Source organism: Sceloporus occidentalis, unplaced genomic scaffold (assembly GCF_023333645.1).
Source record: "Sceloporus occidentalis isolate IW3139 unplaced genomic scaffold, rSceOcc1.0.p SCAF_3, whole genome shotgun sequence".
Classification (NCBI taxonomy): Eukaryota; Metazoa; Chordata; class Lepidosauria; order Squamata; family Phrynosomatidae; genus Sceloporus; species Sceloporus occidentalis.
Genome location: NW_028316983.1, coordinates 65061422 through 65122369, shown reverse-complemented (window position 1 = coordinate 65122369; position 60948 = coordinate 65061422). Strand labels below are relative to the sequence as shown.

At 41.8% G+C, this 60948-nt stretch overlaps 2 protein-coding genes across 2 annotated transcripts; both read right to left on the bottom strand.

Moving 5' to 3' along the window:
- Positions 1–846: 846 nt before the first annotated feature.
- RAB44 (RAB44, member RAS oncogene family) lies at positions 847–34321 on the bottom strand. The gene is made up of 14 exons (XM_089518610.1): positions 34094–34321; positions 33298–33409; positions 31103–31265; positions 29822–29968; positions 28965–29055; positions 26690–26785; positions 20889–21073; positions 11657–12250; positions 11079–11569; positions 9256–9337; positions 5981–6095; positions 3496–3597; positions 1443–1519; positions 847–944 (listed from the first exon to the last, which is right to left on the bottom strand). The coding sequence occupies exons 1-14, from the start codon at positions 34319–34321 to the stop codon at positions 857–859; spliced, it is 2571 nt and encodes an 856-aa protein (XP_089374736.1). The 3' UTR covers positions 847–856.
- Positions 34322–41549: 7228 nt separating this feature from the next.
- Positions 41550–55692, bottom strand: CDKN1A (cyclin dependent kinase inhibitor 1A). The gene is made up of 4 exons (XM_089514759.1): positions 55596–55692; positions 51778–51955; positions 44964–45374; positions 41550–43811 (listed from the first exon to the last, which is right to left on the bottom strand). The coding sequence occupies exons 3-4, from the start codon at positions 45364–45366 to the stop codon at positions 43762–43764; spliced, it is 453 nt and encodes a 150-aa protein (XP_089370885.1). The 5' UTR covers positions 45367–45374; positions 51778–51955; positions 55596–55692; the 3' UTR covers positions 41550–43761.
- Between the last annotated feature and the right edge of the window lie 5256 nt (positions 55693–60948).

Below are 60948 nucleotides of genomic sequence, written 5' to 3'. Positions count from 1 at the left end.
CATGGATATTGAAGGTCAACGGTACCATCGTTTCAGAGATACGTTTCATCCATCCCACACACATGGTGCTGCCTGAATGTCCAAAGGAAAGAACATAGCAGGCCAGCTCTTCCTAGCCCTCAAGAAAGTAGCATAATGCCAGTGCCATTGTAACTTCTTGTTATGGTATTAACTTTAATTCAACAGTGTAAATAAATATTTGTTAATTAAGATTCCCATCTAGCTCCTACTGAAGTTTCATGACAAAATTCCTGTAGACTTGAGTATCATGGTATGACTGCAGATTTGTTCAGTGCATCACTTAATCATGCTATGGTCTTTCCGGTCATTTGTATAGTATCAGTACTTCAAGTTCCCCATGAAGAAGCAATACATTTTGTTCCATTATGAATCAGATCATCATGAAATGCCTTCTTTAGAAATGTAATGTAGCTCATGGGTTGATTGACAGAAGTTATTAATCACACCTATCTATACATACATATTAAATGAAAACAATGGAAAAATAGAAGAGTTTAAAAGAGAAAGAACAATCAAACATGTATTTTGTGCCAATTTTATATTAGCTATCATGATATAAGAAAATATAAATCAAGAATAGATATTCTTGCCCATTCTGCAAATTTTCTGTAGACCATAGCTTGCAAACATTTGATGTAGAAAATAAAGAACATATCTTAATGGGAAAAAAGTGAGATTGGAGGTATAATTCTTGACATCAATTTAAAACTGGCCATGTAAATTGGCACTATGCCAGTAGTACACAAATTGGCCTAGATTCCACATAATATAGTTGCATAGAATCTGCTGAAGTTCATTAGCTCTTAACACTTTGTGTTCATTTTTTCACTTTTGATTATGAGCAACACCTGTTTTTCTTTTTAGGTATTACTGGTAACTCCAAAACTTCTTGTATTAGCTGATCTTCACGAGCTTTCAGCAACCTGACATTATGAATATAGAAATAAAAGATGTTTAATATTCTGTAGAACGGCAGATTTTCAGTTTGCCTAAGACCATTTAAATAGCAGTTTTCACACATTTTCAGTCAGATATAAATTCTTAAAAATGCAGACCTGAATCCAGTTATTAGCCCCCCCAAAGAATAGACCTGTTGAATTAATGGAACTTACTTAAGTGTTGACTTACATGTTCCCATTGATTCAATAAGTATGCTGTGGTTGGGACTAATGATTTATGCCACAGTTTACTGAAACAGTGAATGCCTTTACTCATGCATTACAAAATTCTGACCCAGAAGGAAGATTTGTGATTCCGAATAATTTTTTTTTAGCAAACCTTCACTTATTCATGCTACTGGTTGAAGTTTATGGTTTGGGATTTGTTTTTTAACTAAACATTTATTTATTTATTTATTTTCATTCCACAAGATGATATCTTGAGATCCACAACCTGAAAACAGACTAAGACTGATTACTCACCTGACTAATCTGACCATGGATTCATTCACATTGTAACCAGAGGCAGCACTGCATTCATAAAATGAGAACCCATATTCCTGGCAAAAATGCATAAGAGACTGATATCATATAAATGAAGCATTTTTTACAATGCCAATAGTTGCCAAAGCTTACATTGAGTTCTTGAGACATGACCCAGTTTTCTATCCCACTAGCTGATCTAGAGGTTACACATTCCCATACTGGGCATAGCTAAATGCCTTTATTCAGCTTTAAAGAAGAAGGGGTTAAGTCTGAATTTTGTCTTTTGTGGGCTATTACCCCAAATAGGGCCAGCAAAAGGCATTAAAGAGTCTTGAGCAGCAAGAAATTTTTAACTTGAAATTAGTCATGATGTGGAGTCGAAGGCTTTCATGGCCGGCATCCATAGTTTTTTATGGGGTTTTCGGGCTATGTGGCCATGTTCTAGAAGAGTTTCTTCCTGACGTTTCACCAGCATCTGTGGCTGGCGTCTTCAAGATGCCAGCCACAGATGCTGGTGAAACGTCAGGAAGAAACTCTTCTAGAACATGGCCACATAGCCCGAAAACCCCATAAAAAACTATGAACTACCAGACTTTTCTGATGAACCCAAGTCCTAGGCAGCTGAGAAGAAATAAAGGCGATTCCCCAGTGGCAAAAAATCTCATGGCACCTTGAAGCCTAACATGCTTATTTATGGCATAAGCTTTCAAGGACACTACTTCATCACACACACAGTTGTTAGAATTATATAAATGCGCATTGGTGGATGGATTTAACAGTGAAATCAGAGGAAAGTGGAAATGCAAAAAGTACAGAGTAGACTAGGATTATCTGAACAACAGACAGGTTTTTGATTTGCCAGTTTAAGGGCAACTACCACTACTCCAGTATACTCTTAGAGGCCTTTTGTTTTTAAGATTAAAAAAATGCAGATCTTGAAAGTTACATTTGGACTTTCTTGTTGTGTGACTTCAACTCATGTCCGACTTATGGCAACCCTAAGGCATGAGATTTTCGTGGCAAGATTTGTTCAGAGAAGGGCTGTTTTTGGCTTCCTTTGAGGCTGAGAGAGTACGTATGACTTGCCCAAGGCCACCCTGTGGATTTTTATGGCTGAGCTGAGATATGAACTCTGGTCTGCAGAGTCTTAGTCCAATGCTCAGACCACTATATCATGCAGGCTGTCTACATTTGGACTACCCCAAATCCCTCAGCTAGTATGGTCAGTAAACCGTTCTGAAAGTTTCGGACCAAAAGAGGAACTTTTTCAATCTCTGTAAAGAAGGAAGAGGAAGAGGATGCTATCACTGGGTCATCACTTCTTGCCCATGGTTCCTTCCTATGTGCATTCTGTGTTTCCTATGGAGCTAGCTGCAGTGGCATCCCTAAGATTGGTGTCACTCGGTGCTGTAACTCATGGTGTCACCTCCCATTGATCTCCTCCCATACTACACCCATACAGAACCCTTAGTAATATTTTTTGTACTAATTTACACATAAATTGTAATTCCCATATATCACTAAATCTAATGGTAATAATTGTGACATAAACAACTGGCAAAATTTAAATTATTGTTAAATTACAATATTATATGCACAGAATAAATGTGCTTGCATATATCTAATTTCATGTGATTAAAGTGAAAATTTGGTAAAATGTGGTGTTTTTAATGATTTTTTAAAAATTAAAATTATTTTTAAGAAATTTGAAATTTTATTTTTAAAAACAACATGAGGCCTCTCCTTTCTTGTACCACTGATCCTCATCCCACTCACACCATCCCTTCAGCATTTTAGAGAGATACAGGCAAATGCCACAGCCTTGTTTTTGTCAAAATACAGATGTTTGAGGAGCAGTGGTGTTACTCCCCCTTAGGGTATCACCTAGTGCAGTCTGCACCCCACACACACACCCCTAGTGGCACCAGTAGCTAGCTGATATCTACAAGAAGACGTCCATCTATTATATGGGTTAGAATTTGCCCTGACTTTGGTTGGTTTAGCCTTAACTGGGGAAGGAACAGATTAAGACAAAATCTCAGGTGCATACCTTGGCCAAGTATTCACCATCCTCTATTGATACCCTCCTTTCTGCAGTGCAGTCTGTTTTGTTGCCAAGCAGAAGGACAGTAACTTCATTTCCTGCTCCTTCCTGTGAAGAAACACACATTTATGCAAATATTAAGTGTAACGAAAATGCCTCATACAAACCAGATGACAAGACAGCCATTCATATTTCTACAGGAGCTGTATCTAGAATAACATTCCCATTCCTTACCATTGAGGCAATAATTTATATTTTGTTTAAAACAAGACTAGGAAAGTTCTGGGGCTCCCAGGGTCAATTTCTCTCATGATGTGTGTGTGTGTGTGTGTATATGTGTGTGTGTGTATGTGTGTGTGTTTATGCGACTTCAGGTTTTCTGTCAACGTATGGCAACCCCATGAAGGTTTTCTTAGGCAACGAATACTCAGAGGTTGTTTTGCTACTTCCTTCCTCTGAAATACAGCCTGCAGCACCTCCTGTGGCTGAAATAAATCTGGAAATCTTCCAAAGTCTACTTCCAGTTTTGTAAAAACGTATTTAAGAGGCATGAAAAAAGTGTGCAGGTGGAGAGTTCCTTGCACCTAGAGGCACCAAGGAGAAACTATTCTCTTTTTTGGTGCCTGTCTCTACCTTAGAATATGAAATGAAACATCTCTGTAATTCTTCCCCCCCCCCCCCCATCTTTTCTTCAGAATATTGGGTTCAGAGATGTTTGCTGTCAATAGACTGCTTCATCCTATCTCATTATATTTAACAGGCATCACATGAAGCTGATCATCACTGATCCCATTCCACAGATGGAGGAACTGAGAATATCATGTCCAGGAAGTCCAAACTCTATCTACAAGGTCCCAAATAATGAACAGAAGCAGTGTAGTTGGTAAACTGAATCCTAAACTGATATAGAACCTAGTCTTTAATGCCACATATGTCTTAAATGCTGGTGCTGACTGTATTGCAGCACAGGGTGAAACAACCTAACAGCTGAGATCCTACATGTGCATATAGCTTCACATGCATCCCTATCCTCCCATCACCCACAGCTTTCAAGACCAAGAAGAAGACCCTACTGCTGTTGCTTATTGGGGGGGGGGGGGGGGGAATGGGGAAGACAATTCATGGTGGAGAAAAGAAATGAGGGTGTACTCCGAAATGGAGCAACCTGCCTTTTCCTTCTCCCAGGAACCCAGATCAGCTGTATCATTATGATCTGAATCCCCAATCTCCCTACCTTCCCCAGTGGTAAACCACAGCACCAGGATCCCCACCCAAGATCTGACAGTTGACAAGCAGTGACAAGTTTTTGGACAGAGTGCATGGCCCAAAGCAAAGCCCTCCTTCAAAAGTGGGCTTACACATATGTACTAACAAGATGCCGGCCTATATGTTATTCATGTACTATGTCATCAGTTTGTTTTTTGTTTTACTCAAGAGCAAGCAGATGGGAGTTCAGTCTGGATTTGGACAAGCACCAATGGGTAGAGGAGCTGTAAACTTCTCCGGTTGATTTTTATTAATTTCACTCTCACACAGAAACACACATACACATCCCATACAAGGGTTTGTAAAAATAAGAATTTCATTGACATCAAAGAGTTTTCTTTTTCTGTTTTTTTCCCCTGGCCAAACTCCAGTCCCAAATAAGGATGGTTTTATCCTAGAAATTGATTTGCTCCCCCCTCGACATACAGGCGGGTTACAGACCGCCCATTTGGGGCGGGCTGTACCCGCCCCTTTCCCCGGAGTATCAGGGTCTCAGTGGCCAGAACAGCAGCCGCTGAGGCCCCGATCCGCCGCTTTCTGGACTGTGGGGAAGCAGCAAAAGGCCACTTCCCCGCAGCCTGGAAAGGGGTGTCCCTGGGGCATTAAGCCCCAAGGACACCCTGCGGCAGCGGGGAGGAGGAGAAAGGGGCTGCTTGGCCCCTTTCTCCTTTGGTCCGCTGAGCACAGCCGTCTGAAGGCTGCGCCAGCAGACCAAACCAGGAAGGAGCTCCGAAATTGAGCTCCTTCCTGCTCCGCGGAAAGGGTGCATTATGCCCCCTGTCACGGAGCAAGGACGTCACGTCCATCCTGCCCCATATAGAGGCAGCACAGTCGTGACGTCCTCATGGCGGTGGCTGTGTGGAACGGCCGCCTCCATTTTGTGCATTCAGAGCGCGCACTAGGGTTAGGGGGGTGAGGAAGCACTGCCCCTTTCTAACCCTAGTGCGCGCTCTGCACGCACAAAACGGCCTGTTTGTAACGGGCCTTAGTTCCTTCGTTTTGCTGACTGCTGTCTCCTCTGAATCCACTTTTTCTATTATTTTAGGGGGCTGTTTGTAGCAATTTCTTAAAGCCTCACTGAAAGCAATAATATTTACTTCAGAGTCACCATTCACAGGCTTGTTTTTAGTATATCTTTAATAAGTCCTTTGCTAGCTAAAGTTAACTTCTTGCAATCAATAGTGGGGGAAAGAACTCACTAACAAAATAGAATTACTATCCTTACCTGGATGCAATTGAGCCAGTATCTCACATCTGCAAAACTGTTTTCTGAGGTGATGTCATACATCAATACCACTCCATCAGCCTTTCGGAAGAACTGCTTGGTGAGACTGTGGTATCTGTAGGAAGAAAAGTACTGTAAGTACAGTCAGCCCTCCACATTTCCGGCTTTAACTTTTTACGGATTTGATTACTCATGGATTTCATTAATAAGTTCTCCCTAGAAGTTTCTAGGTCCTCCAGCTCGATTCTATGGGTAATGTCTGCAGAAATCATGCTGAAGGGAGATTCCTAGACAGAACCCTTCTCTGGGCATTTGTAAATCCTCCAGTGCAATTCTATGGTTAACTTCTGGAAGATTTTGACCATAGAGTTGCATTGAAGGACCTACAAATGCCTAGAGAAGTATTCTCTCAGGTTTTAAAAAAAGTGTTTTATTTGCAGTTTTTCCACTTTCACAGGGGTCTTGTGCCCTTAACCCCAGCAAATGTGGAGAGACCACTGTACTTTCCCACAATATTTAAACTGGTATTTTTCAGGGGTGGGGATCGTGTGACTTTCCTGATGTTAGTGGACAGTAATTTCAAGCATTCCTCACCATTGACTATACTGTCTAGAGTTGCTGGAACTTGTAGTCCAACATGCAAGATTCTCATCCCAGTCTATATGATATATGTTTATATACACAAATATGTGGGTCAGCTGGTATCTTTTTTTCAAATAGGAGTTTGCCTTCATGTTATTTGCTGTTATGACAGGTGCATGTGGAAACAAAAGAAAAGACTCTTCAAAGTTATTTTATCTTTTCACAGCTTGAAGGTGTGTGTGTATAAAATGGATCACAAAAATGTCTCAAGGCTATTTATATAGTAAAATAGGGCAGCTCTTGAAACTTTCTAAAATAACAATTATAAAGACATTTGCATTGTTTTCTTAAAGTAATGAAATGGTGGGGAGACGAGTTACACCTGTATTTGACACTTTGTACTTCTCTCATGAATAAAATGCAAATATAAACATATTGGGAAAGGCAAATGTAACTAAGCAGTGTGTGCCCATGTTAGTATGCATAGGAGGCAGTAAGCACATCAACACTTATAATTTGTTCCATGGAATTACAAATATATATAATGCAAGCCCAATCCTAGTGTAGATTCACACAACCGCTTAGCAGTCCAGTCCTAACTGGCAAAAAATGGCTCAAGTTCCCCTCGGCCAATGCCAGTTCAGTAACTCATAATGTCACACACACACCCATTGACCTCCTCCTATTTCACACCCTACAAAATTCTTGGTAATCCTTTTTTGAAATAATATTATTCATAAATCATGATTCCTATATAGCAATGAGAGCAATGCTTATAGTTGTGATAAACCACTAGCAAAATTAAAATTATACCTTCAAATTACAATATCATATGCACAACCTAAATGTATTTATATATGCATAGTGGTTAAAATGTGATGTTTTTAAAGAAATTTTTAAAGATTTTTTTAATAAAAATAAAAATAATTTTAAAAAATTAACATTTCAAAAAAAATTTAAAAAATTAAAATTTTGATATTTTAATTTTTAAAAAAATTCTGAGGCATCTCTTTTCTCCTCCCACTGAGCTTCACCTCACTCCCACCATCTTTTAAAGCATTTTAAAGGGAAGCAGATGAATGCCACAGCCTGTTTCTGCCAAAAAGTAGGTGTTTGAGGAGCAGTGAGGTCACCACCCCTTAAAGTGCCACCTGGCATGGTCCGCACTCCCCGCACCCTCCAAGTGATGCCACTGGCCAACACTAGGCCAACTGAAGATGTGCTGAATCTGAACCACCCAAGACTGGGGTGCTGGGGGTTACTCAAGAGTAGAACTAGGGCTGCTAGAGTGAAAACTGGAGAGGGAGCAGGTGTTGTTTGTACCCTGGCTGCTTGACAAGCAAGTTCGACTGAAATTCCTTTTTCCACACACACATTAAAGAGGTACAGGAGCCCTTTCCAGTTTTCCAACCCTACTTGCATCACCTGGTCAGGCCCCACCTAGAATATTGTGTCCAGTTCTGGGCGCCACAATTCAGAAAGGACATTGAGAAACTGGAGTGTGTCCAAAGGAGGGCGACAAAAATGGTGAAGGGTCTGGAAACCATGCCTTATGAGGAACGACTTAGGGAGCTGGGGATGTTTAGCCTGGAGAAAAGAAGGTTAAGAGGTGATATGATAGTAGGGTTGCCATAATTGTCCACTTTTACCAGGGACAAAATGTGGAACAAATTCAAGACCAAACTGTAGGACAACTGCAGGACAAAACTCAGCCCAAAATGTAGGACATTGAAGAAAAATGGTGGACCTTAAATGTCCTACATTTTGAGCTGAGTTTTGTCCTGCAGTTGCCCTACAGTTTGGTCTTGAATTTGTCCTACATTTTGTCCCTGGTAAAAGTGGACAATTATGGCAGCCCTATGATAGCCCTGTTTAAATATTTGAAAGGATGTCATATTGAGGAGGGAGCAAGCTTGTTTTCTGCTGCTCCAGAGAACAGGACCCGGAACAATGGATGCAAGCTACAGGAAAAGAGATTCCACCTGAACATTAGGAGGAACTTCCTGACAGTAAGGGCTGTTCGACAGTGGAATGCACTTCCTCGGAAGGTGATAGAGGCCTGTTACAGACTACCAAAATAAATCTGCTTCAGGTCTCTTTGGAAGTATGCTGTTTAAATGATGCATGCATCCTAAGAATCCGGAAGCTGCACTAAAGCTGCACTCTAGTCCTTAGGACTGGAGTGTGGCTTTGGTGCGATCTCCGGACTCTTAGGACCCATGCATCATTTAAACAGCATACCTCCAAAGAGACCCGAAGCAGCTTTATTTTGGTAGTCTGTAACAGGCCAGAGTCTCCTTCCTTGGAGGTCTTTAAACAGAGGCTGGATGGCCATCTGTCAGGGATGCTTTGATTTGGATTTCCTGTATGGCAGGGGGTTGGACTGGATGGCCCTAGTGGTCTCTTCCAACTCTACGATTCTATGATTCTATGATTCTATGAAAACAACCTTTTAAAAACCATTAAAATAGCCTAATTAAAACAGTAAAAAGTTTAAAAATTCAAACATACAATGCCCCCTACCCCATCCCACCCCATAAAACCAAGCTTGCTGGAATAAAAATGTTTTTGCTTGCTGCCGAAATATCACAAACTTTTTATTACTATATATGTGTTTAGATTTTAAAAATCTAATCCAAATTCACAGTCATCAAATTCATCATCACCATTTCTCATACAGCCCTGTGCAGTACCTTTCTTGGCCTGCCGTGTCCCATAGTTGTAAAGTGAAGCACTTGTCATCCACAAAGAGGTTTTTGATCCGATAGTCAATTCCTGGGGAAGACAATGCAGCTATTTACAGTAAAGTTCAGTTCAGGCCTCCAACTCCATCAAAGAAATGAAAAGCACAGGCTGAGGCTCTACTGATAAAAATAAAACATTGCATGCCTCTAGTGTTCCATCACTGGCATTTTATAGAAGTTAACAGTGTCAAGGATAGTACAGTGCTCAAAAACTTCCTCAGTGGTATTAATATCTACACTTTCCAGGCAGAAAACCTGACATGAAAGAGAGAAACTGACTTTCTTCCAAGGTCTTGTTGAATGTTATGCTACATATGTGTGCAGAAGGAGAAAGAGGAAAAAGAAGAAAGGGAGGGTGTGAGGGGAAACAGAGAAAGAGAGAAAAGGAGGGAGAGGGAAGCATGCATACTATCTTGCATATTACTAAATTAAACCTACTTTATTCATTAGACCTAGAGTCCTCTCAGAGTTAGTACGAGTATATGCAGGGGAAATGATGCTCAAGGTTACCAACTTCTTGCAGGCCTCCTGCTGAGCTAATAAATCCCTCTAAAGTGTTGGTGGGGACCCCAGGTTCCCCACCCTTTTTGGATAACACATCCTTGGTTTACAGTTTTGTTTCTTTAACTAAATATAGAGTCTATTCCAATTAGTCTCAGTTTTTGCAGACATTGCCCAGAAAAGCCAAGTATTAGAATAAAGATTATGAAATAAGTAGAGTTTTCTTTATGAAAAAAAAGACAAAAAAGGAAAGGGGGTTAGTATCCAAAAAAAATATGAGCTATACTCTCTCTCTCTCTCTCTCTCTCTCTCTCTCTCTCTCTGTGTGTGTGTGTGTGTGTGTTGTCACAAGAAATTAAAAATGTTGGGATAAAAATATCCTATAGGGAAGAGGATTTCAAATGAAAACCGATCAGAGAAGGTTCAGAGAATGAGATTTAACTCCTTTTCTTCTGATATCACATCCACAAAGGTCTCTTTCACACCAGTCAGTTATGAAGGTGTGAGGAATTTAAGGATCTGTAATTTACTGAGACACTTGAGCTCTCTGGCAGAGAAGTCTAAATGCCTCACTAAAGTATAACCTTCAGTATGCCAAAAGATCCAACCATGGCAGTCAAAGTGGTATCAAAGTGCTACAACTGGGTGATGTGAAACAAGCCAAAATTATGGTTATGAACATTTTGCAGCTCCAAAATATATTGAAACGTGGCTTGGGGGCTATAAGATGTTGAAAAACTGTTAGTATAAGGATTGTGTTGTTGTTTATAGTCTTGGCTAAGGTTAAAAAATATTTGATTAATTGTGATGTTTACAGTTATACACATGCCTGTGATAATTTAACAAGCAAATTCATTGTTCATTCCTCATTTCAGTTCCTCACACCTTCATGCTCTTTCATTAAAAAGAATATAGTCCCAAAGAGCTTGCTTAATTATGAGGGAATTTTAATTTGGAAGTATTTACAAGATCTCTCATGGCATATATTGCATTTAAGGTTAAGCTTCCAGTAATCACTATTAACACCATCTTCAACATCTAGAAAGATATTTAACTTTTGAATATGTCTCCCTTCCTCCAACCCCGTCAGTTGATTTAGAGGAGCTTTAGGAAGCGAACTTTAGTGTCACCACCACACTTTTCTGTAGACCAGTCACAAGAAAAAGAAAGAGAAAAAAATGATTGAACCCAGGGCTTCCTAAAAGCAATATCTAGCTGCAGACAGTCTATCATGTTGCATCACAGCATAAGATTGTGGATTCATTTCATACCTATAGTTGCAGTTAAATTTGCATCAAATGAATTCTTCTGTAACCGGCACAAAAACGATGTCTTGCCAACATCAGTGTTTCCTACAAAGAGCACATTATACAAGTGGTCTGGATTAGAACAGGCAGCTCCGGTGACTTTAGAAGTTTCTTTTGTGCCTTCATTCATTTGGCAATCCCTGTGATCTGGACTGACTTTTACTTCTTCATCCATTACTGCTCTAATTTCTTGATCCTTGTTACACTCATGCTCTTTCATCTTTCCTTCTCTTCCATGTTCTGATAACAGTAGCCCTTCAGAGTTTTGTGCATGTGTTTCTGGCTCAAGCACATTCCTTAATTGGCTGTTTGGGGCAAATGAACTTTTTGATTCACTTCCAACATTCACCTTGGGCAAAGCTATCCTAAGTGGGAAATGAGATGGTGCCAAAGAGTGTAAAGTCTTGGATGCCGGTTTTTCTAGCATTTTCATCTCTGGAGATAACCTTATCACTCTTTCCTCTAAACTGGTAGACAAAGGTTCATTCTGGATGATATTGCTATACTTTAAACCTTGTTTATGGTGTTCAGGTTGGTTTAACTGCTCTAAAGCCAGAGTGTCCCCTGGTAATGGCCCCTCTTTGTAGTCACCACCAATATCTGTCATCATCCCTGAATAAACAGATGATTGAGCATCAGGAATAAGACTTCCTCTTGGCATGGGATCTGGAGTTTTGACTTCCACTGTAGGATTATTTTCCATCCTCTCCAGACTATTGACCTGTATATGAGTCAGTCCTTCTTTAAGAAAAACCTCTTCTTGTAATCTAGCCTTGCCAGTAAGAGTTTCAGAAATTTTCTGCTCCAGACCACTATTTTTTGAGACAGTTTCCTTTGGAGGTATCTTTTCTTGCATGAAGCTTTTCTGAGAATTTCTACATTGTCTAATTTGATCCATAAATTCCTGTCCTTGAACACCTAAGTCATCTATTTGTTGTTGGTGTGATTCAGTTGCTTGGCTCAGAGCTGCTATAGCTTCATTAAGCTCTTTGAACAAAGAACTTTGCCCTGAAGGCTGCTGTGGGGAATACTGTTCTCCTCCAGTAGAGTTTGCCATGGGATCCTCTTTAATGGAGATGACTCTTGTTCTGGGCTCTGAGTCAGCATTGCTCATTGATGCCACATCATCAAACGCCCTAGGTGAAAATAATAACATATGACAATGCTTATTTGGTACACACACAACAAGGAAACAAGGACTTGCAAGGGCATAAATGCCGAAACACCCTGAGAACTCAAGGATGTATAAGATTTAAAGCTATTTATCAGGTGAAATTCAAAGCTTTCATATTTGCTTCTTATGCACAATAAGGACTGAGAACGTCTATTTCTGGCATGTGTTTTCTGAAATTTTAAATGTCGTGATGAATGAAAAAAGTAATCCATGTCAAATGTCAATAGAAATCATGCTTGTTAATAAATATAGTGTACACCTCCCTCTCCCAATAAAGCAATGTTCCCTTAATGGAAAAGATAACACAACTTTTCTAGATAGCTGAAGACAAAATTCATCTTTCAGTGTCTAGCTAAAGAGTTAATTATACTAGCCACAATATGAATGTATCATTTCCTATCAGAAACTGAATGCCACTTAAAAAGCAATCCTCTTGAGTCAACTTATCCATGGGTCAGTGTAAGTACTACTGTGCTTTAACACACACACTCTCTCTTTTTTTAATGATCCATCCCATGCTGAAAGGCAAGAGTGTAATCTGTGTAACACATTGGACATTGTTTTCCTTTGATTCACCCTTTAGTTCCTTTGTTATATGCCCTAAGTTTTACTCTCACCTTATCCACAGGTTATATCAAAATCTATAATTTGTGTCCCAAAATTTGCTCTCAACTTATACACAAGGTGGACTTATTATCAAGTATATAAGATACATACACACACACACTATTAGGGATTGTGTGTGTATTTGCAATGTGTATGTTCCTTCAAGTCACCTGTCAATTTATGGTGACACCATTAATTTCATCAGGTTTTCTTAAGCAAGGAATATTCAAAGGTAGTAATGCCAGGTGCTCCCTCTGAAACAGAGCCTACAGCACTTGATATTCATTGGTGGTCCCCCATCAGGTTGTTTATCTTCCAGGATCTTCCAGGATCTGTGCTTTTAGAGTATTTAGCCAAATCTGTCAGTTTCACTTCCTACTGTGTTCTAGTTTTGATAAATAACCAAGCTGAAACTGAATTCACACTTATTCCTAGTAGGGGCAGGATAAAATGCTTATTTATTAATTATTTTATTTAGTCTTGTTGTTGGGAAAGCTACATATAGGTATTATATCTATTCTTATCTGTTTGGCCTGCACCTCATGAAGACTGGGAAGAGTGTCTTCGGCAGCAGAATAGCAAGTCTGGTCAAGAGGAATTTAAAGTAAATCCTTACAGAGCTGGAGATGACAACTCAAACATCAGCTCAAAGGCAAGCTTTAAACACAAAGATGCAAATTCTAAAGGAGAAACTGAGGGAGAAAATGAGATTCAAAGTAAAACTGACAGTAAATTAATAGGTGAGAACAAACAAAGTCAAATGTCTATACACCAGTGCAAAGAATTTAGAAAACAAACAAGATGAGCTTGATCCTAGTGTAGGAAGGTAATTATTACTTTTATAGGACCTGGTAGGATGGTTCCCACAACTTAAATATTACAATTGAAAGGTATAAGCTATTCAAAAAAAATAGATGGGGTAGCCCATTGACATTATATTGTCAAAGATAAATTCAGTTACACAGAAATCCATGGGACTGATCAGAGTGAACCAGTTGAGAGCATTTGGATAATAATAAATTGAGAAATAAATAAAAGCAACATTGTGGTAGGAATTTACTACAGGCCACCAAACCAAGACAGTATGGTAAATTACACTTTTCTGAAACAAATCTCAGAAGATGCAAGAATTAGTAGTTATGATATCTGTTGGGAGGCTAACTCTGCTAAGCATAGGCTCTTCAACAAACTCCTAATGTGCCTTGCAGATAATTTCTTTTTCAAATTTCTATTTCTGTTTCTAAAGGTAGAGGAAGGAACAAATAAATCAACAATCCTGGACTTGATCCTAACCAGTAGGGAAGAACTGCTCTCTGGAATCAAAGCAATCAATGCTTAAGGAGAAAGTGATTATGTAATGCTAGAGTTCACAACTATGGAACAGTCACAACATAGACCTTGGATTTCAAGAAAGCTAATTTTAACATGTTCAGGGAAATACTGGGTGAAATCCCATGGCTAAGCATGGTAAAGGAAAAAGATATTCAACAAGGGTATGGATTCTTGAAGAAAGAGTTGCAAAAAGTACTTCAACAAACAATTCCATGGAAGAAGAAAAATGAAAATCCCAATGTAGGATGTATGTATGCATAAAGAATGGATGGAAGGATGAAATACAGATGTGAAGCCCAAGCTTATAGGAATAGTATAATGAAAACCAAAACTTGGGATGAGCTGAAACTGGCTAGGCAAGCAAGGAACAGACACATTCAAAGCTAGAGAATGACAAGGAGACAGTAGGGCCACTATTCAGCAAGGATGACAAAATGCTATCAGATCACAACAAAAAGGCAGAACTATTCAAAACCTATTTTGCTTCTGTTTTCTCCCAAAAAGAGAACTGTGTAGTTCCATACAGCAGCAGAAACCTTGGCAAGAGATGTGGGTTGCACATTAAGACTGATAGGAAGTTAGGGGCTGTACAGCCAGCCTGGTAAGGGTGGCTTTATGCTGCCCTTGTAAGTGCTGGACTGGGGCCACAGTAACTACATGTGCAGCCCTGTGGCCCCAATCCAGCGTTTTTCTGGAACAAAGAGAAGCAGCAAAATGCCACTTCCCTTTGGCCCAGAAAAGGGGTGCCCTCACGGCTTCATGCCGCCCAGCAACCTGACCCTACAGAGGAGAAAGGGGTGACTGCGCCAACGATCCACTGCCACGAAGAAGCTGCCTAAAGCAGCTTCTTCTTTGTGGCGTCATAAGGGCTGCAATGCAGCCCTATGATGCAGCTTCCTCTGCGCGGTGTGCAGATGCTGCATGTCGCGCATGTCATCATGCAGCCCCCATGTGGGTGGAAGGCCACCATGATGACAGCAGTGGCACGTTCTAGGGTTCCGGAATGTGTGGTTGCTGCACGGTCCAGAACGCTAGAATCGGTGGTGCCACGCTGCTTCATGCCCATCTGTACCGAGCCTTAGTCAGGAATCACCTCACTAGCCTAAATGAATTAAAATGTGCAGACAAACTGCATTCCAGAGTAGTAAAGGAATTGGCTGATTTATTCTCTCTACCCGTTGCCATCATTTCTGAGAGGTTTATCACACGGAGATTTTTAGAGCTTTTGCAGCTCAGTTCTGACGTAAGTGCGGGTCCAACGATGCGAATTCACGTCATAACGTGAATGTGTTTTCAGACGTGATTCCTTTCTATGGAAGCTCCTTCCGTGGGGCTTCCACAGTAAATCCAAAGTGACTCCTCATTTTGATGAATTCCAGAAAAAAGGGAATTCACAGAATTCGCATTTAAGCTCACTTCGATTTCACTTCAAATTGGTCTGGTGTGGAAGATCACTCTGATGTCGCCCCCCCCCCCCTTGGCCCCCTGTGTCCTGCTCCTTCATCCCCCTCCTCCTCCTTCATGCCATCTCCTCCTCTCTGCCACCCTGCTGCCTATCCCATCATCTCCTGCCTCTTCCTAGACCCCGATCTGCTCCCCTCCTTCACCCTGCCACCTATCCCATCATCCCCTGCCTCCTCCTAGACCCCGATCTGCTCCCCTCCTTCACCCTGCCGCCTATCCTATCATCCCCTGCCTCCTCCTAGACCCCAATTTGTTCCTCTCCTTCACCCTGCCACCCATCCCATCATCCCCTGCCTCCTTCTTCACCTCGATGAAAGATGACAGCTAAGGAAGGGGCAGGGAAGGAGGATGGCGTCCAGAACCCCACTGAGCATGTGCAAGGGTGCCGATTCGAATCATTGAACCCTCAAATTATGTTCTGGTGTGGTAATACAATGTGCATTCACTCCGCTTTGCTTGAATCCACATCCCGTGACTTGCTTGGAATTGAACTGATTCCGCTTCCCCCTCGATTCGGAAGGGCAACCAGGTGTGGTAAAACACCATGTTTTAATCATAATTTGCATTGTTAGACAGGAGTGACTCCGGATCTGGTGTGAAAAAACATGACGTTTCACATTGCTAGAACAGGAGTGACTGCGAATCTGAGCTGCAAAACCCTCACGTGTGATAAGGGCCTGAGAAATCATGGAGGACATGTTTGGTGCCAGAGGACTGAAGAAGGGTAAACATTGTCCCTCTCTCCAACAACAACAACAACAATGCAAAAAAGAAGATTCAGGAAACTACAGGTTAGTCAGCCTGACCTCAATATCAGAGGTAAAAACTTTACAACAGATTATACCGGAGTCTGTCTGCAACTATCTTGATGTCAATGCAGTAAACCGTAGGAGCTAGCATGAACTTGTCAAAAACAAATCCTGCCTAACTAACCCTGTATCTTTTTTTAAAAATCTGGTTACTAGTTTAGTAGATGGTGGGAATGCTGTGGATGTCATTTAGCTGGGTTTCAACAAAGCATTTAATAAGTCCCCTATAATATTCTAATTAAAAATTGATTAAACATCTGCCTGCTGGGAATGTTTTAGTTGGAGAGCAGGGTGTTGGACTCAATGGCCCATGAACCCCCTTCCAACTCCCGGATTCTGTGATTCCAGAAAAACCCACAAACCAGTACACAGTTTTCCAGATGCAGTACCTATGGAAAATCAGGGTTGGGAACAACAGAAATGTAGCCAGCTAGTTGTCAAAACAAGGGCCCAGCCACAATTTAAAAACATAGCTGCTCTTTCAAACCCATCCCCAGGGGAATATGCCCATATATGCACATTGCTTCTTACAGTTGAGCAGAGCTGTCCAGTGCATCCACATTCAGATGGAGAGGCATCTCCATCTCAGAGTAGTTCATCTCAGGTGTGCTCAGAGCATCCTTAGAAAAACCACAAGGACAAAAAGCACAATTAGCATTAAACCCAATAGACACAATTATAGATGGAGGATGCAGCTTATGATATCCTGCTCTGGCTTTCTTTCCCTCCTTTCAGTTATCCTGTTGTTGTTGTTGTGTGCCTTCAAGTCATTTCTGACTTATGGCGACCCTAAGTTGAATTTATCTTAGAGTTTTCATGGCAAGATTTATTCAAAGGGAGTTTGCTATTGCCTTTCTCTGAGGCTGAGAGAGTGCAACTTGCCCAAAGTCACCCAGTAGGTTTTCATGACTGAGAAGGGATACAAACTCTGGCCTCCTAGTGTCCTAGTCCAGTATTCAGACCACTGCACCATACTGGGTCTCGCACTTTTAGAGCAAACCTCTTGCTCAATCTCATTACAGTTGGCCCTCCTTAGCCACTGATTTTTTATACACGGATTCCAGCATCCACAGCTTGAAAATATTTTTTAAAAAGAAAAATTTCAAGTATCAAACTTTGATTTTCCCATTTTATATAAGGGACACCATTTTGCTATGCCATTGCATTTAATGGGACTTGAGCATACATGGATTTTGTTATTCACGGGGGTTCCTGGAACCAAACCCCATCAGATAACAAGGGTCTACTGTACAAGTCGTAACTCAAGAGTGTTCCCAGTGACTCACACAGAGGTGAGGGAAATAGTGTCTTGTGACATTATTCTTCTATATTCCTAAGGCTGCAGTCCTTCTTGGATGAATTCAAAAGGACTTCCAACTCAAATGTGTACGGAGTTTCTACTACACAAGTAATTATTCTCAAATGTTACAATGAAAGTATGGCTCCAGCTTTAATTTAGAAGGAAAGGTTTGAATCAGCTACCAGCAGTATGGGAAACTGGACTTGTAATTAGACAGAGAGACAGAGGCTGGACATGTATTAGAAAGAGGGAGACAACAGGTTCAAGGTAGTTGGTTTGGGGTATAATGAAAAGACAACAAATTGGTAGTTATTTAGTTCTCTTTTACTCTGTGTTTACTTTCAGAGAAAGATATTTGTGAGAGTCTCTTTCCCAAGTGTCATAATAACTTGGCCAGCTTTGGCTATTAAGGAAGGGCATTATTTGGTGTTGTACTTCGGGCAGCAATATCTTGGGCTGACAGCTGGGGATTTCATGTCAGTAGAGTAATTTTAGTCTAAATTTTAAAGAAGAAATCCAAGGTACTAGGCATAATTAAGGGATAGATATCTTTGATAGCTCCTTTGATGTTCAGGATAAAGCCTGTAAAGTGGGTTCACTTCTCCACTGACATGGAAGCAATCCACTCCCCGTGTTAACATGACCAGTCTTTTCAGTTGCTGAAGCCATTCAGGGTTTATGAGAATTAAATTCCTAGACACATTCATGTCTGGAATATCAATATGCAAAGGGATCTTATAGCAGAACACTCCATGCATATGAGGAAGTAGACCAAGTCTACAAAAGGTCATGCTTCAACTTCTTTTGCACAGTTAGGGGTTGTACAGACAGCCCCAAAGGGGCGGCATGCAGCCTCCCCTTTTACACCAAGACAACCACACGCCACAGCCCCAATCTGGTCTTTCCAAGGTGCAAAAGGGAGCCACAAAAAAAGCGGCTCCTTTTAACACCCTGGGAAGTGTGCAACAGCCACAGCAGTGCAGCTTTATGGGGGTCCTTCAGTGCTGCGTTGTGCAGATGCAGCACCAGAGGAGCACCATGACACCGCGACTTTGCATTACGGGAACTGAGATCCTCTCAACAGCATTGTGACAAACAGCCAAATGCAAGGATATGCAGCACTTTTTAAAAAGTGTCTTTCCTGCAGTGACACCTAGGCTGGCCTGGGTGATGGTGGCACTTATTGTGAATCAACTCTGAGGGGGAAATGGCTAAGTCAGCCAAGAAGAGATACCTGTAGACTCTGAAGAGTCTTGTTGGAGTCTTCCTTCTGGATTTTGGCCCTGCAGAGAGGAATAAATGTTTGCCACTTTCTACAAATACATCCATGTGTTGGTCTACAAAACTAGTAACAACAATAACAGAGTGAAAATTAGGGTGGGCTCCTGTAGCTTTAATAGCTGTGAAGAAGAGGGAATTTCAGCAGATATTGCTTGCTCCCTGGTTGCACGACAAAGAACTCCTGCTGAAATTCCCTCTTTTCCACAACTATTAAAGGTACCAGAGTCTTCTCCAGTTTTCAACCCTCTGGTTTGTATGGAAAGAGGTAGTGTAAGCAATGGTGTTAACAGAAGCCACAAGCTCCTCAAGGGACCAGGGAGAAGAGAAGCTGAGCACTAGCTTGAGTTCATGGTGTAGAGAAGGAGTGTGAATCATACGGCTTTCCAGATGTTGCTGAGCTACAATCAAAGCTGGAAGAGTTCTCAGGGGTCATGAAGTACAGCCCACTGCCATGCATAAATGCACAACTTATGTATTTCCAAAGTATGTCCATCCAGCCTCCAAAGATGGTGTTTCCATCATCCAAGGTAGTCAGTTCCACTATCAAACAGCTCTTACTTTCAAGAACTTCTTCCTAATGTGTAGATGTAATCTCTTTCCTTGTAATTTGAATCCATTAATTTATGTTTCTAGTCTCTCAACCAGCAGAAAACAAGCTTGTTCTATCTTCTCCTTTAATCCCTTCAGATATTTAAAGATAGCTATCTCAGCCTTCTCTTCTCCAAGGTAAACATGCCCTGCTCCTTAAGCTGTTCGTTATAGAGCTTGATTTTAAGTAGCCAAGTCGAAGCAATCCTAGTATGCATAGCTTATGTTGAAGAGTGCTAGGAACTGCAGTCCAACAACATCTGAAAGGCCAATTGATTCCCACAGTGCTTAGGGCTATTCTTGCTTTTTAAGGAGTGCCATCTTTTAAAAGCTATACTACAAGAGGAGGAGTGGCAGTTATAACAGCATGTCCTGCCCTACCCTGCCCTGCCCCAATCCAACCCACCCTGTACTTGTTCTCGTAAACAAATTTTTGGCACAGTCTTTGCTAAAGAATAGAAAACAACATGATGTAACCAAACTAAACTGCTTTTACCAGTTCCTCAGGTCTGACTTCTACGAAGTTAATTAAAAGATGCTAGACAACAGTAGCAGGTCTAATGATACAAGTATTTCTTCTCAGATGCTGGCAGCTAAAATGAAACAACGCCTCTTTCCCCTGATCAGTTTGAAAGTAGTTAATTCAGCTTCGGAGAGCATTGTGTTTATGTGTTTATTTCATTGCATCACTAGACAGATGGAAAGATTAACACTAGAAATGCTAAAACCAACACCTTGAACTGGGCCTAGAAAGTGAAGTGGTAATCATTAATAGTGTAGGCTACCCCCTCCCTGTCTAGATTAGGTGATTTTTATAGATCATTGCCAGAGGTAAACCATATATTACATTGTAATAATCCAAATGGGAAGTTACCAGAAAGAGAATAACTGTCACAAGGAATGCTACCTTTGTCCCAATGGAGTTATAATTATTATAACAGCCGAAGCTGGTAAAATATGTGCTCAGCCACCAAAGCTGACACTCAAGTGACACTGCTAAATCCAAAAGAAACCCCCAAGCTACATACCTGGCCCTTTGAGGAACTCCCTTCAAATTTTCTCTATGCCCTCCCCTGAAAGCACTGAACAGACTCAAACCTGCTTAGCATCAGCAAGATGAAGCTACTGGAGAAGTATCTCAAACTAGAGCCCAACAAGTTATTTCCTACAGTTGATTTTCCCAAGAAAAGATGATTTGTGAATTTATGATCAGGACTCACCTGCCCTCTTTGTGCATCTGGGATATTTTAGTTTTCATTGTATCTAGTTGCCTTTGAGTCTTTTGAAGCTGACAGAGAGTTTCATGTAGCTGGTTCTCAAGCACACTGTTGGTTTGTTTGAGTTCTTGGGTTTGGGTACTGACCATATGTTGCTTTTCCCTAAGGGTGAGAAGCTGCATCTCAAGCTGAGAAAAGAATTTAAGACAATGTTCAGCCACCAGAAGAATAATTCAATCTGTTATACAGACTAAATTCCTCTGCAACTAAGTTTTATAGATCAGCTTTTGTCAGGTTGGTACCTTCCATCTGTACTGGACAACAATTCCCACTGCTCCCATACAATGCCAATGCTGGTTTGGAAAGATTACAGTTGTAGTCAACTACAAATGGAGAGTACAGAGGTAGTCATTCCAGGTCCTGAGGTTTTTTGGACCAAAACCTAAGACATAGGGACTTGTGGTGCTCCTGGTAGGATGTCCCATATGAGACAGGCTTTTGATGAGGAGCCAAACAGCTATTGGGCAGCTGGGGGGCGGGTTAACACTGGTGAAGGATCTCTCAGAAACAATGGCAGTGGCACAATAGCTAACACTTGTTTGTACAGTGCAGGAGGAGGCACAGCAAAACCCTTTTTAAAATGTATTTTACCATGAAAACACTATGGAATTTATTGCATGATTTAAAAACCCAACTTACCTCTCCTGTTTTAAAGTCTATTATGGGATAAAGTCGGGTATTATCACAGGGAAAATGCTGCCAATTCCTCCACCCATATGCATCCCACCTAAAACCCAGCTACGAGCCACGCTCAGCTGGTTGATTTGCAAAATCAGGAAGCTTTTGATTTTGCAAATCGGCCAGCTGAGTGCAGCTTCTAGCTGGGTTTTAGGTGGCATGCAGTCAGGCGGCAGCAATAATACCCATCCTGTAATAGACTTGAAAACGGAAGGGGTAAGTCCAGTTTTTTAAGCCTGTGATAAGCTCCTATGATGAAACAACCCAAAATGAAACAAGAGATCTGGCCTTTCCAGGGTGCAATAGCTGCAGCACCGCGGTTTTAAGATACTTCTTTGGTGCTGCATCATGTAAATGCAGTGCCAAAGGAGCACCATGATGCCACTTTCCATGTGGAACGGCGCGCAGCATCATGCTGCCATGGGGGCGGAGTCAGGGTGTGTGTCATATGGATGCCTTAATGGCAGGTCTGCACAGCCCCTACATCATTGGAAGTAGGCGATGGAGGAAATCTAGTCTCGCGGAAAACATAAAACCAGGAGCAGTGGTGGCACAAACCCCAAACTGCTTATATCAAAAATTAAAGGCAAGGAAAAAACACTAAACCAATCATCATGCCAAAATACAACTAGAAGAATATCCCCAAAGAATTTAAAGATAATATTTAAAAAGAAAAGAAAAGAAAAGAAAAAAGATATGCACTATAACACTAATTGACTGGGAGCCAGATGAACTCTGGACTGAAGCCAGGGACATTGTCGGGGAGGAATGCAAAACACAAACAAAAACACTATCTGTAGCCAAAAAGAAAGAGAAGCCTCTATGGATGGTAGTTGAAAATCTTCAAGCAGTTAAGGAGAGACCAAACGCAAAAGTGAAACGTGACAGAAGTAGGGCAAGAATAATGAATGTTCAACATCTTGTGCACAGGGCAAAGATAATTACTGTAATAATACAGCCAAATAGATGTTGACAACAAAAAAAGAAAGAGCAAGAGACTCAATCCATAAGATCTGAGAATCAGCAGGGGAACACATTACATGATCGAGTAGAAATAAAAATACAATGTAAACAATACACTGAAGAACTCTATTAAAAAGATGAAAGGATGACAGATTCATTCAAGATGAAACATTGGAAGATGAACCTACAATTTTAGAAAGTGAAGTGGAAGAAGCACTCAGAGCGCTTGAGAGAAATAAATCACTAGGAACACATGGCTTACCAACAGAGCTGCTTCAAGCTACAGAGACAGAATCTACTCTACTTCAAATTAAAATCTATCAACAAATGTGGACAAACGAATGGCCTACAAATGAAAACACTCAATATACATTCCAGTGCCCAAGAAACAGGACAGCAGGAACTGCAGTAACCAAAGACCATTGTATTAATCTCCCATGCAAGCAACATGATCCACTTACAACAAAGACTTTTACCATATAAAGAGAAACAAATGCCAGATGTCCAAGCTGGGTTCAGGAAAGAAAGAGGCACTAGAGATTATAATGCAAACATTCAGTGGATAATGGAGCTAACCAAAAAATTTCAGAAAAAATCAGCCCAAGCTTTATAGATTATATCAAAGCCCTTGAACTGTATAGTTCATGAAAAATTATGGCTATCTTTTAAATATGTGTGCCACAACATTTGTTTATATGGTGCATAATCTGTACACAGGACAAGTAACTACTGTCAGCTCAGAATATGGAGAAACAGAATGGTTTCCAATTGGCTATGGGGTCAGGCAAGGCAGCCTTTTATCACCTTATCTGTTTAACTTGTATGCTGAATATATAATACTTAAAGCAGGTTTAAACTTGGAGGAAGGAAGTGTGAAAAACTGGAGAAAGGAACATTAACAATTTAAGATATGCAGATGACACCATACTATTGGCAGAAAACAGCACAGACTTGGAACGACTACTGAAGGAAGTCAAGGGAAAAAGTGCATAAGCAGGTTTACAGTTGAACATTAAGAAACAAAATAATGACCACAGATGATTTACATAACTTTAAAGCAGATGATAAAAACATTAACATAGTTCAAGATTTTCCATACCTTGGTTCAGTCATTTATCAGAATGGAGACTACAGTCAAGAAATCAGAAGAAGACTAAGACTTGGAAGGACAGCTATGAGGGAACTAGACAATATCCTGAAGTGGAATGTATTGTTGAATGCTACAGTTAGGACAAAATAATATTAATGTTAGACCTAAAATATTTCAAGCCTTAGCTAGAAGAGATGTCTCCAGAAGGTGGTGCTGTTTCCTTTGCCTTAAGATAGATGCTAGCTTGTGTGTTATCTATGGAGGTCTGGTTGTAGCAACACCTGCTGAAATTCCCTCTTTTATACAGCTACTAAAGGGACAGGAATCAACTCCAGTTTTCACTGTGGCAACCCAGTGAACCCATCATCTTCAGCATGAATTCATGACTGAATGAATACATGACCTGCTTTGGCAGCACATGCAGATGATACTGTTTCATGCAGATTACTTTTCACAGTATGCTCAGTCTGCCACCTTGAGATGTGCACAATGTTAAATCTTCTATTATTTATATATTATTAAATGAATTTATTATTTGTAGTTGCTATGGTTGATTTCGACCTATGATGGCCTTATGAATGAGAAAATGGCAAGGAGACACTCTCCTTCTTTTGGGGATAGAAACAAACACAAATACACATACAGTGTAAGTATTAAAAACACAGAACAATACTAAATTAACTATATCCCATCACATAGGATTACATTATAAACATAACCTTCAGCAGAATTCACTGAAGTTGAGAACATTGTCCAAAACACACAACCATTGAGTATAAAAAGAACAGATTCTACAGTTTTAGAGAGACAAAATGAGAGGGGGGAGGGGAGGGAAGGAGAGAGAGAGAGAGAGAAGAAAAGAAATAGCTTATGACATGTGTTGGGATCAGTCCAGGGACATCTGATACAATAGGTCTACCTGAGGGAGGATGTCTACCTGTATGAATTTTGGGGAAAACATAGAAGAGCAGGGTCCTGGGGTATGTTTTTATTAGAAAGTCGCTTTCCTAATCTAAATATACTAGAGAATTATTGTAGTATAATGTATGTATGTACATGATGTTTTTTTTAAAATACTATGTCATGAATGGGCTGAGTAACCACCTGGATAGATTGCATCATTATATTTGTTTCTAGCCCCTGAATAAAGCCTTTTCTCATTTAGGCTTTTAACACAAATAAATAGTTGACCATCTCTAAGCATGTGGAGATTGTCTCTTACCATTTTCTGCTTTTAACATGCTTTTCTCTTCACAACCTATGAATGAGCAACCTCCATGAGTCCCAGTCATCAGTGGCCCTGGTCAGGACTTACAAACTTAGTAAGGTGGCTTTCTTAATTGAATCTGTTTACTGCAGGGGTAGGCAACCTATGGCCCACGGGCCAGATCCGGCCTGGCGAGGCCTTGGGACCGGCCCCAGCCCAGTCCTGCCGCCGATTGCCGCTGGGGCCTTTGGCCTATCAGGAGGCAGGCAAGGGGGGGCAATTGTCTATAGAAGCCTCAGAAACATGCATTTATATTAACATTTTTTTAAAGATCAGCAAATTTTTCCACGTGTCCTCCATTTTTTTTAAAAAAAGTATCCTCCATTTGAAAATTTTGTCCTACCTTTGTCCCGGTTTATTTATTTATTTTTCTTTTTAAATTATTTAATTATTTATTTTTTGGCTTCGGCCCCCCAGTTGTCTGAGGGACAGCAACCCAGCCCCTGGCTCAAAAAGGTTGCCTACCCCTGGTTTACTGCCTTCCACTTTTGTGGGCATTATCGTCTTTTTTTCAATGGGTCATGTTATCTCATGATATGTCCAAAGTACAATAGCTTCATTATCATCATCTTGACTTCTAAATATGTTATATCCTACCCTATATCCAAGGATCTCAGAGCAGTGTGCAATAAAATTCATTTTAAAAGTTTTAATATTTTTAAAAAACAAAACACTTTGAAAAGATTTTAAACTATGCTTTACAATTTGACAAGTTAAATCAAGGCTGTTTAAATTCACCTTATATTGTTTCAGACAATTTAAAATCAGGCTCATGTACAAATTTAGATGAAACCCATCAGTCTCCAAAAGCTTTATTAAAAATATGTCTTTTTACTTGGTGCCATGGTGACACCTCAGTGTCCGTGCCACTTGTGCCTCCAAATGAAGGGTGCTACACAGTAAAGGTACCACAGCAGAGAAGGCCCTTTATTCTGATGCTAGTTGAAAACACAAGGCCACTGGTCTAATTTCTGTGGTTATGACTGGTGAAGACAAAATGTGACCATAAGCCTGAAGAACACATCAGACTGAGAACAATAATATGTTCTTAGCACACTTTGCTTTGCTGCTTTTAATCTTCTGCAACCTCATGTTTTGCATATTAGAAATTCTGGCTTTGCAAAATTTACACTCCAGTCCCATTCTTTTCAGATCACTCATACCTTACACTGATTTTTCTTGCAGCCTTCCATACACATCCAAGGTCTGCAAATACACAACAGTCAGTGATAGAGTCCCATGGGATCCCCATGCTCACACAGAGCAGAACAGTGATCATACCTTTGCCACAATGCTAGAATATTCTGTACTATAATACACAATGCTGTCAAACACCCAACAACTGAAAAATAACAGGCAATACAAAATAATACTGAAGTATCATGAGCTCTAACAGTTAGGTTTTTCCAGATGCCTTGACACCATGCTGCCATATCATCCTATTTGACAAAAAAGAAAGGTAGGAGCTGGAGAAGGAAGAAACACCCATATGTCTGATAACAATGCAAATCAGAAATACGATGGACGTGATGGAAAGCAAATCCATGCAGCTTATGAAAATGCACTTTTAAAAAGCAACTGCACCAATTCAGTGTAGTTTAAGTTTCAAGAGGTATTCAAGCATGAAAATAGCGGTTATGAGGGAAATGTATATGCAGAATGAGAAAACGCAAACACCTGTGTATGAATCGCACCTTGAAATATAATTATTTGGTCTGAATTCTCAAATTGACACCGGCATCTTACCTCTTTTTGAATACCAAGGAAATGTTGTATTTCCTGTTCCTTGATACTCAGAACGTTCTTCATCTCCATATTATACAACTGACTCCTGGTTTTACTCTGCAATAGCAAGTGTGATAATATTTTAATAAATAATAATAATAACAACAACATTTATTTATACCCTGCCTCTCCATTAAGATCAAGGTGGCTTACAATATTAAAACATTAAAATACAACGTCCCAGAAACCCTCCACCCACCATAACCAATAAATCATAATCGTAAACAATAACAATAAAACAATACCATTAAAATTATTAAAACAGACAAGACAGGGTAGTCAATGGGAGCAACTGGGATGCTAATGTGGGAAGGCCTTTTGTAAGAGATCCATCTTGATCCCCTTTTTAAAGCTGTCAAGATTGGTAATATGATGGGTCTCCTCTGGCAGACCATTCCATAACTTGGGAGCAGCAGAAGAGAAGGTCCTCTGGGTAACCGCAGCCAACTTAACCTTACAGAGTCAATCAGTGAGGAATTTTACACACATTTTGTTTGTTTGTTTGTTTGTTTGTTTAATAAACAAATTTATTTATCCTAAATTGGACCCAAGGTGGCTCACAAAAGATACTTTAAAAACAGTGCAGTTTTTAAAAAACAGAATTAAAGCATCACATTAATATAACAGATTAAAAATATAAAATAATGAAAAACATACAGCGAGCCCTTGGTATCTGCAGGGATTTGGTTCCAGGACCACCACACCACACACACACACACACACACACACACACGTGGTGACCAAAATCTATGCTCAAGTCCCATTAAATACAATTGTATAGTAAAATGGTATCCCTTATATAGAACGGAATGATCAAGGTTTACTTTCTGGAATTTATATTTTTAAAGAAATTTCAAGCCGTGGATGGTTAAATCCATGGATAAAGACTCCATGGATACAGAGGTCCAACTATACAGTACTAAGTTAAAAATACAAAACCATTTCAAAATACACAAAAGCAAACACCCTAATAAAAAGTCTCTCTTATTAGAAGCCTGCTTGAAAAGTTTCCCCCTGAGGATCTTATATTTCTGGCAGGTTTGTATGAGTCCTATTTACTTTTAAATCAGGCTATAAACTGGGCCTGTAACAAAATGTTGCAACATTAAATGCTCAAAATACTAGCCAGCCTGCCATGCCATTTTCCAGGATATTCTTCTCATGTCATTTTTTTTAAGTCTCTCTTTCTGTGTCCCACAGAAACATACTTGCAGAGAGATCCAAATCGCTGAGAGTTACAGGCTCTGTCTCGCCCCAACTGTCTCGATCCAGATCCCTGGGGTACATTCTGAGGACAAATCCACTCCATGTCTTTTCCTGCTCAAACAAGGAACTCGTCCTCATGAAGAAGAGATAGTTCAGTCCTTGAAATTATTCCCCACCTGTATACAAGCTCTTAAACAGAGCTGGCAATGGTTTTTTTTGGGGGGAGGGGGTAGAGGTTGGACTACAACTCTCAAAAATCCCTTGCCAGCATGTCTACTAACCATTCTGGTTGGTGAATTTAGGGAGTGGCAGTCCAGAGAAGTAACTTTCTCAGGCTCTCAATGGCCTTCCTAGAGAATTCCTAGAGAAATATGGAGTTCTCTTTTCTCCTTCTCCTTCTCCTTCACTTCTCATGCTGCTGATGAGATATGTGAGATATCTCATCCTAGAGTACTGTATATACTCATGTATAAGTCTAGAAGTTTTAGGCAAAACTTAGACCCCCCCCAAAAAAAAAAAAAAAAACCTGAGTCGACCTATCCACGGGTCAATCTAAGTATTGTACTTCCACTCTTATTTTAACAAGAAATTGTCACCTGGCGAAAGGCAAGAGCATAACCTCTCTTGGAATCATTGACTCTATTCTCTCATCCAGCCAACCTTTAATATAAGCACAAACATGCCTGATGGAATTTTGAAAGTTTTTTGGCACTGTTTTCGGTTGCTTCATCCTTTAGACCCTTTCTTCCAGCCTCTAAACTTTACCCTTAACTTATCCACGGGTCATGTCACAATCCATAATTTTGGTCTCAAAACCTGCCCTCGACTTATACATGAAGTCAACTCATAATCGAGTATATAGGGTAATTATTCAGTATAATAACCATAATGTGCTGTTATGGTTATTTAAATAGTGTGTAATCCACCCTGAGTTTTTGGAAAATAGCAGGATTTTTTTAAAAAAGCAAAAGCCCAGCACACTCCTTCCCATAAATCCTGAGAATTAAGCGTGACCCAGCCATGCACCTACCTCATACTGCAGCCTTTGTTTCTCCCTCTCTATCTGCTGTTCCATTTCCTCATATAACTGTTGTACCTCTTTGTTATGATCAGCAACTCGCCTAGCACAGATGATGAAATGAGAAAGCTTTGGTTTGTCTGTACATCAGATAATCTGCTGTTAAACTTGTATGGTGTTGCTGGTAGCGCCTTTATTACAATACCGGCTCCTAAATATGTGTACATCTTATTTGTCCTTTTAAATTGATGTGTGTTTTAACCGACATTGTTTGTCTGTTAATTGTTGTTGTCCCATGCCTCAATCCATGCAGAGAGGTGGCAAATAAATAAATAAATAAATAAAAATAATTAAACTGCTCAGCAGCTAGTTTTGTAGGAAAAGGGCTACTTTGATCAACAGATTGATGAGAGAAGGTTGGACAACAGGCACATCCCTTTGCTGCAGCTGTTCACCACTGCTTCTACACTCCTCTCTCATCTCTGGATAGGCAACTGGGAGGGCCAGATACCACTCCTCAGAGGAACAGAATTGGCTCCAAGGACCCCTCTTTACTAGTCTCAACCATGTGCCCATCTACATTAGGTAGTAGGTCTCCAAGATTTACACTTTAAGATTATAATTCTTAACCAGAGATACCAGGAATTGAATTTGGGGCCTTCTGTAGGTAAATCTTAGCATCCGAATGGTACGCCCTTCCAAATCTTGGCAAAGTTAGTTTTCTGAATTATAATTCCCAGAATCCCCCAGTCAACATGACGTTTCTGCCTTGGGTCCTAAACTCTGTTTCACAGAACCCTGTTTTCCTATTCTGGAAGACAGCACTGCTCATGCAGTAAAGTAACTCCACTTTACATTCCATGACTTACATTTCCAGCATTAACTGTAGCATTTCTTTTGCATGCTTAGCTTCCTTAATCAAGTGTGTCATTTTAGCCAAGAACTCCTTTAGGTTTCCCAGCAGACCTGTTTCATCTTTCCGGAGCTGCACCCAGATCCTCCAGATCTCTGACTGGCTGTAAGAGAAAGAATTTTATGTTTTCTCCTTTCTGAATGTTCTTTCCAAATGCTGATTAATGGATTGCTCATTTAGAATATGGTTCAACTATTCATTAGTGCAGGAACCAGCATGGATATCCTATGGGCTGATTAGTCCATGGGGTAAAGTTCACTCAAACTGCAATACAGTATAGAGTAGAGCTAAAACAGAAGGAAGAGCAGGATCTCTCAGTGGAAGTCTGGATGATTTGCACTAGGTCAAAAGGGTTTCTGACTCCCGGTTGTCAGAATAGCAATATCAACAATGAGCTGCCAAAAAAAAAAAAAGGCTTGGAGGAAAACCATGTATGGATTTTTTTTGTGCATGGCATAGGACTTCAAAGCTTGGTACTGGCTCACAGTTTCCAAGAAAGAGCATGAGTTCAGAAACACACTGTTCCTTAATTCTTAATGCATTTTAGCAGCCCCAGCTCTGGTTGATACATCTTAAGAAAATACAAAAAAAAAAAAAAACAAAAAACACCAAAGTAGATTCCATAGGCCTTAGGAGATTGCTTTCAAGGGGTCATTCCTGCTTTCAAGGCCCTTATATTTACTGCTGACAATGAAGATGAAGAAGAAGATGAAGATGAAGAACAAGAAGGCAAAAAACCCTTCTGAGCTAGTGCCTTTCCCCCAGAATTTTGGCTCAGCTTAGCCATCAGACCTAAGGCTGCTGGCACACTGCACATTCATGCAGTTTGATACCACTTTAATTGTCATGGCTCCATCCTGTGGAATCCTGGAATTTGTAGTTTGTTGTGTTACCAGAGCTCTCTGACAGCGAAGGCTAAATATCTCACAAAACAACAAATCTCAGAATTCCATCACATTGAGCCATGGTGGTTAAAGCAGTGTCGAACTATGTTAATTCTACAGCGTAGATGCAGTCTCAGTCATCAAATCCACTCTTGTTCAGAGCCTGAAAAATTTTCTTCAGTGAGAATCACATCATCCATGCTGGCCTGGGATTTGCTTGGAGTTGTATGTTGAAAAAGTAATTTTTTGAAGTTCTACTTCCCCCCCTCCCCCCATGTACTCTCATTCCTGCTATATCTGGATCCATCTGTAATATTCAGTATAAAAAGGGCATAAAGTTAGCACATCCTTACTCTTCAAAGAGAGTGTCAGCTCCCAGATTGTTTATGAAAGCCTTGAAGTATTTTCGCTCCTCCATATTAGCTTCCACTAATGGCAGGTTTGCAGGAATCCTTGCAGAAACTGCTTTCCTCTTCCTGTGCTCCTGTGTCACCATCTGTGAGCTCAGAAAATGCCCTGCCATGGAGACAACCAAAGTCACACCACTGGACAGACACGGCACAAAACAGATCAATCTGTGCCAATATTTGGCTGCTAAAACCGAACAACAGGGCTTTTAGACTATAATTTCCCAAATCTTGGAAATTCTGGGAATTGTGATGCAAAAAGTAAAATTCTAGTTTCTCTTGAATAACTACCTGTGACTAGTCAACAACTCGAGAGCTAGTGTGGCTTAGTGGCTTGAGTGTTGGACTACAACTCTGGAGGCCAGGGTTCGATTCCCAACTGGGAATGAAACCAACAGTGACATTGGGCAAGTCACATGCTCCCAGCCTCAGCGGGCGGCAAAGGCAAACCTCCTCTACACAAGAAAACCCCATGATAGGTTCATCTTAGAGTTGCCATAAGTTGGAAACAACTTGAAGGCACACAACAACAACATGAACAACCTGCTGAGACAAGGCATCTTGCCACGAGTGACACAAGGCAATTTGCTGCCTGCAACAGAGAAGCAAATATCACTGTCTGCCAAAATCAAAGCTCCTATTTAGACTAGTCAAGTTATTTTGGCAACTGAGAAAGAAAATCTTAAAAGTTCCTCTCCCTTTCCTGGCAGTAAGCATTGTTGTCATTGTTAACTGCTTTCAAGTTGACCCCGACTCATGGTGACCTTGTGGATGAGACATCTCCAAGACCTCATAGTCTCCATTGCTCTGCTTAGGTCCTGTAAATTCAAACCTGTCCGTAATCTCCCAGATTGAGACTAGTCATCAGTCATGCAGTCTTCCTCTCTTTCTACTGCCTTCTGCTTTTCCTAGAATTATTGTCTTTTCTAATGAGTCAAAATACATTCATTTAATGAAAAGATGATTAACAACTTACTGCCTTTTAAAGACATACCTAAAATCTGATGCCTGAAGTGGTCACCTCACTGTGGTAGAGCTGGCCCTGCACTGAGCAGTCACCAGCTACATAGGACTCTGCTGCTCCAGGCAGACTATTAAAACAAGTGTGGATGGCACAGGACAGGAATCATTGCTGCAAACGTCTGTATTTTCTAAAGGCACTTTCCCTCTCACTTCTGCTTTTGCATTCCTGTACCTACAGAAAGCAACATCTAGGAGCAGAACATGGAAATGCTACTTTTTTGGACTACTGTTCCCTGAATCCTCCCAGTGGTTCCCAGACTTTGGTCAATTCAGGTTTTTTGGACGTCAATTCCCAAAAGTGCCAGCCAACTTGGCCAGCTGTCAGGATTCCTGGGAACTAAAGTCCCAAATATTTGGAGGACCAAAGCTTGGAAATCACTGAGTCCTCTGGCCTGTATGGCCAGAGGTAGTACAACTACCCAGTTTAGACGTTTTTCTTTTCATTTTTGATCTGGGGGGGGGGGGGCTTCTAGATAGACAGTTCCCATCCTAGCATTACCAAACAAAAGGCACTATGTAATGGTTCTGTCTTTTCTCCTTAGACTTCCAGGAACAAACATTTTAAAAAGAAAGATGAGGCGGGGAAACATGGGAAGATTACAAGTGGGCCATTACAACTTGGGGACAGTGAATGAACCTGGATGATGGCACAATAACTTATATATAACTAAACAATAACTGGGGGAAACATTACTTGGGAATTGCAATCTATACATGATCACTCAGGGGTCATTCAGATGTCATGGGGGGGCAGAACAATGCAAATAACCTCACTCATGCATTCCAGGGTTAAGTGGGTTTTTTGGCAGCCCACCCCAAAAACTTAATCAGGTGCATTTAGGATGCACATGAACAACAAAGATTCAACCCGGATTCATTCTGGATTATATATGGGGCTCACTCACAAGTAGGCATACTTAAAGTCACCCTTACAGATTTGCACAGACAGTTAAACTAGTGTAGCACACTAAGCAAAGGCACAGGCAATCTCCAAATGTTTTGGACTACAACTCCCACCAGCCCTAGCCAGAATGGCCAATGATAAGAGGTATGGGGGCTGTTTTCCAAAGCATCTGGAGGGCATAGGTTTCCTGCTCCAGTGTTAACCCAGTGCATACTGAGCCCTGCCATGAAGTCTTCAGTGGTTATATAGCCTTCGTTGTCAGCATCAAGGCCATCAAAGAGAAGCTCCAACTCTTCTGTACTCCAAGGTACATCTCCTTCCAGTTTCTGAAAGAAGACAAATGTGAAATAAGGGTTGGAAAGAAATTTTATGAGACCAACAGTCTCAGATAGGCTTGCCAGATTAGGACTATCCCAAATCAGGATTATTCTATGAGGCTTCAAATACCTAAGAGCTAGGAATGATCCTTTGTGATGTCACAGTGGATAGGTCCTAGTGATGTTGCAAGGGTGAGGTTACAAGACAAATCTTGGTGGTTTAAATTATCTTATATATAAGGCCACAAATGCACAGAAGATGTCATTCAAATAAAAAAACAGTAACACATGAAAAAAAATATGTATTCTGATACATACATATACATACACACGTTTCAAAGCAGCACTTTCACCTTGGCATTCTTCCCCCTAACACATGAAGGGCAATGGGTTGAGGAAGGCTGAATTAGGACAATAGCCACTTAAATAATACTGGCAGAGGAGTCAGTTTTCCCCCTTTACAGTATTATCTCATGGAGATCAAAGCCAAGATCAAGATGCTTCCCATGTCACACTGCTCACTGATTATTTAAGCAGAAATTTGAAAAGTTACTTTCTTAAACTGTAATATGTTGGCTGGAGAACTCAAAAAGTAACATTTCCAAGCTCAACACTTCTGCCTTGTAACTCCTTGAATCACATTAAACCCAGCATTTGATCTATGAAAGCAGATTACCTTGTCCAGCAATTTACCTGCATATCCTCTCGTGTAATAAAACCTTTCTTGCTTTCATCTTGATCTTGGAAGATGTCCTGAATTTTTTCCATGATTTCAAAATGGAATGGCTCATTCTCTGAGATAGGATATGTTTGCACGTTTCCCTCCATGCTTCTTGCTTGCTTCCAGCGATTTGATCCAAACTTCCTGCCTCTAGTTGGCCTTCTCAGCTGATCCATGGCCCTGCCAAAGGCTTGCTCCATTCTTTAGAAAGACAATAGGAAGGGCACAGTGCTTCTTAATATCCTCCTTGAGATCAAATGAATTTGATTAACAAGAGACTTCTCATATTATTTATTATATTTGATTGCACAAACATTACCCTGACAGTTAACGTGAACTAATGGGGTCTGTAAGAATTATAAAGCAAGATATATTTGTTGGTATTGTTGCTGTTGTTTTAGTTGTTGTTGTGTGCCTTCAAGTAGTTTCCAATTTAGGACAACTCTAAGACGACTCTATTACAGGGTTTCCTGTGGTTACCAGAAGTCATATATTAAATAGTTAAGTTTTATTGGAGATGTGTACATGACTGTGTTCTCCATAATATATTCCATGTGCATAGCCTATTTTCCAAAAAAAGGATTTAGTCTTCAAAACATCCATATAAAATTAATATTATAGATCACAGAATCATAGATCCTATGTGCACTGGATGAGTGCAGCAGTGCAGGGTAGTTCACATGCACCAGCCAGGCTGAGACTGTATCATCATGGCTGGCCCATCCCCTCACTCCCAGATCTGCAGCTACCACTGGTGTACCTGCAGGAGCTCTGTGGAGGGTGGGCTCACCTGTGCAACCAATGAAAAGACAGGACAGAGAGACATCTCAATCACATGGTGGGACCCTCCAGAGGATCAATCCAGGTCTGATTCAGCTGTTTGCAAACCACAAAACCTTGCACTAACCCCATGGTTTCAGGAAAACACCAAGACTTCCCACAACTTTGCCAGTGATGGGGCAAAGTCAGATTAATAAGGAAAGCCCGTGATATTTCACTGGAAGTCACCATGTATTGTGGAGACATCATCAATGTTGGGTTGGGAACATGGTGCAGGCAAAGCCATAAAGCTGGAAGAGACTATAAGAGTCGCCTAGTCTATTTCTGCTGTGCAGGAATACACAGTTGAGAACTTATCATCCCACGTCTGTTTAAAGACCTCAAGACTAGGAAACTCCACCACCTGCTGAAGCAGTTGATTCCATTATCAAACAGCTCTTCCCTTCAGGGTACTTTAGGTGGAATCTCCTTTTTTGCAATTTGAATCCATTTGTTCATGGCTTTAGTCTCTGGAGGAGCCAAAAGAAAAAGAAAAAAAGCCCCAAGCTGGTTCAGTCTTCCATATCACATCCCTTTAGCTATTTCAAGATGGTCATCATGTCACCTCTCAGGCTCCACTTCTCAGAGCTAAATTTACCCTGCTCGCTAAGCTGAACATCATAGGGATGTATAAAGTTATAAGAGACATTAGAGATCATTGAGTTGCTCAGTGTAGAATATAACATGAAGGATGCACTTAAAGCATCTCACGTTTGCATGACACAGCCACAGGACAGGACAGCCAACCCTCTCTCAAAAGTGCCTCTATAACCTAATGAGTAATCAAATAAATCAAGTGAAGGAATAGGTTGTAAAGGAAATGCTGCATTGTCGTCTTTTTTTTTAATGCCAATATACTTGAATTAATGAAGTAGAGGTGTTGCTGGGAATTACTTCTTTAATAGAAAATTTGGTACCAGAGGAAGGAATAACACAGAATGAACAGGGATAGGTTCCTATACCACAAAAAGATGAAAAGAAATTCAGCATGCTTCAGAAAACTTTGCATCCAAAAACAGACAACATGTACATGTGAAATGAAACATGGTCAGATAAGCCTTGCAGAAGTAAAGAAAATTTTGAATCATTGCTAGACCACTTGAAAGCCTCTTCCAAAATGTATCAAAACAATGTTTATTTTTTTCTTTCATTAACATCTGCTTTTATGCTTTTCAGTTTGGTGACCAAACTTATAGGTCTATGCTTCTCTAACATGAGGGGGGGGGGGAGCAGCTTAGGCAGGTTTATCTGCTGTCCCCTTTTCTCTCTGTTTTGGTGCTTAACATGATCTGTAAGGGAATCTGGAGGCAGCTGCTGTTTACCTTGCCTGTTGTAGGCAGCCCCACACAGCTACAACAGGATCAACTAGAGCAGAATCCCATTATTATTACCCAGGTCAAACTTTTATTGTATTGATTACTGCAAACATACTGCTGCAACCTGCCAGTAAAAATCCTGTGTTTCTCCAGCCCTCCTTCGCCATCTTCCCAATGCTAATAAAAACTTACAATGACACAGAGGACAAGGAAATAAAATGCAGGCTGGGAGGACATAAAATGACAGTGGAAAAGGGAGCTTCTTTGTCAGAGGCTTTTGTTAACTGAACTGTGCCTGTATAGAGTCATTCCTCCATATCCACAGATTTTTTAATCATGAATTCAAGCATCCACAGTTTGAAAATATTTTTAAAAATATATAAATTCCAAAAAGCATACCTTGATTTTGCTATTTTATACAGTGGACCCTTGTTATACGCTGGAGTTTGGTTCCATGATCCTCCATGGATAACAAAATCCGTGGATGCTCAAGTCCCATTAAATAAAATGACATAGCAAAATGGTGTCCCTTATAAAAAATGGAAAATCAAGGTTTGATATTTGTACTTTCTTTGAACATTTTCAAACCGTGGATGCTTGAATCTGTATATAAAATTCCGGGTATAAGAAGGGCTGACTGTATACCATTTCATAATGTCATTGTATTGAATGGGACTTCAGCATCCATGGATGTTAGAGCAAAAGATGGGTTATTAGACCCAGGAACACACAATGCAAATTTTATGGTTATATGGGTTATGGATCCAGGTAAATTGGTTGTATACAGATTGCCTAACAACTATTGTGCTGCACTGACTCTAGTGCAGGGATCTCTGTCTCCTTTGAACAGCTGCCTAGTGAGCAGAAATTCTGCATGTGATTCTTCTTCTCCCTGGAATGGAGATGTGGCAAAGGAAAAAGAAGAAACTTATTATATGAAATTCTTCATGCTGGTGTGAAGACAGACTTTTAGAAGGAACTTCAACTACTGATCAATTTTTCCACAATTAAACTTGACTCCAACATAAAGAAAAGCCTTTCAGCCAAGCAGAGTGTTAATTACTTCTTTGTTTTTAATTTAAAACAGACTGTTAAGGATGTCAGAATCCCAAACATGATCTGGATAAAAGCAACAACTGACATTCAGCGCTAGCCAAATTGTCAAGAACACTTACCATTCAGCAGCACCTTAGGGTGTTTCAGTTGCTGCAAAATGCAGGACAACTCCCTGTATAGTTCTCTTTATTTTTCAAGCGGAAGTTGGCACAACAGTAGAAAAGGAAGAAGACTGTGACTGTGGGTTGATTTCATCAACCTGACGAAGGCAGACCTCCCTCTTTCCTTCTTGCTCAACTTATCTTTCAGTTATGGACTGAGCCAAAACTGTATGTTCTATGAATCCTGTTTACCCTGCAGAGTTTTCTTGAAAATCATTCATGTTCCCTGGCTATAAGAAAAGAATTGTGTATTGACAGGTTTTGTAGCAGATGCACATTAGACCAGCTCTGAACATGTGTCTTTATTGCAGAGCCAAATATTTCACATGTGAAGATGAATCCAGTGGAAATTTCCTCCCTCCATTTTACAAACGTAAAGCAAGTTTAGGTCACACCATGTTAAATTAGTTTAGAAAACTCTGACATAGATACAGAAGTATGTCTCCATTAATGTAGTAACTCTCGTCATCTTGATATCAGATATCCTGCTGTGATGTAAACCTGTATCCAAGGTTTTGGTTAAGGAATTTGCCTCAAACCTAACTTGATTCTGAGATGGCTATCAAAAACAATTGTCTTTGCTCCAGCTATCACCTTTCGGGGTAAACATACCTAACTGCCTAATTACCCATTTTTCCTTCCTTTCAGCTGGTTGATGTTATCTGTATATTGATTACAAATTTGCCAGGTAACAATGGATCAACACGTAATTGTGTTCCAAGTAACACCCTACATCAGTTATGCATTCTACATGCTCATTTTTTCCATGGACAGCCACTGCCTCACTTTCTGCACCTCATGCCCATTCCTGTTTCTCTAACTTTGGAATACTAGATGTGTTCTCTACCCACCTGTGCCACTTTGCATTGAGAGAGGCTGTACTTGGCAGAGTTCCTTCTTCTATATAGGTTTCCTGCTTGTTTCCATTCTTCTTCTCAATCATACTCTTTTCCTGCTTTCCCCATTCATTCCTGATCTCTTTGTTATGTGGCTTCAATTTATGGCAACCCTATCATGGGGTTTTCTTGGTAAGATTTATTCAGAGAAGGTTTACATTGCCTTCTTCTAAGTCTGGAAAAGTGTGATTTGCATAAGCTCACCCAAAGGATCTCCATGACTGAGCAGGATTTAGACCCTTGTCTCCCAAAGTCCTAGTCCCAACACTCAAATCACTTCACCATGTTGGCTCTCTCCAAGCAGCTGGCTCTTGATCTCTTCTTGTTGTTGTCATCAAATTATTTCTGACTTATGGTGATGCCCAGGGGTGTCAAGAACGGGGTGCAGGGGTGCGTGGTCTACACTGGGTGACACTCTAATTGGGGTGATGGCACTGTTCCCCAAACATTAAAAACATAGGGTGAGGTGTGACTCAGTGGGTGGAGGAGACAACTCATTTTCCTCACAGTCACTATCAGTGAGCAAGGTGAGTGTCTCCTTCTCCACCCACTGAGCCACAGTGGTCATAGACTCCTTCCCTTTCTCCACCTCCCATTCCTGCCTGGCCAGCAGCCTTTCCAGAAGAGGCTGCTGCATGGGTGGGAAAGTAGGCAGAGGAAGGAAAGGCAGTGAGGAGGAGGAAGCAGCATAAACATGGAGTTGTTGCTTCTCCCACTGCTGCTACTGCCTATCTCTTTGGTGCCCCAGAGATGAGCAGTGGCAGAATCATGGATTTAATCCCACTCCCACTCACTGTTGATAGCCCATCTCTTCAAGGTCAGCAGCACCCCAGAGAGACAGGCAGTGGCAGTAGCAGAAATATGGAGTCACTGCCACTGCCCACTGCTGATAGCCCAATTCTTCAGGGTTCACTGGCGCTCCAAAGAGATGGATAATAGCAGCAGCAGCAGGAACATCATTATTGGTTTCATTATTATTGTGGAAAATAATTTGGTTGGGAGTGGTGTTAAAACAATGATCCACGGTGTGTTTCAACATGCCATTATCTATCACAGGATTTTGGGGGGCTGAGAATGTGTGTCTCACCCACAGTCACCCTGTGGGTTTCCATAGCCAAGCGGGGAATTGAACCCTAATCTCAAGAGTCGTAGACTCAAACCACAATGCCACACTGGTTCTTAGTTTCCTATTATTCCTAGCCTCTATCTTCATTTAGCTTCTTTGTCTGTATAACTGATCCATTTCCTGGACGTTAAGCATATTCCCTACTCAAAAATTTCTTTCACTTCTATAAAAGAAATGAAAAGTTTTGTAAATATGTTGTAGTTGCACTCTAATGTTAAAATGGTTTGTGAACATTCTGGAAAACACTGCAGCTAGAGAGCATTTGCTGTTACAGTAGCAGTTCATTTTAAGTCATCACAAGAGAAATTGTTAGATGGAAAGAAAAAATGCTGGCTTTGACAGGTAGTATTTTAATACCATGCATTTCAGTATATATCCTTTTTTGATGGTGCATTCTAGCTGTTCATAACACAACAAGGAAACTGTGGTCTGAAACAGACGGACAGATGGGCAGACAGGTGCAGCTTCTGGATGTTCCAGGAGTGTGGCGTTTAGATGACGCATGCCCACGAGCACCTGGAAGCCACCCTGGCAGCCCAAAAAGGAACAGATCTTTCCGTTTGGGACCACAGCAAGAGGCACCTTTGGAGTTGTGGTGTATGTTCATTGCAGCCCCAGGGCAATTTGGCTTCTGGCCACTCCTGGATGCCTGTCTGCTTCACCCCTGTATTTCCATTATCTGTGACAGGGGTGGGCAGAAGGTAGATTTCTTGATGAAATTCCCATATACCCAGTCACCCTAATTATGTTGTTGTTTATCTTCAGGTTGTTTCTGACTTATAGTGACCCTAAGACAAACCTATCACAGGGGTTTCTTGGCAAGTTTTGTTCAATTTGCCATTGTCTTCCTCTGAGAGAGTGACTTGCCTAAAGCCATTCAGTGGGTTTCCATGGCCAAGATGGGATTCAAACACTGGCCTCCTCGAGTCCTAGTCCAGCTTTCAAACCATGAAATGAAGCTTGAGGAAATCAAAGATGGATTTCTAGATTAAAGGACTGAGACCTCTGTTCAGTTTGTTGTTGTTAACTGCCTTGAAGTCAATCTGAACCCATGGTGACCCTGTGAATGAGACATCTCCAAGACTACCTCTCCTCCACTGCTCTGCTTAATTCCTGCAAATTCATTCCCTTGACCTCCATCCATCTAGCATGTGGCCTTCCTCACTTTCTACTTCCCTTTACCTTTCCAAGCATTATTGTTTTTTCTAAGAGTCCTCATAATATGTCCGAAATATGACAGCCTGAATTTTGTCATTTTGGCTTCCAGGGAGATTTCTGGCTTGATCTGCTCTAGGACTCATTTGTTTTGTCATTTTGGCTGTCCACAGAACCCTCAGCACTCTTCTCCAGCACCACATCTCAAATGAATTTATTTTTTTCCTATCTTAACTGTCCAGTTCTCACATCCATACATGGTAATAGGGGATACAATGGCTTGTATGATTTTACCTTTTGTGTTCAGTTGTATATCTTTGCATTTTAGGATCTTTCCTAATCCTTTCATAGCTGCCCTCTCCATTCTTAATTTTCTTCTGACTTCCTGGCTGCAGTCCCTGTTCCTGTCTATGGTTGATCCCAGGTATGAAAATTCTTTTACTATTTCTATTTCCTCATTGTCTAGGTTGAATTTGTTTAGATTCTCTGAGTCATTATTTTTGTTTTATGCTCAACAGTAGGCCTGCCTTTGCACTTTCTTCCTTGATTTTTCTCAGTACTCAGACCAAATTCCTAGACTCAGAATACTATCATTCTAAGTGCATGACTTTTGCACTAGGTTCCAAGGTGATGGATCTCAAGCTTACAGATTTTTTTTTAAGTGCATCACACATGCCAAAAGCCTACCCATCACTGTCCTCTAGCATCATCCTCTCCAGCTTCTTGATATCATGGGTATGGCCTTGTCCCATTTTCCTTTATGCAACTGGCAGGCAAAATAGCATGGTCCAATTTTGCCCGTTAATACTTCCTCACATCCATTTTAAAGTTGGTCTTCAGTGCCTATAACATTCAAGATTTGTACAAGCCTACACAAAGACTCACGCCAGACAAAAGCATTGCTCCATTATGAAGTGGCTTTATTTTAAGCCCTAGGCTTAGTCAGTCAGTTCAGCAGCATCATATTCACAAATAAATGGATTAGTGCTCAGAGACTAGTGCCCTAGCATTACCCTGAAGGTAAAAGTGCAATGGGTAAAGAGGCCAGGCTTGCCCATAATAGCTCTAACCAAAAGAAAAGAAAAGATCAGCACACATAGGCAAACTAATTATATTAAGAAAGTGCCTGAATCTGTTCTTTAACAGGATGAATCTTACACTCTCTCCACTTATATACACAATACAGATCAATCTACTTCCCCCAAACCATGGCCTTTTCAGTCTGGTAAGTGTTCTCATAAAGCAATCCTTGTAGAAATCATGTTGACTTGACCTGAGCACTTGCTTACAAACTATGGGTTGTTATTATTTTAGATATTCAAATATAGCATGTCTACGGTACTTCAGTTTCTTCTGCAATGCCATTCCTCAACTCTATCTCTTTTTTCTTTCAACCCACCAGGCCTCACCATCTATTTATACCATTCCCCTTTTTCATTCAGAGGAATGAGGGTGAAGGAGGCCTCAAGTAGCACACACATACATCCATGCTACATGTCACAGGTGAAACTGTACAGGTAAATAAGCTGTACCACTAGTATCTTTCTTTTCCCAGAGCTATGGGATTTCCACCCCCCTCTTCCCTTCTTTCTTCAACAAAGGGTTGAAGTGAAGCTCTACACTCTTTATATCCTGCCAGGGAAGCAGCTCCCCATTAAACCAAACACCATACACATTAGGGCCTACAAGATTTGAAAAGCGGAATACTGTCCCTACCATGTTGTTCCAGCAGTGAAGACCCCTTAACAATGAGCTGAATGGATCTGGCTCTCATCTTGCCATTTTAGAGTTGGATTTTTAATTTATAAAAATGGCATTTCAGATTGTGATCTTCAACGTTGTGACTCCTAAGTGGAAATCCTATGAACTTGTTTATCTCACATTTAGTATTTAAGCTGTGGCTTTAAATAGTATAATTGACAGACTGAAAATGCACCATCCCCTGAGGACTGCTAGCAAGGACACAGATAACAACATAAGTTATGGAAAGTACTACAAACGCTGAGTCATCCTCAGTCATCACTACACCATGAAACAAAAATAAGAAAAAAGAAAGCCAAAGTGTACATCATATCAATTTCTGCTGGCATCCACTGTAAACCAAACCCTGAAGTCTTCTCCCTCACTAATTGCTTACCATGTTACAGTGTCATATGCAGCAAGTTTTGAATGACACAAGAATGAAGGAGTGGCTATGCCAACATATTGATGCTACAGTATGTGGCAGAAGCTAATAAAATCAGTAAGTAGTCCGATGGCCTACACTTTCCCCTTAGGCTAGTGTCATGCATGGGATTTCGCGTAGCACTATTTTTGACCAGTTTAACAAAATGATGTTTAAGCTGCCCATGAGAGAAGTTGAATAAGTATTCACATACTCTCCTTTATCAGATACAAGTGAAGCCTGATACTATCAAAAGGTACTGGTCTGCAATAATATAGGTGAGCATTTATTACTCAACAAGGTCTTAATGCTTAGAAAAGGAATTCACTTCCCAGACAACATTACAACAATCCAGTCCTTTTCTATTCTCAGCTCGTTGCTTAACTGAACAGTTTACAAAAACCAGCATGATCACAGAGCTGGGAAAGCATTATCCTTTACAAATACTGGGATGTTAGACCTTGCAAAGTAATTCACACACAAGCTTTCGCCTGGCAGGTACATGAAAACTAGCAAGTGGACAAGATACGAGACAGAATATCACCCACAAGCAGAACCTGCTCTCATGTTTCCCACATTCGTCACACCAGCCCCACTTGCAGTTGCCTCTTGAGAAATATTATCTTCCCAGAAACTTTTAAAGTCTGATTTAAGATGAGGTTTTACAATATTCCATTGCACATAAAGCTCCAGTGCTGTAAAATAATTAAAGAAAGAATTCTACATCCTTCTGAAGTGTTATACTAGTCCACTAAACAGTTTATGCAATCTAAGAGGCCTGTAAGAGTCTTCAGAGCAAGACTGCTAACTCTGATTAGCTGCTCCTTCAAATAGGCATCTTGATGACATCACTGGGTGCTGTGTCCAAATAGCCTCATGTCAGCAAACCGTGGTGAAGACCTTCAGCCAAGACACTGCATAGAAGCTTTTTGCTTGCAGTGTAGTCATCATGGGCTTGACTTACAAGGGATCGTTCTCCTCTTTGAGCTGTAGAAGTCTGGAAAAGAGCATAAATAAAAAATGAACATGTCAGTAGGAAGACCAGGGCATAGTGCTGGGAAGTATGTCTACATAGCACAGAGTAATCTATTCGGAAGTTTCAGAACAACCATCAGCGAGAGTCTCAGAGTACAAATGCTTACTCAGAGTACAAATGATATCCCAAGATATTCAGTAGAACTTCTCAGGTAAGTTCACCCAGAACTTTGGACATTTAATTACTCAGAACTTAATTCCCTCGTTTAACATTTGAAGATCTTTTTGTCTCACCCGGGGTGCATCCACACTGCAGAAATAATCCAGTTTGATGTCACTTTAACTGCCATTGGTCATTGCTATGGAACTCTAGTAATTGTATTTTTGTGAGCTATTTAGCCTTCTTTGTCAGAAAGCTCTGGTGCAACATCTACAAATTCCAGAATTCCATAGCGTTGAGAGCTACGGCAGTTAAAGTGGTGTCAAACTGGAATAATTCAGCATTAAAGATGTAGCCTTAGTCATACTATTTAAGATGTATATATTCCAAATCAAATACCCTAGCTGTGATTTTAGCTACTACCATCAACTATACAAGAATCCTTTGGCTGAAAAGAATGAAATGAAATGCCCCAGTCTACCACAGCTAGAAACTCAAATAAACCCCTTTCCTGCTCCTGCTTTATGAATTATGATTAAATCTACTTAATCTAGTCTGAATCTCATATATGACATGTCAATAGCAGACATTCACTTGCATTCAGTATTCATTATTTAATATCTTCTACAGCAATCTATTTTATGTAATAAAATTTAATTAAAAAGCAATTCAATTAAATTAAGGAATATCTTACAGTGGTGGTGAACAAAGCACCTAGGTTTGGTACACTGAATTCAGAAATTCAAATGGGATTTCAGTTCTTGCTGTGGATGGTGATCCATTTGTAACTTTATATGCAAAGGGATCTTGTAGCAGAAAGAAGTTGGGAGCATGAGCTTTTGTAGACTTGAGCCTACTTCCTCAGATGCACGTTTATGCAAATAGGCTCAAGTCTACGAAAGCTCATGCGACCAACTTCTTTCTTTCAGTTAGTCTCAAAGGTGCTAAAAGAACCCTTTGCATACTGATTTTCCAGACTAACACAGTTAGGTCTTTGAATTCTATCATCTGCACCTTTTATAGTAGTCTGCTTTCGCTTCAAACAACTCGGAGAGCCAGTCTTGCACGCTTCAAAGCCCATTTGTACAGGATTGTCCATCTTTGCAGGCTTCTTGAGAGCCACAGGGGAGTTCAAACTCTTCTCACCATTGTACTTGTTCTCCTTTGTGTGGCTCTTCAGATGGTCTTGAGGTGGAAGTGTATGCACAAGGGAGACCTTCTCCCATTTGTAGTTGCCTTCAAGTGGAGTTTCCCTTTCAAAGTCAAAGTTCCACTTTTGCTGGGCCTCCTCTAGCTGGGCTCTCATCAAGGACTGGAACTCTTTCTGGAGCTGTTCATGATCCACTGGTCCAAAGAGGTTTCTGCAAAGCTTCCTGCTACAGGAGGGCTGTCTGATATTACTCTCAAACAAGGGCATGTTTCCAGCTAGGAGGAAGATAAGCAAGATTTACAAACCCTCTCTAGAATTCACACACACACACATAAAGGTTATCTTTTGTTCTAAGGTGGCCAACAAATGAACTATGATCTTGAAAAATAAAATCACTGTCCATAGCCAAATGTCATACAGGGGAGACTGTCCTGGAACACCACCAGCTGTACCTCTAATGATGAGAGGACTGAAAGCAAGACCTCATGCAAGAACCAGAACATGCAAGTTAGTTGTATGGAAGTCTCTTTAGATATCCCAGGCCCCAAGCGTGAATAGGCAAGAACAGTGCCACCATACAGATCTTGGGACTGCAATTCTCAGCATTCCTTTCCACTGACTCACTGGAGATACAGTCCAACATAACTGCAGGGCCACATAATTCCCACTTTTGTTTTAAAGGGTCATTGCCTTTATATGCAGCTGGACTGCCTACAATCATCAATAAGCCTTCCTTGGAGAGATCTACAGGTACATTCACTGTCACAGGTTCACTGGGAGAGCAGTATAGCCATTCAGCCTAATTGCCAATGCTACCACAGTGTTCTTTCCACTGAGCACATGGTGCACACCTCCTACACTGTAAACAGCATGTTTTAAAATTAAACAGCTATTCAATAGCTGGAAGTATTGAAATGTTTTTGTTCCTGCAAGATCTTGCCAGTTATGTCCATACTCTTACAACTAGTTTAGGTGGGTTTAAAATAATTAAAATACTGTTAACAGCCCTAATGAGGAGATGAGAAAGATATTGAAGGCATTTCCCACACTCACCCAGATCTGAAAGATTCCAAAGAGTAAGAGGTATCCTGTTTTAAAACTCCACTCACCATTGTGTTGGAAGCATCACAGGACAAAGCAAATAGTGCAACTACATACAGGTTCTAAGAAACATAGAGCTGTACAGGAAATCCATGAGCAAGAAATATTGCTAGGAGTGCAATCCTAACACAGTTACTAGGGAGTGATCTCCACTAAACCCTGTAGGAGTGATTCCTGGGTAAACATGTACAAGATTACACTACACATGTCCTTTTAGCATTGACAGTGCCAAACCCCACCTGCTCTGTATATATACAAGGCTAGATTAACCATTTTCTAACAGGTGTGGATAGCCTTAGGCACCAAAGGTTGCTAGTGACTCATAGGCTGGTAAATCTACACAGCTGGGTTTGGATCTGCTGTTTCAGCACATTCAATGGTCTCAACCCACAAGGAGCTAGAGTTCACTGTATACTGTCTCCTCATTCCTCCCTGCAGCTGGACCACCCAAACATCCAAACTGCAGACAAGGGTGATCAACACCCACACATTTCTCCATCAGCCCATAGGCCTCATCTATTTTCATAGGGATCAAATGTCATTAATTCAGAGTAGATGCTATAAAGCAATCTAATGCCCCATCTAGTCAGTGCATACAGTCACATTATAGACCAGCTTAAGTCTCCTAAAGCCACCTTTAATGTCAACGGTAAATATGCGTGGGTTATGTACAGAAGGCTGGGCCCACCAAGAAGTTTAACAAAACTGCACTGCCCTTTCTACTGTTGTCTTGAGGCCAGTATTTTTCCAGACCACCATCAGCCTCCATCTTGTTTGGGCAGTACTTTTCCAGACCACAACCATCTCTATTGGCCAATATGACTGATGATGTTGCCTTCCCTCAATGTTCAGGCTAGAGCGAAGAAACAAGATGTTTAAAAATAGCAAGCATCTTCACGCTCTCTTTATAAGCAGCTATGCTGAATGACCTCACTGAGAATTTTAGGCACAACTGAACAAGTCCTGGCAGGTAACACTACTGCCAAGGACAGGCCTCAACTTGATAACTTGTTAAGTCACCACTTCAAGCCACTGGAGCAAAGTGACTGCCAGGCACCTTCAATTCCCATGGCTGCTCTCACCCCATAAACTTTGGCCCCACTCAAGTTCTGAGCAGCATTTTTGTTCTGAGAACAGCAGAGAATAGTTGTCACAAGCAAGGACAAAGCACAGTAAAGAAGGGTCAGCTCTGATGTTGTATTACAGTTCCACATTTTTTAATCTTATGCCTTTCAGCTGCCCTGAACACTGATGGGATGTAAATTCAAACAAGTATTAAAAATATAATAAGCTGAACTTTATCACATAGGGATGTGTGTGCGCGTGCACACACATGCATGCATGCAAACACATGCCAGCCAGCTGACCACAGACTACCAACTAACTTATGCAAGTGGATTTAGATGTCTTCCTTACAGTAAACATGCTTCCAGAGTCCTGAAGGTCAGCCTCTGGGTATTCATTCCAGAGAAATCACTTAAACTTGGTGCTTTTAAAGATCAGGGATGGTTCTCTTCCAGTGTAGTGGCAGTAAAGTTGGGCAGATGTAAAAGGAAAGATGTTTTATAAGGAGTTTCCTCACAGCTATACCTCAGCCTGAAGAGAAGTGCACCTGTCAGGCTGCTTTGTCATGAAGACACTGAAAGCCCAAGCACTTCCTCATATAAGCATTCACCCATCTGTGCCAGTACAGCTGACACTGACTGGAAGGAGGTTTCAGTCAAGAGCCTCTCAGCCCTACTTAAAGGTATCTGAATTACTAACATTTGAAATACTGTCCTTGCTCATCATGACAGTTCCTATAGCTGCACCCATAAGGAGAGACTGCAAACATTGGCAGTTAATTTGTTCCACCGAAAAAACCAGTTATATCACTTTTTACCTCTACCATGAACATGTCTTTTGTAAGACCATTGGGTCTTACTTACTCATGTAAGACCATATGATCCCAAAATACTAAAAACTGGAGACAGTTTAATGCTGGTGGGAAAATATGTTTAGTTGTGAAAACAACTAAAATTGTGGGGAGAGGGGGGTCAAGGTGGCTGGAAGATGATGTTGTCCACCCTGCTAACCAAGAAGTCCCAGAGTTTCAAGACTTCATCCTTTGGCAGGGCCTGAAAAGGTTATTTCATACGGCAACTGAGATGCACTGCAGCTCTGCAGGATGTAATCCAGGAGTGTAACTTTTCCTAGAACTGGTGGGTGGCGTAGTGGTTTGAGCTCTGGACTGTGACTCTGGAGAGCAGGGTTCAAATTCCGTCTTGGCCAAAAAACCCACTGGGTGACCTTGGGCATGTCACATTCTCTCAGACTAAGAGAATGGCAATCGCCACCACCCCCCACCCCCCACCCCCCCTCTGGAGAAACTTGACAAGAAAACCCTGTAATGGGATCGCTTGAGGGCAAACTATTAAAAAGCATGGCAAAAGCCACTCAGTCAGAATCTAGGTCAGTGCAGTTGAAACAGTACCTTTAAAAAGAAAGGGGGGGGGGGGAGAGAGAAGACTTTCAGCAGTTCAGAGCATTGTCTTCCCAGCCACAAAGCTCCTCACCACTTGGTGCCCTGGTGTTAATTTTTGTTTTGTTTTGTCATTGTTGTGCGCCTTCAAGTCCTTTCTGACTTATGGTGACCCTATCATGGGATTTTCTTAGCAAGTTTCTTCAGAGGAGAGTTTGCCATGGCCATCCTCTGAGGCTGAGAGTGTGAGACTTTCCCAGGGTCATAGTTTCCATGGCCAAGTAGGAATTTGAATCTTGGACCCCAGAGTTATAGTACAACCAGGGTGACCAGAAACATCCTCTTTTCCAGGACAGGTTCTCCATTTCAACCTTCTATCCAGGAAATATTTCAAAAGGTCCTCCATTTTGAAGCATGACTAAGGCTGCATCCATGGCTCCATGCTATGGAATTCTGGGAACTGTAGTATGTTGTGGCACCAAAGCTGTTAAGAGTTAAAGTGGGGGTCAAACCAGATTATTTCTACAGTGTGGATACCCCATCATGCTTCTGATATTTCTAGTGTTTTAGCTTTTATTTGGTCAGGTCCTCTATTTTCCCCTGGAATGTCCTACATTTCATGGTGCCTTGTCCTCCTTTGTGGTGAGGACAGCTGGTCACCCTGAGTACAGTGGGCCCTTGATATCCACTTGGTTTGGTTCCAGAACCACCACCTTGTGGATACCAAAATCTGTGAAGTCCCATTCAATACAATGGCACAGTAGAATGGTGTTTCTTAGGACTTTATCACATGGGAGGCAAACAGCCACATCCTGTGAATAAATAGCCATTTGTTCTTGTTATCCACCCTCAAGTCAATCTCGACCCATGGTGACCCTATAGATGAGGCATCTCCAAGACTCCCTATGCTCCACTGCTCTACTCAGGTCCTGCAAATTCATACCCAAGACCTCCTTAACACAGTCCATCTATCTAACATGTGGCCTTCCTCTCTTTCTGCTTCCCTCCACCTTTCCTAGCATTATTGTTTTTTTCCAGTGAGTCATGCCTCCTCATGATGTGGTCTGTGAATATCCCACAAGAATGGGATTGTTTTCACATGAGGTCGCCATTATCCCATGAATAGAGGCAAAACTGTCCCATGAATGAAAAGCGGCACGATTTCGCTGCTTTATTCATGAGATAATAGTAGTAGTAGTAGTAGTAATAATATTGCCGGGATATGGCAATGTCACAAAACATCATTTGAAAACAATCCATAGTCACAGGATTTAATGGCCCACATGGCCCTGATAAAGTCCTTATATAAAATAGCATAATCAGGATTTGCTTTTTGGAATATATATATGTATGTATGTATGTATGAAATGTATTTTCAATCTGAGGATAAAATAATCCTTTGATATATGGAGGGTCAACTGTACAAGGCTCAAGCCTAGGCTTCTGGTGTTACTGATCTCCCTGGAAGTCACCCGTCGGAGGAGAGCAAACAGAGAGAGAAAGAAATTGCTTATCATAGGAGGAGGAAGAGCGTGCGAGGCAGCCACCCCCAGGGCTGACGTCATCTGGCCCCACAGACCCAGGCGTCACGTGCCGCCCCAGAAGTTGCGAAACAACCTTCCTGCTTGCTATACACAGACCTATTTTCTGCAGCAGACTTACTACGGCCCCGCCTCACTGCACCCCCCCCCCCTTCCAACCACAACCACACCCCAAGCCATGGTCTGTGTGTATGGAATTCGAGGTGGTTGTTCAGCTAACCCTAACCCCTTGCAAAAATAAATGAATGAATAAATAAATCCATAGAAGAATGAGGGAGTCATGCTCCAGATGGAGGACATTTTGATGTTTCTCCTGGACAGAAGGTTGAAATGTAGGGCATGCCCTGGAAAAGGCACCCTGTGGTAGCCAAAAACACCAGCCACTGAAGATTTGGGTTGGCTCAAAGGGTGACCAGATGTCCTCCTCACCGGAAAGGACAATGCACCGCAAAATGGAGGACCTTTCAAGAAATCATGGAGGTTGTGGCCAAATAAAAGCTTTGAAATGTAAGTGCATACTTTTTAGTCATGCTCAAAATGGAGGATGTTTTGGAATTCCTCCTGGACAGAAAGTTGAAATGTAGGACAGGTCCTGGAAAAGGAGGACCTCTGGTCACACTGAGGGTGATCAGGTGTCCTCCTCACCAAGATGGAAGATAAGGCACCACAAAATGGAGGACCTTCCAAGAAAACATGAAGGTTGTGACCAAAAAAAAAGCTAAAAAAACAGTCCTATAAGTGTAAATTCGTGCTTTTTGGCCATGCTCAAAATGGAGGGCATTTTGAAATTTGTTCTGGACAGGAGGTTGAAATGTAGGACAGGTCCAGAGGACATCTCTGGTCACCCTGCAGTAGCCAAAAACACCAGCCATTAAAGGTCTGGGTTGGCTTAAAGGGTGATCAGATGTCCTCCTCACCACGAAGGAGGGCAAGCCACCACAAAATGGAGGACCTTCCAAAAAAAGTCATGACCAAGTTAAAAAAAAACACTCAGAGAAATATAAATGCATGCTTCTTAGTCCTGCTCCAAATGGAAGACATTTTGAAATTCCTCCTGGGCAGATGATTGAAATATAAAACATGCCCTGCAAAAGGAGGACCTCTCTGGTCACCCTGAGAGTGATCAGATGTCCTCCTTCGCGGAAGGTCCTCCATTCTGCGGTGGTTTGTCCTCCTTCACAGTGAGGAGGGCATCTGATCAGCCTTGGGGTGACCTGAGACATCCTCTTTTTCCAGGGCACATCCTACATTTCACCACAAAATGGAGGACCTTCCGAGAAAACATGGAAGTTGCAAGCAAAATAAGTTTTTTAAAAACCACTCAGAGAAATATGTAAATGCACGCTTCTTAGTCCTGCTCCAAATGGAGGATGCTTTGGAATTCCTCCAAGCAGAAGACTGAAATGGAGGACCCGTCCTGGAAAAGGAGGGCATCCCTGGTCACCCTCCCAGCTACTCCGCTTTCCTGAGCTGGCCCCGCCAAAGCCAAGAAAAAGCAGCAGAGAGGAGGAGAGATGGCAGTGACCCAGGAGCAGCATCAGCATCATCAGCACTTTGCTTTTGGGTGGGACTCACTGGGCAGACGGACGCACGAGTTCTCTTGACTCTCCGCCCAGCTGCCGATGTTCTCTTCTCGGCTGGGAACTCCTTGTTCCCGACTCGACTTTTATTGTGGTTGTTGTTGTTGCTCGCTTTGGAAAAGGCAGTCTGGCTGCAGCTCCTTCCAGAGAGGCGCGCTGGACTGTGGCCGAGGCTGGGGAGGAAAAAGGCGGAGAGTGAGACACACCAACCCCATAACCCCATCTTGTGGGGTCACAGCCCCTGAAAAGACCCTCTCCTCAGACTCTTCTGCCCTTGGCATTATTTTTACTAAATGCTGTGTGTATATCCCACTCTTTGTGGCATTGTTCTGAGGAAGTAAAGACATCCACCAAACCCAGGCTGACCAGAGATGGCATCTTCCTTTTGGAGGACAGGCCCTACATTCCAACCTGCCCAGGAGGAATTCCAGAACAGACTGGGGAAATAATCCATCTTGAGACCACTTTAACTGCCCTGACTCAGTGCTTGGGAATTTTGGGAACTGTAGTTTGTTGCGGTACCAGGGCTCTCAATGTCTCACAAAACGACAGTTCCCAGAATTCCCTAGCATCAAACCAGGCAAGTTAAAGTGGTCTCAAGCTTGATTATTTCTGCAGTCTCTTTTTGGCCCTATGAAGCCTGAATTGACATTTGTAGGAGTGTGTTTGGGGGTTTTAAAAAGCTTTTATTAGGTCATGTCCTCCCATTTTTCTGGAAGGTCCTCCATTTTGCAGCACTTCATCTTCCTTTGAGGTGAGGAAAGAGGAAAGATGAGTGGCTACTTTTCTCCTACCGAGAAAAAAACATGGACAATTGGTCTCCTCATTTCCCCACCAAAAAAGGCCTTGCTCAGGACCTTAGGCTTGGCTAGGCCGGGCCTAGACTCCTCTGGCTGCATCCTCACTGCAGAAATGATCCATTTGACACCACTTTAACTGCCACGGCTCCATGCTATGGAATTCTGTGAGACATTTAGTCTTCTCTGTCAGAGAACTCTGATGCCACTGCAAACTACAAATCCCAGAATTCCATAGCATTCCCCAAACTGATGTCCAAGTGGATCATTTCTGTAGTGCAGATTTCATGCTGTTTAAGCTGCATATATTCCAAAACAAATGCCCTATCTGTGCTTTTAAGTTGCTACCACCATCCCTGCTGAGCCATGGAAACCCATTGGGTGACCTTGGGAAAGTCACACTTTCTCAGCCTCAATGGCAAAAAAACCACTCTGAAGAAACTTGCCAATAAAACCCTCATGGTAGGTTCACCGCCTTAGGATCCCCATAAGTCTGATAGGAATTGAAGGCACACAACAAAAACAAGAAACCAACCCTACAAGACTCCTTTGGCTGAGCAGAATGCAAAGCCCCAGTGTCACAGTATAGCTGTCTACCACAGCTAGACACTCAAACAAACCCCTCTCTTACACTTGCTTTATGAATTAAGATTAAATCTGCTCAATCTAGTCCAAGTAGCCTATACTGAATCTCTCACATATGACATCTCAATAGCAGACATTCACTTGCACTCAGTATTCAATGTCTTCTGCAGCAATTTAACTAAACGAAGGAACATCTTACATTAGTGGTGAAACAAAGCACCTAGCGCACCGAATTCAGGAGTTCAAATGTCAAAATCTGAAAGAAATGGGATTTCAGCCCTAGCTGTGGGTGGTGAGCCCTTTGTAACTTTGTACACCAAGGGATCTTGTGGCACCTTTGAGACTAACTAAAATAAAGAAGTTGGGACCATGAGCTTTTGTAGACTTGAACTCAGAGGCATGTTGATGGAAGGAGGCTGGTGTCTAGGAAAGATCATGCTACCAACTTCTTTCTTTCAATTAGTCTCAAAGATGCTCCAAGATCCATTTGCATACTGGTTTTTAAAGACTAACACAGCTATGTCTTTGAATTCTACCATCTGTGCCTCTTATAGTAGTCTGCTTTCGCTTCAAATGCCTGGGAGAGCCAGTCTTGCAAGCTTCAAAACCCATTTGCACAAAATTATCCAAATTTGCTCCAAGATCCCTGACACTCCAGAGTCCAGACTATGAAACACTGTGCATCTGACAGAGGAGATTCAAAACTCTCACAAAGCTACCATTTTCCAGTATTGCGTAGCCTGGAGCTGTGGGCAGTTAAAGCGGTGTCAAACTGGGTTAAGCCTGCCGTTGAGGATGCAGCCTCTGACCTCATCCCGAGAGCAATGACTGCCCCACTGAGTCATCCCAGGCCACACCAGCTCCTCCCGATGTGTAAGCAGAAGCAACACCTTTTAGCACTCCCTTCCTGGCAGGGCATGTCCAGACAAACTCGCTTTGGGCCCGAGAAAGATCACCCCCAGTATGGCCAAGAAAGGCCAGCGAAAGAGCCTGGGTCACTGAACCAGGAAAGGCCGGCCAAAGAAGACACTGTGGGCGCATCATCCACACTGGCTCAATGCTATGGGATTCTGGCAACTCCATCACTAGTATTAACCAGAGATCTTGCAGCACCTTTGAGACTCACTGGAAGAAAAGTTGGCAGCACTCAGGAGCTTTCCTAGACTTGAGTCTACTTCCTCAGATGCATTTCTTAGACTTCAGTCTAGTTCCTCAGGTGCATTTCCTAGACTAAAGTCTACTTGCTCAGAAGCGTTTCCTAGTCTACTTCCTCAGGTGCATTTGTTGGAGTGGAAACCAGGGACAAACATATGTATATATATACCCCCTTGGTATGCGACAATGTCAATTCAAAATCAAAACCCTTTGTGTATGGAAAGGACGTATGGAACTGAGGATGTCTAGCCTGGAGAAGAGACGGTTTAGAGGTGCTATGACAGCCCTGTTTAAGCATCTGAAGGGATGTCATGCTGAGGAGGGAGAAAGCTTGTTTTCTGCCGCTCCGGAGAATAAGCTCCAGGAAAAGAGATTCCACATCAGGAGGAACTTCTTGACAGTCGGAGCGGGGTCCAAGCGCATTATTTCTGCAGTGTGGATGCAGCCACTGCTCATCGCTTTTGTTTTCCAACCCCAAATCCTCCTTCTTTTTCGAAAGGACCCCCTCCCTCCTCCCTCAGTCCATCCATCCACCGCCTTTCCTTTGGAAGCACCTTCTTCCTCCCATCCAAGCCTTGTTGTGCCACCGTTTCGGACCAAAGCTCCGCTCTGGGCCCCACAACAAACCCCAACTCCCAGAATTCCACAGCCTTGAGCCAGACAAAGAGTTAAAGCGGCGCCAAACCGGGTTATTCCTCCAGTGTGGATGCAGCCTGCCAGAGGGAAAAGGAGGTAACAGGTGGACTGTCCTGTAAGGCAGTGCTCCCCAAACTGTGCCCTTTAAGGGAATTTTGGGACTTCAGCTCCCAGAATCCCAGACTATTGGCCAAGACTGCTGAGGCTTCTGGGAGCTGAAGTCCAAAAAGACAACTCTCTCAAAGGGGGGCAGAGTTTGGGGACGGCTGCCCCGAGGAGCGCAGCCTCTTCCTAGGCATGAAAACGGAACAGAGAATCCGAATGACGGGACCCGCGGTCAGGATACCAGCAGGGCATTCCTTCCTTCATCCCGGAAAACAAGTGGGGAGAGAGAGGATGCTTCTCTCCCGAAAGGAAGAGGCAGCAAGTCCCGAAGAAGGAAAGGGGGGATAGGGAGTGAAGTGTCCACAACAGCGGAGGATGCTCAAGGCTGACAAGAAGAAGAAGAGGCGGCTGACCCTAAGCTCGCCTTTAGGGTCGCCATAAGTCACAAGCGACTGGAAAGAGCACCACAAGCAAGGAAATACCTTCTCCCACTGCCCCCCCTCCCAAAAAGGAAACTCCTGTAAAGGTAACCCACCTCTTCGCTGGGATCCCAAGCCCCGCTGGGGAAGAAGAAGAAGAAGTCCACAGCTCGCCTCCCGCCCGCTGCCTTCCTCGACCAAACCCAGCCAGCGCTCCAGACAGCTCTGAGTCCCGGACTCCCTCGCAGGGCTATATATAGGCCATTGCGGGAGGGGCGGGGCTTCACTGCCCCCTCCCTTCCAGGAATTTCCAAAGAGCCTCCTCCTCCTCCTCCTCCCGCCTCGCTCCAGTTTGGTCATCCTGCTGCTAGTGCTACCTTCCCCCCCCCCCCCGGCCAGCCCCAGCCCCAAGGGACCCTTTCCAAGGTTTCCTCAGAGACCTAGCCATGCTAGTCTGTGAGAGCAGTATGGGGAGAGATCTTTGAGACTCGCTGGAAGAAAGAAGCTGGCAGCAGGAGCTTTCCTAGGCTTCAGTCTGCATCCTCAGGTGCATTTCCTAGACTTCAGTCTACTTCCTCAGGTGCGTTTCCTAGACTAAAGGCTACTTCCTCAGATGCATTTAAGTCTACTTCCTGAGATGTATTTCCTAGACTTCAGTCTACTTCCTCAGATGCGTTTCTTAAACTTCAGTCTACTTCCTCAGATGCGTTTCCTAGACTTCAGTCTGCTTCCTCAAGTGCATTTCCTGAGCTTCAGTCTACTTCCTCAGGTGCATTCCCTAGGCTTCAGTCAACTTCCTCAAATTCATTTCCTAGACTTCAGTCTACTTCCTCAGGTGGAGTGGAAAGCCAGGGACAGACATATAGATGATAGCCCTCTTTATGATATGATAGCCCTCTTTACGTATTTGAAGGGATGTCATATTGAGGAGGGAGCAAGCTTGTTTTCTGCTGCTCCAGAGACTAGGACCCAGAGCAATGGATGCAAGCTGCAGGAAAAGAGATTCCACCTCAACATTAGGAGAAACGTCTTGACAATATGAGCTGTTCGACAGTGGAACACACTTCCTTGGAGTGTAATGGAGTCTCCTTCCTTGGAGGTCTTTAAGCAGTGGCTGGATGGCCATCTGTGAAGGATGCTTTGATGGTGAGTTCCTGCATGGCAGAATGGGGTTGGACTGGATGGCCCTTGTGGTCTCTTCTAACTCTATGATTCTGTTATTCTAAGTAGCAAGTCCAGTTTTAATTTTCTATGTTTCTTGTTTGTCAACTGCCTTCCAGTCAATCTTGACCCCTGGATGTGATGGACTCTCTTTCTTTGGAGGTCTTTAAACGAAAGTTGGAGGGTCACTCTCAGGACTCAGGCGTACTCCTGAATTGTGTGTGTGTGTGGGGGGGTCAACTAGATGAGCCTTGCTGACCCTTCCAGCTGTATGGTTCTATTATTCTGTTTCTGTATGCCCCTGTCACTGAACTAAATCTGGATTCCTGTGCATTCAAAAATTGTATGAAAGTCATCCATTCACATTCTCCATTGGGAGTCTGAATTAGACTTAACCAAATCTGTCTTTGCACTCTTCTCTCAAATTATGTTAGCAGGTTTGCCAGGTCTCCTCAGGCTCAGAAACCGGGAAGAGGTGGTGCGTATTAAGAACTCTGGGCTGGCACCTGTCAGAGCAAGGTGTGGAACCTGGAGGCCCTCTGGGATTTTCTTAAAAGACATCTGAAGTCTTCTGCAGAACTGTTTCCCATGCATTTTAAAATGCCTGTGTGGTGATGCCAAGAATCTTTCATGGCCTATAAGGGAATCCACTGGAATTGCCACTAGAAGTGGCACGATTCTGGCCACGTTTACAACTGAAGCTGCTGCCAGCCACAGGGTACATTCTGCAGCCAAACTGACCAAACAGACCAACAACCTTGGTCCATGTGACATTTTTAACATCTTTTCTCTGATAAAGAGAACACACTAGGCAAGATTTCTTTCTCCCACATGCATGCGGTCCACTGAGTTAAATCAGGACCATTAAAATGAGAAGAAACCACATCTCTCAAATTGTACAATAAAGGATCCAATATCGTGAACATTTGAGTGACAAGTAGACATTTATTGATAAAAGCTTTACTCAGAGAAACAATATGATGATAGAAAGCTACACGTGTTGATTGCTTTTCATACAGTGAGGCCCTCTGGAAATCCATTCACTACAAGCTATTTGCTCCCTTTCCCATAATATGTGATCACTGTAACATAAGGTGTTTAGCTGTTGTTGCTTTAGGACAATTATAGGGGAGGGGGCAGTAGAGAATCTAGCCACAAAGGACTTTCTAATTGTTCAGAAAGGGATGGATGTAGAAGCAGCACTGTTATTTAGACCAATACCTCTCAGACTATCTGACCCTAATGAACTGGTACTATATTTGTTCCCATTGACTACAATTGTTTCTTTCTTTCCTGGAAACTCACTGTGGCCCAGCACCAAGCCATAGATCACCACTTTGAGTTGCACTGATTTAAACAGTTTCCATGCTGTTTCACAACCTAATATGATATACACTTAAAGGCCCAGATATTAAAAACGTTGCCTTCTGGGCTACAGCTCTCAGAATCTCACAATGATCATGTTGGAGGAAAAATCCTGGGAATTATAGGTTTAGGAAGTAACTTTTCCTAGCTCTGCCACTGCTTCAAACCATTGGTGAAATTCATTAAACATTAAACGTGAAAGCTGATGGTAACCAGTGATTTTGGGAGTACTGGCTTCTTTGAACAAAAAGTAAATGTAGCATTCATTGCAAAAGTGCCTGGATAGGCAGATTTCAGACCCAAGTGTTCTCATAAGGAACATGTTTGGACTTGTTATCTGGAGAGGCAGCATCTTAAACAGAATTTCCTTCTGAGCAAATAAGATTTTAGAAAAGAAGAATATGGTACAGCACCTATAATCTTTCAGTCACAAATTTTACGTCACTTGCAAGAATTGTGGTTTAATATCAGTTGTGCAGTTCTGCTAAAATCAGAATTTGATTTTAGAAACCTGAGCGGTTATGTGCTTATTTGTATCATGAGATTTATGTAATGACTGTTTGGTTTGCTATCTTTGTTTCTGGCAATACACATGCGTGTTCAATAGCTATGTGAGTTAGGCAGAAGTTAAACAGATGCAGCTTCCTCCATCAACAATTAATTTGCATTACATCAGGGTACCTTTTGACAGTCTACCTGTTGTTTGAGGCATGAGGTTTTGCCAATGAAGAAAAGGGGTAACTTTCCTTGATTCATTTTTGAACTGAAGATGAAATTATACTTCCAGGTTCATATTTCATAGGAAGTATGCAAATATACTCACATTTAAATTTCTTTGTATGTTTGAGGTACCACGAGTAGAAGATCTGTGATTCATGATGTATTTTCCTGTGATTTATGTGCTGATCCCAGGAAAAGGTTTGTAATACCTCTGTTGCATGCTAGATATTTTGGCTGAGTGAATGTGTCAGTTACTTACAGATTATGAATCATGATGCACCCCGCCAAGATGCTTTGTTTGTGTGACATACACCACCCCCCCCCCAAATGAACAGCAAAGGTTTGAAAAACAATTGCTATAAGTTGTAAGCACGATGCATTCATTTCATTATTATATTTAATATCTTTGTGACATCTTTAAGAAGAACTCATGATTTATATGCAGTGAACCAGCCTGGCAATCCTATTCAGATTTATCAGAAATTATGATCAATTTGAAGTTGACACTTAAAACGAATAGACACACTATTGATTGTGGCATAAGATAAAACAGGTACTATGATCCCTAAGCATTTGATATTGGTGAAGTGTCCCAGTTCTTTGGGCCAACCCCTGATGCCTTGCATTCATAACTCCTCAGACCTGACACTGTGATCAGCTCCATCTCTGGATCTGCTGTTACAATAGGCCCTCCCTCTTGGCACAGGGCCCCATGGAAAAGACTTCTCTTGTTGTGCCCAGGGCGCTCTCACTCAGCTAAACAGAGCAGAGAAATTATGTTTGTGTGCATGCAAGGGTTTTTTGTTTTGTTTTTCAAAATCATAGTGGAGGGCATGGGAAGGCACTAATTTCATGCCAGGAACTGCTGCTACAAGCCAGTGGTAATGAGTGTAAAAAAATTGATAACAATCTCACCATATGTTTTCAAGAGTCAAAACTCCTACAACAAGAACAATAGCAGAAGTTGTCTTCTTCATTTTCTTTTTTTTAAAGTAATATCACATGCCTTGTTCCATTGATAGTCATGGGCTAGCAGTGTGTTCTGCAATGTGGGTGAAGTGCTGTGCTGAAAACTAGGCCATCTGATAAAAACCAGATCTATCCTCCATATTTATCATATGCTTTCCAGACTCCCACTATGGCTTTTATCCTGACGCCTGTGGTTGTTACATTGAGGGACATCCCCCCCCCCCCCAGCCTGGTCCCACAACAGGGCACTGGAAGCAAAACAGAGGGAAACATTAAAGGAAGAAAAGAATCCTGCACCAGGGACAGAGTTTTCCCAGTTTCCTGCCTAGCAAGATAGTTTGGCACTGCAGCCATTCACAGTTATACTATCCATGGAAAGTGCAGAAGCAGGACATGTGGGGTAATTTCTAACCACGCTGCAGCCACTCCCCTGACCTGCCTGTATTTATTAATTACATGGGCTTATAAATGTTATTTCTGGTCTACAACTGCCAGAATCCCGCAGTCATCATGGCCAGGATTTTGAGGATTGTAGTCCAAGTTTTCAAGCTCCGATTATATTACGTTAATCTGATTACACTAATCTTGGGAACCAGTTAGGCTGTGAGATAATGACTGGTCACCTTGATAGCAGGGATTCGAATCCCAAACTTTATACTCCTAGTTTGGCACTGTGACCACTACACCATTACAACTTTTTCTGTAAACAGAAGGTTGGAGGAGGGTGTCTGAGAGGCTCTAGAGTGCCAGTGTTAGCTCTGTACATAAATATCAGGAGGTTACATACATGCCACTCTGTGTGAGCACACTCTGTGCTTGCCTGCCAAAGAAGTGGCTGCCAGAAGGATGGGAGGTTCAGCAGGTAGAATAAGTTGAGAAGAGGACCAGGGTTCCAAAAGTTTGCGCAACACTACATTTGATTACAGGCGTGAGAAAGAGTCTTAGGAGAAATAGGAACAGACAGGCGTGGGAGAATCCTGCACCAAAATTGCCTTGTCTGTGCACAGACAGCTCTAATGGCACCATGATCATCCAATCTGCAAGCAACATGAAAATACACAGAGAATGTATTTTAAGGAACTCAGAAGTAGGACCAGGAGGGGGGCTACTCTTTAGGTTTCTGCTACTCCATTCCCCATTCTGTTATAATGGTTTGAATGTTAGCCTGGGGCTTGGGAAATCAGACTGTAGTCCTCACTGAGCCATGAAGACCACTGATTCTCCTTGAGCCAATCACTTTTTCTCAACCTGACC

Excerpts from the sequence above, each read along its gene's own strand:
- CDKN1A (XM_089514759.1), bottom strand. The coding sequence starts at position 45,366 with ATGCCCTTGTTTGAGAGTAATATCAGACAGCCCTCCTGTAGCAGGAAG. Across the intron at positions 43,812-44,963 it reads AAAGCAGACTACTATAAAAG|ACTTCTACAGCTCAAAGAGG; the intron begins GTGCAGATGATA and ends GCTCTTTTCCAG.
- RAB44 (XM_089518610.1), bottom strand. The coding sequence starts at position 34,321 with ATGGAGCAAGCCTTTGGCAGGGCCATGGATCAGCTGAGAAGGCCAACT. Across the intron at positions 31,266-33,297 it reads AGACTTCATGGCAGGGCTCA|GGCATTTTCTGAGCTCACAG; the intron begins GTATGCACTGGG and ends TCTCCATGGCAG. Across the intron at positions 1,520-3,495 it reads ATGGTGAATACTTGGCCAAG|GAATATGGGTTCTCATTTTA; the intron begins GTATGCACCTGA and ends CATTTTTGCCAG.